This window comes from Carcharodon carcharias, chromosome 15, assembly GCF_017639515.1.
Source record: "Carcharodon carcharias isolate sCarCar2 chromosome 15, sCarCar2.pri, whole genome shotgun sequence".
NCBI classification, from domain to species: Eukaryota; Metazoa; Chordata; class Chondrichthyes; order Lamniformes; family Lamnidae; genus Carcharodon; species Carcharodon carcharias.
This window is the reverse complement of record NC_054481.1, coordinates 13,791,167-13,863,255: the sequence shown is the minus strand read 5'-3', so window position 1 is coordinate 13,863,255 and position 72,089 is coordinate 13,791,167.

Below are 72,089 nucleotides of genomic sequence, written 5' to 3'. Positions count from 1 at the left end.
GCCACATGTTTTGCATTCCAAAGGCAAACACCTATGCATCACTGTTAGTCAAAACAATTCCCTTGGGGTAAGCAACTTATTTTACTGCACAATCATCCTTGTTTATACATGTCGACATATATTTGAAATACAGTATGTATTGGGATCCTTATTTGGTATCTTTTTTGGCATGCTCTGATCTGCTTTAATCCATTTTTTATTATTTACATTCGATTTTATCCTTACGAGCTGTAATCTTGGATATATTCTTCCATATATGGACGTAATAGGTTTCGCTGTGCAATAGCTGTGTTCCCTTCACCCATGCTCTGGGGAAAATCTGGTTTTGAACAAATAATGTTTCCTTAGTAACCGAAATGTTGCAAAGAAATTGGAGACTTGGCCAATTAGCAAGTTGCAATTAAACCAATGATTTATTTCAAGCTTTGCGAGCATATCACATTTTCCTTGGTATTGTGATATCACAATGTGCTGCATTACCTTAATCTAATATCAAAAGCAAACCTTGCAAGATAAAGCATTGGGCACAATAATTTTGGCAGACACACCTAACAAAATTGGTATCTACAATTTCATTTTTTATTCGGTTAGAGCCATACATTGGCTAAATATTTTCAATAAATTTGTTTATCTCTTGTTAACATTCATGATATTCTACTTTTCAGTTTAAAATTTATTGTATTTCAAATTTAAGCTGCAGTGTGTTTAGCTTAAAATGCATTTGTTCGCATAGTTAAAATTAAGTGATTACTGAATAGGAAGGTGCTGATATAATGTCAGAATAAAATATGCCCTATTCCTGGAGAATGAACACAATTAATAAACAAATTAAGTTTTCCACTACCTTTATCTTTTAACCATGTAAGAGGCCCTATAAATGGGATCAGTTGACGAATAAAAGACTACCTTTGAGAACAATAGTTCAAATTCCAAACATTCCCCCTCCCCTTTCCACTCAATTTGATGCTAGTTTCTCATTTGAAAATTATTTTTCTTCAACCCTCTTCCATTTGGAAATGAGTGACCATTAAAGAAATGGCTATTGATTGTTGGATTTGCTAAACAGGTGCATATTGCACTGGGTGGGTGGACACTTGCATATGATGGTGTTCCCCTGGTATTCCCCTTACCTTCTAGGTGGCAGTGGCTGTGAGTTTAAAAAGTGCTACCGAAGGAGCCTTGGCGAGTTACTGCAGTGCATCTTGTACACACTACGCCACTGTGCGCCGGTGACGGCGGTAGTGGATGTTGTTGATGTATGGGTTGGTGATCAAGCAAAGTGCTTTTTCTTGGATGGTGCTGAGCTGCTTGATTATTGTTACAGCTGCACTCGGGCAAGTAGAAAGTATTCTATCACATGCCTGACCTGTGCCTTGTAGAGTTGGTGGACAAACTTTGGGATATCGGGGGGCGTGCTACTTGCCACAGAATTCCAGCCAGTGATCGGCACTTGTAGCCATGGTATTTATCTGGTTCATGGTGTTTATCTGGTTCAGTAGAAAGCCCCCCAGGATGTTAATATGGGATTCAGTGATGGTCATGTCACTGAATGTCGTCAAGGGAAGATGGTTAGGTACTCTTATAGGAGATAGTCAGTGCCTGGCACTTGTGTAGTATGAATATTACTTTGCATTTATCAGCCCAGACCTGAATTTTATCCAAGTTTTGCTGCATGTGGGCATGGACTGCTTCCATATCTGAGAAGTTGTGAATGTACTGAACACTGGGACATCAACAAGCGTCCCCATTTTTGACATTGTATTGGAGGGAAGATTGTTGAAGCAGCTGAAGATGGTTGGACGTAGAACATCATCCTGAGGAACTCCTGCAGGGAAGTCCTAGGACTGCAATGAATGGCCTCAAACAACAGCAACCTAGGCCTAGTGTCCTAGGCCCAACCATCTTCAGCTGCTTCATCAATTACCTTCCTTCCATCACCTGTAACGAGTGGAGTGCCACCAGGATCAGTGCTGGGGCCACAATTATTTACAATATATATTAATGACTTGGATGAACAAAGAAAAGTACAGCACAGGAACAGGCCCTTCAGCCCTCCAAGCCTGTGCCGATCATAAAACATTTTGCACTTCCGGGGTCCGTATCCCTCTATTCCCATCCTATTCATATATTTGTCAAGCTGCCGCTTAAACACCACTATCGTACCTGCTTCCACCACCTCCTCTGGCAGTGAATTCCAGACACTCACTACCCTCTGCGTTTAAAAAAAAAAACTTGCCCGGCACATCTCCTATAGTTTTCTCCTCTCACCTTAAATCTATATTCCCCTAGTAATTGACCCGTCCATCCTGGGAAAAAGCTTCTGACTACCTACTCTGTCCATGCCACTCATAATTTTGTAAACTTCTATCAAGTTGCCCCTCAATCTCCGTCGCTCCAGTGAGAACAATCCGAGTTTCTCCAACCTCTCCTCATAGCTAATAACCTCCAGACCAGGCAGCATCCTAGTAAACCTCCTCTGCACCCTCTCCAACGCCTCCATATCCTTCTGGTAACGTGATGACCAGAATTGCACACAATATTCCAAGTGTGGCCTAACCAAGGTTCTATACAACTGCAGCATGACTTCCCAGCTTTTATACTCAATACCCCTGCCAATGAAGGCAAGCATGCCATATGCCTTCCTGACCACCTTATCCACCTGCGTTGCCACTTTCAGTGACCTGTGGACCTGTACACCCAGATCCCTCTGCCCGTCAATGCACTAAGTGTTCTACCATTGACTATATAATTCCTGCCTGTATTAGACCTTCCAAAATGCATTACCTTGCATTTGTCCGGATTAAACTCCATCTGCCATTTCTCCGCCCAAGTCTCCAACCGATCTCTATCCCATTGTATCCTTTGACAATCCTCTTCACTATCTGCAACTTCTTCAACCTTAGTGTTGTCTGCAAACTTACTAGTTAGCCCAGTTACATTTTCCTCAATCATTTATGTATATTACAAACAGCAAAGGTCCCAGCACTGATCTCTGCAGAACTCCACTAGTCACAGCTCTCCATTCAGAAAAGCACCCTTCCACTGCTACCCTCTGTCTTCTATGACCAAGCCAATTGTGTATCCATCTTGCCAGCTCACCTCTGATCCCGCGCAACTTTACCTTCTGTACCAGTCTGCCATAAGGGACCTTGTCAAAGGCCTTACTGAAATCCATGTATATAACATCCACTGCCCTTCCATCATCGATCATCTTTGTCACTTCCTCGAAAAATTCGATCAAGTTAGTGAGACACGACCTCCCCTTCACAAAACCATGCTGCCTCTCACTAATGCTTCCAAATGGTAGTAAATCCTGTCACGAAGAATCTTCTCCAATAATTTCCCTACCACTGAGGTATGAAGAATGAATGTACAATTGTCAAGTTTGCAGATGACACATAGGTGGGAAGGCAAGCGGTGAAGATAAGAGTCTACAGGGGGATGTAGACAGGTTAAGTGAGTGGGCAAAAATATGGCAAATGGGGTAAAATGTGAGGTTATGCACTTTGGCAGGAAGAATAGAGGAGCTGAATATTATATAATGGAGAGACTGAAGCAAGCTGCAGCACAGAGGAATTTGGGGATCCATGTACATGAATCACAAAAGCTAGTTCTGGTAATAGGTAAGGCAAATGGAATGCTGGCCTTTATTTCAAAAGGATGGAGTATAAAAATAGTGAAGTCTTGCTTGTATAGAGGCACTAGTTAGAATACACATCTAGAATACTGAGAGCAGCTTTGGTCCCCTTATCAAAGGAAAGATATGCTGGCACTGGAGGCAGTCTAGAGAAGATTCATTCGATTGATCCTGGGGTATGGAAGGATTTTCTTATGAGGAGAGGTTGAGAAGGTTGGGCCTGTGCTCATTGGAGTTGAGAAGAATAATATTGAAACATAAGATTCTTAGGGGGCTTGACAGGGTAGATGCTGAGAGGTTGTTTCCCCTTTATGGGAGACTCCAGGACCAGAGGGCATAATCTTGTAAGGGGGCGCCCATTTAAAACTTGATGAGGAGGAATTTCTTCTGAGGGTAGTCAATCTGTGGAATTCTTTACCGCAGAGGGCTGTAGAAGTTGGGTCATTAAGTATATTCAAGGCTGAGATAGACTGATTTTTAATCAGTAAGGGAATCGAGGGTTATGGGGGAAAGGCAGAAAAGTGGAGTTGAGGATTATCAGATCAGCCATGATCTCATTGAATGGCAGAGCCGATTCTAGGGGCCAAATGGCCTACTTCTGCTCCTATGTCTTATGGTCTTAAGGACAGAAGTGGGGATGTTTGCTGATTGCACAAACGTTCTGCACCATTTGAGACTGCTCAGATACTGAAGCAGTCCATGTCCAAATGCAGCAAGACCTGGACAATATGCAGGCTTGGGGTGACAAGTGACATTCTTGCCATACAAGTGCCAGGCAATGACCATCCCCAACAAGAGAATTCAACCATTGCTCCTTGATGTTCAGTGGCATTACCATCATAGAACCCCCTGCTACCAACATCCTGAAGGTTACCATTGACCAGAACCTGCACTGAACTAGCCATATAAATACTGTGGCTACAAGAGCAGGACAGAGGCTAGGAATCCTGCAGCAAGTAACTCACCTGACTCCCCCAAAGCCTATCCACCATCTACAAGTCACAAGTGAGGGGTGTGATGGAATACTCCCCACTTGTCTAGATGAGTGCAGTCCCCACAACATTCTTTTAAGCTTAACACCATCCAGGGCAAAGCAGTCTGCTTGAATTGGTACCATATCCACAAACATTCACTGCTTCCACCACTGATGTATAGTGGCAGCAGTGTGTACCATCTACAAGATGCAATGCAGGAATTCACCAAGGCTCCTTAGACAGCACTTTCCAAACCTATGATCACAGCCATCTAGAAGGACAAGGGCAGCAGATAGATGGCAACACCACTACCTGGAAGTTCCCCTCCAAGGCAGTCACCATCCTGACTTGGAAATATATTGCCATTCTTTTCGTCACTGTGTCAGAATCCTGGAACTCCCTTCCTAACATGGACTGCAGTGGTTCAAGAAGGCAGCTCACCATCACTTGGGCAACTAGGGGTGGGCAATAAATGCTAGCCCAGCCAGTGAAGCCCCATCCCATGAAAATCTTCCTTTTGTGCTGGATATGACTCCAACCAGTGGAGAGTTTCCTCTAATTTCCATTGACTTCAATTTTGTTAGGGTTCCTTTATGACTGACTCAGTCACATGCTGCCTTGATGCTATTCTCGCTTCATCTCTGGAGTTCAACCCTTTCATCCATGTAATGAGATCTGAAATGAAGTTGCCCTGGTAGAACCTAAACTGCGTATCGTTGAGCAGATTGTTTGGAAGTGCTGCTTCACAGTCCTGTCAATGACACATTTCATCACTTTACTGCATCAGTCTAATCAATGATAAGCAATTGGCTGGATGAGATTGTTCTGCTTTTTATTGATGGGATATACCTTGGGCAGTTTTGAATATCGCTAGGTAAATGCCATGTTGTAGATGTATTGGAACAGATTGGCTAAGGGCACGTCTGGTTCTGGAGTACCAAGTTTTCAATCCTACAGCTGGAATGTTGTCAGGACTCGCAGCCTTTGCTGCATCCAGTCTTTCAGCTGTTTCTTAATCACTTCACTTCATTTCCGTTTTTTTTTTTGTGGGTCCTGTTGATACTACGGGATTGCAGCATTGGTGTTCTGGAAGACAAATCGGCAAGACCCATTTTCCTTGGAAATTAAGTTATGTTCCAGTAACTTTTTACACATTTCCACATGGGAAATGTGCACATTGATTAGATTTGCCTAGATATATGCAGGTGTATTCCATTGTGTAAATGATCAAGAAATATGCCATGTGATTTCAAGCTGTCATTAATCCAGTAGTATTACTGTGATGTTACCTTTTTAATAACCTTGTGCTGTGACTGAAGATTCAATTGTTATTGCCAGGTTTGAGGGTGTGGGATGTCCTCACTCATGTCTGCAGTTTATTCTAACTCTTGCCCTTTTTTTTGCTTTATCATTAACTGTGCCACCAGCCTTCTAGGTCTTGAATTCTGGAATTCCTTCCTTTAGATTTCCTTTTCCCTCCCTTCCTCGTGGTCCTAGAGGAATCTTCCAGATTGTTTTTCACTAATTGGTCTGGGTTTTTAATTGCCTCTTCCAGGTTGTTATATCACTCCAAGTAGGTAGGAAGTGTCTATTTTGATGTGCTAATACTAACCTATTCTTGGTTAGCCATGTCTTTGATTCCTGCAATATTATCATTACCCTTCCATTTCATTTTTGAACACTTTCTGCCATTCTTGTGTATATACTCCAGCCTCCATATTCATTTCTTCTCACTTCCAAATTTAATTTACTTCAGTTTTACACTGAATTGCAGGTGCTTGAGCAAAAGGAGCTTCCATATAAAGGTTCTTTTTGATTTACAATTCAAACCAGGTGAAAGCCAAATCTTGTTGCAATAGATGATTAACCAAAAATAATTAAACTCTATTTTGGTTTAATTGATAGCTGTTAGGAAATAAGAATAAGGCCTCAAGTATGCTATATAAACCTATTATAATTACTTAAAATACAGATTCAGGGAAGGGGACAATCGCATCCTGGATTTATATCATTGGGAAATGAGACTAGGGACTTCTCGCAAGATTCTCCAACCATGCCACCAAACACCCACTGAACGGGGGTGGAAATCCCAGCCTTAGTTTTCTGCATAATATGAAACAAGTGAAACTAAAATGTGGCTAGAATAATTCTAACTAAGGATAGACCTCTTTGTTTCAAATGTAAATTTATATGGCACATGTCCACAATATTGAAGTCACCAAGGCTTTTGCTCAACAAATCAAATCACCCATTTTAAAGATGTTATGAAGAGTGCCTTGCCTTATGTCAACGTAAAATGGTTCAGGCATTGAAAAGGACTCTGCCAACATTCCTGCCACTGTTGGGGAAAGATGGCCATTGAATACTGATGGATGGGTGAGCTCCTAGTTCCCTGCATTATGTTTCAGTTGACATTGAAAAGTCACCCTCGAGCAAACTGGTGAAGCCTTGGTGTCAGGGTTAAGAAAATGCCTGCGCCTGAGGTGAGAGTTCAGGATGCAGTCGAGTGGCCAAAAAGATTGTGCCTGGCTTGCCAAAGGGAGGAGCAGAACTCTGAAGACCAAGGGACGGCTTCCTCCACACCCAGAGGATGAACCCCACAGTTGTTGTATGTAGGTGGATGCTGGTCCCAGGGCCTATAGTCAGTGCACGTACTACCTGCAGATGAGTAAGAACCAGCGTTGCCTGTGCATGTCAAGGGAACTGGTGTCTCAAATGCCAGCTTCATAGGGACTCTTGAAGGCATTCAATGCTGTTGGCAGTTGCCATTGTGCTCAATTTCTACAGCAGTGGCTCCTTCCAGGGCTCTACTGGGGACCTTTTGCAGGATTTCAGAAGCCTCCACTTACAGGTGTATCCAGGAGGTCACGGGCTGCCTTTTCACCGAGGCACATTGCCTTTCAATTTCAACAGGGATCAGGCAAGCCAGGAAGCAATCCTGGGATTTGTTCAGATTTCTGGAAATCCATTGGTACAGAGTGCCATCAGGCTGCACCCACACGGCTCTTGAATTTTCCTGGCAAAAGCTCCCACTTAACATTAGCTGGTCCGTGACCATAACAACAGATCATGCACATTTGTGCAAGATACCAGAGAAGCGTCCACGACTTGTACATCCTTAGCAGATCTCTGATCCCTGACATCTTCCAGGGACCCACACAGGATGCTCTAGGGCTACCCACAAAGGATGTGGATAATGATGCCTCTGCAGCAGCCTCGAACTCCTGGTGAGAGAAGGTACGACAAGGCTCGTGCTACAACCCAAAACTTGGTTGAACACACTTTTTGGTATCCTGAAAATGAGGTTCCGGTGCCTCGACAGATCTGGTGGAGCCACTCCAATACATTCCCCAAAGGGTGTCACACAAACTGGTGACGTGATGTGAAGTGGTGAAGACCTGGATGATGAGATGCAAGAACTGCATGTCTCCTCTGAGAAGGAAGTCTGGGGATGAGGGTGGTGAAGTCCTGGAAGGCGAGGGTGCAGGCAAGAAGTAGAAATGTGATGGAGTTTATCTAGTTCCATCCCCCTCTTTTTTAAAACAGCATAGGTGGTCAGGGATAGGCAGGACTAAGAGTGACAAAGGGATCATGCACATGAGACAAAGGGAGTGTTAACAGTGGTAAAAACTAAAGGTGCTGATAACATATCCTGCTCTTACCTTTTTATGTTAATAGCAGTACAAGGGTCAGTGCTCTGAGAACACAGCATAGAAACTAGTGACAGATGGCCCTGTTTTTTTTGGGGGGGGGGTAATTTTTAAAAAGTGGACAAAAATAAGTAAATTAAACAAACCAATTAGCATAAAAGATGGAGAGAATTTATGGGCTGAAGTTGTTGACCTCCATGTAAGTCCAGAAGGTTGTAAAGTGCCTAATCAGAACATGACAAGCCGTTCCTCCAGTGAAGCACAACACAAACTGGAACACGGCAGCAGGACAAGGATGGACATGTGAACATGAGAGCAAGATGGTGTGTTGCAATGGAAAGCGACCAGAAGGTCTGGGTCATGCTTGAGTACTGATTGAAGGTATTCCACAGCCATCATGCAGTCAACATTTAGTCTCTCCCAATGCTTCACCTGGAAAGGAGTGTTTGGGGCATTGGACAGTGAGAGGAGGGAAGAGGTAAAGGGGCAGGTGTTGCACCTTCTGTGATTGCATGGGAAGCGCAGTGGAGAGGACATGAGTTACGGGCGATGGAGTGGACTAAAATGTCATGAAGGGAATGGTTCCTAAGGAATGCTGATGGGGAATGAGGGGAAGATACGCTTGGTGGCATCATGCTGGAGTTGGCAGAAATGGCAGAGGGTGATCCTTTTTGAATGCGGAGGCTGGTGGGGTGAAAAGTGAGGATGAGGGTGACCCTATCATGATCCTGGGAGGGAGGAGGAGGGGTGAGGGAAGACGTGGGAAATGGGTGAGGGTCCTTTCAACCACAGTGGGGTCAGAGCCCTTGGTAAAGGAAGACGTCAGAAGTGCAGTTTTGGAAGGTGGCATCATCTGAAAGATGCAACGGAGGTGGAGAAACAGAATGGGGTGGGGCCTTTACAGGAAGCAGGCTGTGACGAGCCGTAATAGAGGTAGCTGTGGGAGTCGGTGGGCTTGTAATGAATATTGGTGGACAGTCTATTCACCAGAAATAGAGGCCGGTCAAGGAAGGGAAGGAAAACGTCAGAGCTGGATTGTGAAACTGAGAGAGAGGTGGAAGTTGGAAGCAAAACTGATTTAGATTTTTCCAGGTGCAGATGAGAGCATGAAGCAGCATCAGTGTGATCACCGATGTACCAAAAAGTGAAGCCCAGAGTAGGAAAGGAACGAAATGTTCCACATGCCTCCAAAGGCATAACTGGGGCCCATGCAGGTACCCATAGCCACACCTTTTTTATTTGGAGGAACTGAGACAAGTAAAGGAGAAATTGTTCAGTGAGAACAAGTTCAGCCAGGCGGAACATCTTCGCTCAGTCCACAAGTATGACCCAGACCTTCCGATAGCTTGTCATTTCAGCTCACCATCTTGCTGTATACTCATGTCTGTCCTTGGCCTCCTGCAATGTTCCATAGAAGCCCGGACTTAACATTGAGTTCAACAACTTCAACTTCAGACTATGAACACTCTCTCCTCCATCTTTACCCCTTTCTTTTAATCCAATTGTTTTTTAAATCCTTTTTCCCCACACCCCCACCCCATATGTCACTGGTTTCTATGTAGTGCTTTCAGAATGCCGACCCTTGTTCTGCTATTAACACATTCTGTTCGTACCTTTTTTATGCCACTATCAGCACCTTCTTTAGCCTTTGCCACTCTGTTAACATTCCCTCTTTGTCTTGTGTCCATGACATCGTTGTCATTCTCTCACCTTCGCTTCCACCTATCCCTGACCATCTGTCTAGCTCCACCCCCTCAACAGTATAAAATCCATCGCATTTTTATTTTAGCTCTGAAGAGTCGTCATATGGCTCCCACTCTCATCCAAGATGCTGCCAAACCTGCAGAGATTTTCCAGCATTTTGTTTTTATTTGAGGTTTCACATATGATTGACGCAAATACTGCTCAACATAACAAGGAGCCATAAACAAGGGGACACTCCTGGGAGTGTATTTACAATGGTCAACATTTGAATATAAGTGATTAACACCCATGCCCACATTGTGCAACTAAGGTTTTTTTTTCTTGACCTTTCTATAACGCTACATCTTGGTGCTCCTCTGACATTCCCGGTGGAGGTGGCCTGCTGACTGCTATACCCTGTTGTCTGTGATGACCTTGACGGGGGCTCTCTGGAAGGCTGGGATCTGGAGGGTCCTGGCCTGCTTTTGGGTTCCTACTATGTGGTAGTGGCACCCTGCACAACCTGTGGAGCTGCTGGGGTCACAGGAAAGGAAGAGGGGATTTGGATGGGACAGACATTCCTGGAGTCACCTAGATCAAAGACCTGGGCTGTGCACCTGCTGATCCTCCTCCCTCTGGATGCCCAAAAGCCCCTGGCTAACTCCTTGAGAAGGGGGCAGCAGGAGTGAGCTCAATGCCCAGTGCCCCCTCTCTCTCTTTTCCCCGCCCCCCCCAAACCCCCACCTGCATTGACACTGGATGCCTGCAAGTGCCTCAGTGATGGCATGCAGCTCTTGCAGCAGTACAAGAACAATGACATGGACCACGTTCTCCATGGCAGCTGCCATCCTACCAGAGATGACATTGGTGCACTGGCATGCTGATGCTATCACCTCAGACTGAAGGGAGACAGACTCCTCCATCGTGCATTGCAATCTTGAGGAATGCAGCAGACATCCCTTCCTGATGTTCCCATGTTTTCCTTTCCAGGAACAACAACTAAAGTAGGACCAAGTCCAGAGGCTCTTTATCTGACTTGGACTCAGCAGATTTCTGGCAGATTGCTGAAACCTGGCAATCCCCTGCTTCTGCCTGTTGTAGATCGGACTGTGCGACATACTCACCAGATTGTGACCCTGAGGCTGCTGTAGGACTAGGTCCCACCAAGATGTCTCTCCGCACTAGAGAGTGCGGGCAAGCGCTGTGCCAAGTCTCCATTGTCAATGTCTGCAGATTCCTCTTCTGCGGTGTCATCAGGGCTGGCATCGAGGACCCCCTCGGCTGCTTCCCAGATGTGTCTGCGATAGCAAGGAGAGATGATTAGTGCATGGCAGGGGACTGCAAAACGGGAACTTGCAGCATAGTTGTCTGATGGATGTTGCACTGCTGGATTCTCACATGGTGTGCTGCTGACCTTGCTGTCAGCACAGGAACGTCCCTGATAGTCATTGGCCAGCTGGATGGCTCTATTCTCAAAGTCTGTGAGGACCTTGATGTTGGGCATTACTCCTCCAATCTGTGACCCCTCCCTATTGTGTGCCAGCTTGTCCTGAATGAATGCAGATGGAGAGTGTAAGCAGGACGCTTTCCAGGCCAGGCGAGAAGGATATCTGGCATGTGTGGGTGGAGAGTGGTGCCATGGACAGGATATAGTCACGATCCGCAGGGCAGATGAAGATGAGAGAGAAAGTGAAAGCTGATGTCTCTTGAACTGGCACTGAGTGAGATCCCTGTGGATGTGTGGTGGGTTTGAGAATGCGAGTTTTGAGTGACTTACCCTGGTGGAACGATGTGGGTGGCTGTGATATTTTGCAGGGCATTGGTGCTGACCATTGCTGTCACTGTTTCCTATGCTGGATTGGTAACCTTGTTTGCTGGTCTTCACCCAGAGTGGGGGTAAAAGACTTTGCAGCAGGTCTCCACTGCATCCAGTAGGTACCCGAGGGGAGGCATTGCTAAATTTGGGGGCATTATGTTTCCTCCCTTTTGGTAGCTATGACTTTCCAGCAGCTTCCAATGCCTTGAGAGCTTTCTCTGTGCAGGAGCACCCTTTTAAACATGGCACCCGGATTACTGAAGGCCTGAAGTGATGGTGGGCCTGGTGAATCGAGCCACCCAGCCGGTGATCTGACATGAAACACCTGCCTCTGTTTAAAAAATGCAAAGTGCCGCAAGATATGGCAGAAAAAGCCGCATTGCTATCAGCGGGTCAAATGTCACTTTCCCCATTTGACAGCTGACTTTGCTGTTTTTTTAGGACAATTCTGTCCTATGAATGGATTGGATGTAGACAATCGGTTTATTGAAAAAACATCATGGTGGCAGCTGCTGAATTGAGATGACATACAAGTAAATCATTCATAATCTTGTCTATAACCATCATTAGAATAAAAAAAGTATAAAATATTTGCTTGATTTTCAGTATACAGCTAATTACAATACAATGCAAATGCAGAAGAAAAATGAAAGATCTACTGCACTCTGCATTTTGTATTGAAATTCCTAGATCATAATGTTACATATGTACATTCAAAAATAGAAGTCGGCCACTCAGCCAACTGTTCTGCCATTCAATAAGAGCATGGCTGATCTGATTGTAACCTCAACCCCACATTCCAACGTACCCTCAATAACCTTTCAACCCCTTTGTTAGTTGAAAATCTATGTAGCTCGACCTTAAAAATATTCAAAGACTCTCTTCCTCCAAAAGTTACCTACCCTCAAAAATTTTCCTCCTCTCTGCCTTAAATGAGCGATCTTTTATTTTTAAACAGTGAACCAGAGTTCTACATTCTCCCTTTATTGATCACTTACATACTATTTGAGTTTTATAAAGTATGGACTGGGCTGTCTCATAGTCTATTCGTTCTATATCATTACGGATTGCTGTCTTTTCTCTTGGATTCCATCTCTCACACATTTTTTCGTGTGGAGTTGATAGAAATAACCTAAAATAAAAAATTTCTAAATAAATGTTTATTTAAAATAATCAATCTTCAACAATTGGATCTTCAGTTCAATGAAATAGGCCAGGGAAAGGCGAGGAAGCAGCAACAGCAGGCAGTGGACTATGGTAAATTGTAGCAAGGTACGTGCAAGATGAGTCAATTAAGTGATTCTGGTAACTGTGCTGTAAGCTTGCACAAATGCGTTAATACTTGCTGTTGAATCCTTCACCACACCCTAAATCATACATTAAAGAACAGTGATATGCTGCCTGGAAGATTTAATGATATACTGACAATGCAAATTTTGAAGCTGCTTTTAAAAGCACAAGAGTGTCAAATGTGATTAATCCCTATAATAATAATAATAATTAGATTCTACTCGTTTCTCACTCAATGCTAACTCTTGGATACCTCCTTATAAGAAGGCGCTTAACTGTACCACTCCTACAAGGATTCCCACCCCCCTCGCAGCCTCAGCAAAGTTAATAGAAGGCTGATGTTACTCGTGGTGATCCTTGAGAGGTTCACTGATAGCAGTTTCATGGGTTCTTGTGCCTGTGAGGGCCCAGTCATCGCTCATCCAACAGCGCAAAAGCAGTTTGTAAAGATAAATACAAAATACTGTGGATGCTGGAAATCTAGAACAAAAACAAAAATGCCTGGAAAAACTCAGCAGGTCTGACAGCATCTGCAGAGAGGAACACAATTAACGTTTCAAGTCTGAATGACTCTTCAGCTGAACTAAGGAAAAATAAAAAAGAGGTGAAATATAAGCTGGTTTAAGCATGGGGGGTGTTGGTGGTGAGGTGGGACAGGTAGAGCTGGATAGAGGGCCAGTGATAGGTGGAGATTGCCAAAAGATGTCATAGACAAAAGGACAGTGGTGATATTAGCTAAGAAATGTGCTAATGGGGACATTAAGGGTGGAAAGCAGGGTGAGCAAGGGACAGATAGCGCTAGTGGGGGTGGGGTGGGGTGGGGGGGGAATCGAAATAGGCTAAAAGGTAGAGATAAAACAATGTATGGAAATACATTTAAAAATAATGGAAATAGGTGGGAAAAGAAAAATATATAAAAATTATAGGAACAAGGGAGTGGGGAAGGAGGAGAATGTTCATGATCTAAAGTTGTTGAACTCAGTATTCAGTCCAGAAGGCTGCAAAGTACCTAGTCAGAAGATGAGGTACCTCCAGTTTGCGTTGAGCTTCACTGGAACTTTGCAGTAGGCCAACATGTGGGCATGAGAGCAGGGTAGTGTGTTGAAATGGCAAGCCTATTTTGATTCCCCCCGCCCCCAACCCATCCCACCCCCACTAGGGCTATCTGTCCCTTGCTCATCCTGCTTTCCACCCTTAATGTTACCATTAGCACATGTCTTAGCTAATATCACCACCATCAACACCTATTTGTCCTTCTGTCTATGACATCTTTTGGCAATCTCCACCTATCACTGGCCCTCTATCCAGCTCAACCTGTCCCACCCCACCCCTTAAACCAGCTTATATTTCACCTCTTCTATTTTCCTTAGTTCTGCTGAAGAGTCATTCGGACTCGAAACGTTAACTGTATTCCTCTTCGCAGATACTGTCAGACCTGCTGAGTTTTTCCAGGTATTTTTGTTTTTGTTGCAAAGATAAATGAGGGCGGTCTCCTGGTCAGAACCCAGATGTAAGACTGAGATGTGCTATAGGACCTTGTGGAAATCCTGGCCTTCATGAGAATTGCCCGGGAAGTTTCAGCTCTTGGATTGGCATTTCCGGGGGGCTCGCGAGTGTCTCCGATTTTGAATTGAGAGCTGCAGACTATGACAGTTCCGATATACTTAGCTGGATAGTTAATTACCCAGGAAACGTTCGACCGATTTTATTAAGATCAAATCTATCACCTCATCCACCCACTCGCATTCAAACTAGACCATTAAACTTGCCATACGACCGCCCATACCGTTTAAAAAAAAAAAGGGGAGGCATGTCCTGTTTTTTCCCGACTTCAGCAAGGATCACTGCGTTCTACGTTTCTCGGAAAGCCTGTCTCAGAAGAAAAACAGGCATTTCAGGGAATGTTCAAGCAGCGGAGCGATTCAACGATGATTGCCACTCTTCAGAAGTTCTGGGCTGATGGCTTAGAAGTACCTATCGCTCCACCAATCTCTCCAAGATTGACATCTCTGACATCTTAGGCAGCAATTGTAGCTAGCTAGTGTAACGTTTCCTGGGTAACTATCAAGCGAAGTTCGAATTGTCCTGAGACTTTTTCAGAGGGCCCCAGTGAACAGGGGAATTGCCTATCAGAAGTTCAAATTTCCTGGGCAATTCCCTCCGAGTCGTTGCATTGGGATTTCAAGGGGTCCTATACTGCATATTCTGGGATATGCCCTGTCTTTGACTATCCAGACACTGGATGATCTGGGATGTTGTATAACCTTCTGAAAATTGGTATAAATGCTTTTGTGGGGCAAACATTTTTCTTTACATGTCAATTGCTTGGGAGAAAATAAAATAGCATAAGTATTTCTGTGCAGCGTTATTCCCACGCACCTGATGAGATCCAAGGATCTGTGGACGTTGGACTTCTGACCTTACCATAATGAAGATGGTGCTGCAGGATGATATCACTCTAAGTACTTTCTGTTGAGTATTTGAGCTCTGGACTGGGGTTTTGAGTCGGAATTAGGGATCTGTGTCTTGAGCTTGAGAATGGGGGTGCAGGAGAAATCGGGGCTTTGGAGCGCTTGGAACTTTGGAGTTGTCGTGATCACAATGGCAATTTTGGCTAACATTTTTTTAAATTCAGTCACTTCTTAAGATTGCTAGCTGTCTTGGGGCAAAGCGGTGTTGTAAGAGGAAACTATAGCAGCATTAGACCCTTTGTTTATGCAAATAAGCTACATTCTCAACGCCTCTTGTTTATCCTTGCCCTGAATGGTGTATGGAATCGGGTGTACGTGCGCTACTTGCCTGCCATTTTAGGCCTTTGGAGAAGGCCATGTGGTGTCTGAGAAATAGTACTTGAGTAAATGATTAACTTTTCATAATTAGCTATATGATTGTAATTTTTATTATCTTCCCTTTTAAAATAAGTTACAAGGAACCAAATTGGAAGGATTTTGAACATTTTTGTTAATCAGTATATAAATGTTTTCAATCAAAGGTACAGTAGTGTTTTTCTTGTGATCCACAATAGAAGAACCTTTTGGTACATAACGAAAAAATATGAAAGTTCTTGAAAGTACACGAGAACAATATAACAAAACTTAAAATTAATTGTAGCATATTTCTGTAGCCCTTAAATAGTTCCTTTTACTTATAAAGCAATTCACTTGACTTGCTTTAATTATTTGCAGTATAATGTGCCTAAGTTCATATCCAAGAGGATTTTCCCACATAACTGTTCAGCTGTATTAGAAATGAGCCCTGATTCTGGGGGAATTTTCCTTGGTTTCACCCATTCAACTTTTTGAGCATAATGGCACAACAAGATCATTTCACAAGGATGGAGGGAGTTACGGCTCACTTTAAAGCTTGATTAGCTCTTTTTATATTTTTATATTTGAAGTTGGAAAAGTCAGGAGTGTTTTACACAGGCCTTAATGATTTTGAATAGATCCAAGTTTCGTTACTATTATAATTGATGCTCTTCTTGGAAAAAACGTTTGCAATTTTGGCCACATAGCTTTAAAAAAGGACATTTTGATGTCATGGATTAATTCAGAAGTTGAGCTTCTTGGCATTGGATCAGTTTTTTTAACTGGTCATTGTGTGGAAGATTGAGGAGGATGTGATTTTTTCAAGAGCTGAGAGGTGTAAAGATGTATAAGTGTTTAGCTTAGACTCTGAACATAGAATTGGAGAATGCAAATATGACAGAAATAAAGCACTTAATTATCATGTTAATTGATCTGTTATACTGCAGTGGGAGAGTCAAGACCAAATGTAGTCTTTAAGTAGAGCAAATATAATTCAATGCTTATTTTAAATTGGTTCTAAATTTCCTTCTATCTTTTTGATGATTTTGATTTTATATTTGCAATTAAATAGCAAGAATTAGAACACCATAGTATTCAGGGTTGAATTTTCAGCTCCCACCGAGAGCAGAACGGAAATGGATGGGGACAAAATGCCAGCGTGTCAGTTTCCTGGCATTGTGATCCTGCCAAATCCCCCATTTTGGCCAATAAGGTGCTCTGAGCTCATAAAAATCTTGTAACTGGGTGGGTGTTGAGAGCTTCTTGGGGGCTCACAGGCTACACATGCTACTTTGGGCAGACCAGGTGAAGGGAGGTGAGTACACAGTGGGGAGCCAGTCATGGCTGTCTCAAGTAATTACTCCAGATTTAAATGGTGCAAAGGGAGGCTGTGCCATTGACAAACAGGTGCCCTTGGCATTGTGCATGTACTGGGAAGAATGGACAGCAAGCACTCGGGCAGTGCAGGGTGTCGTTCCTTTCCAGGCCTCGTGGGGACAGAACAGCAGGGAGTGAGGCTGCCAAGCCAGCTGACTGCAAGGGAGGAAGCAGCTTTTTTTTAAATTCCTTTTATGGGATATGGATGTTACTAGCATTCATCTATCCCTAATTGCCCTTGAACCCAAGTGGGTTTTGTTTGCCCATTTCAGAGGGCAGTTAAGAGTTGACCACATTTGCTGTGGATCTGGAGTCACATTTAGGCCAGACTAGGTAAAAACAGGATTCCCTTCCCTAAAGGGCATTGGTGAATCAGATGGGTTTTTACAACAAAAGGTGATGGTTTCATGGTTACTGTTTCTGAGACTAGCTTTCAATTCCAAATTTTGTTGTTGAAGTTAAATTCCACCAACTGAACTGGGATTTGAACCCATGTCCCCAGAGCATTGGCCTGTGTCTCTGATTATTAGTCCAGTGGCATTACCACTGTCTCCCCTGCAGCTGGCAAAGGAGGCATGACTCTCTGATTTGGGGCCCAGTGGTGATGAAAAGCAAAGCCCTCTGCAGAATTGCAGAGTCCCAGGGATTGAGAGGGACCAGGGGCAGGAAGGACTTCAAAGGACCTATCCCCTGCATAAGAGCTGCCACTGAACGAAGAGCTACCTGGAGATAGATTAACAATCAGTGCAGAGGGAGACTGCGACTCTCTGGCAAATGGTTAAGAGATCTGTGCTCTTGCCATAGGAACAAAGAAATGAGATCAAGAGTAGGCCATTTGCCCGTCAAACCTGCCCTGCTGTTCAATAAGATCAATGCTGATCTGAATGTAGCCTTAGCTTCACTTTCCTTTCTGTCTCCATAACCCTTGACTTCCTTATCAATCAAAAATCTAACTTCGTCTTGAATATATCCAATGACCCAGCCTCTGCTGCTGCCAGAGTGCTGCAAACAATAATAACCCACAGAAGAAATTCCTTCTCATCTCAGAATTAAATCGGACATCTCTTATTTTTAAACTATGCCTCTAGTTCTAGATTTCCTCCACGAGAGCAAACACCCTCTCAACATTAACATCAGAATCTTATGTCTCAATAAGATCACCTCTTGTTCTTCTAAACTCCAATGAGTATAGGCCCAATCTGCTCAACCTTTTCTCAAAGACAACCCTTTCATCCTAGAAATGAACCTAGCGTACCTTCTGAAAAACTTCCAGCGCAATTATATCTTAAGGCCAATGCCCTGTACAGTTGTAGCAAGGCTCCTCTACTTTTATACTCCATTCCCACCCTACCCCCCACCTGCCACCCCAATTGCAATAAATGCCAGCATTCTGTTTGCCCTTCTAATTACTTGCTGTACCTGCATGCTAACTTTTTGTGATACTCCTTGTACCGCAGCATTCTGTAATCTCTCACCATTTAAATAATATTCTGATTATCTATTCTTCCTGCCAAAGTGAACAACCTCACATTTCACCATGTTGTATTCCATCTGTCAAATTTTTCCCCTTCTTAACCCATCTATCTACCTTTTGTAGACTCTTGTCCTCCTCATTACTTGGTTCCCTACCTATCTTTGCATCAATAAAGACTACAATACAGACCATCCCTTCATCCAAGTCATTAAGTTAGGTCATAAGCAGTTGAGGCCTCAGCACTAGTTGCCATGCCCTACCAGTAGCCGTCAAAGGCATTACGGCCTTGAGCTGCTTCAATTCTGGCTCCTTCCAAGCATCAGCTGTGACCCTTGGTTGCATTTCCCAAACTGCACAGCACTGCTTGCAGGTCACTGATGTTCTATATGTCAGAGCTGGACAATACATTCACTTTTTATTGAGAGATGAGATGCCACAGGTGTAGAGGGCATTGGGTTTCAACCTCCATTGCTGGATTCTCCCAGGTGCAAGGCATCATCAATTTGTACCCATGTAGCAATCAAGGTACCCAGTGACAGGCCAGTGAGATTCCATCCTTTCGACATTCAACTGGTCTGCGACCACATCAAGAACATGTGTGCATTTACTTTCTTGACAGCTCCTGAGTGAGGCTCCTTCATCCTCTTCCAGTTCAGGCTACCACAGATTTCCTTCCACCAACCTCCCTCCCCACTTCCTAAAGCCCAAGGCTAGATCTTAGGGAACGAGGGATATCCTTTGAAGAGATGGCCACTCGGCCCTTGGTGAGAGCTCAGACAGAGGGACAGATACAATATAGCCAATCCCAACTGCTCAGTATGACAACTATCTAACAGGCCATCAGACTTTCAGAATGGGATTCCAGTGCCTGGACTAGAGTACACCCCTGCAAGGGTGTCTGCCATTGTGACGGTCTGCTTCGCCCTCCACAACATGGCCCTCCTGGGAGGTGTGGACCTTGAGGATGATGAGGCCCTGAAACCAGATAGCTCACCAGAGAAAAAGGTGGAGGATTTGACACAGAACACATGCCCCCAACTGCACAAGGTGGTGGCCTGGCACAGTGCGAGACGCAAGGTTTCATCAGGATGCTTTGGATGTGTGGGATAATTTGATGCAGGAACATTTCAGCTGAACCTTTGACCCAGTGACCCAGGACGAAGGGCATGATCTGGAAATTGGTCGGAGCTACCTGCATTAATACGTACGTTGAAGACACAGCCTGAAAAATCTGAACTCTTAATACTGTTACGGACAGGAAGAAGTCAATTCAAACTGCACTGTTTTCCTCTTACTACCTCTCTGTAAACAGAAGGTGTTTTGAGTGGGTTTGCTTTTTTTTTTAAAGAATAAGCAGTGATGTATTTTCCCAGCACATGGGTGTGATCCAATTATACTAATAATCCCAGAGCAAACTTGAGTTTGGATTAACTCAGCAGGTTAATTTATTGCACACATTCAAAACCCGCGAAACGGAGTGTTTGCAACTTTCCAATCTGAAATTCACACAGTAAAGTGAAGGATAAGAGGTGAGGAGGTTTACGATGCAAGGACCACAGAAAAACTGAATATTGGCTCATGTGAGTTCCAGAGTCCAATGAGGAAGTCTTTCACGTAGGCCTTCGATGGTCGGAGATTGGTGTTGTAAGATTCATTTTTTCGGATGGCGCTGATGTCACAAGATGAAGTGGGCATGCAAAGATTGCATCAGTTCTGTAGGCAATGATATGAAATCTTCCAGTAGATGGGCCGGTGGTCCAACCTGGACAGAGCTTGCTTCTTTGTGGCCTGCCAGTTGGATGTTTAAACAGCAGACTGCCTGCACAGCTCAAAGGTAATAGTAACCTGCTCAAAAGGCCAGAATCTTGGGTCATGTGACCTCCCTTCTCCACAGTGACTTTAACGAGGAATGTTTTTCCATTGTCTGGAATTTGACTTTGTTCTCAGGACTGAATGTCTTGACCATTATGGATTGAAATGGGTGTCATTCATGTTAAGGGTCTGGTGTTTGGAACCCTTAAACAGACCCATGGACTCCGCTAGCAAGATTGGCTGATCAAATGCAAATGGCTTTCCTGTAGCTCCTTTTGAAATTGGTCTGTACAGTCCCAGGTGATCTGTTAGCAGCTCCTTGGGCATGGCAAAATGAGAGATTCCCAAAACTGAAGAGAATTCTCTTGTTCTGTAGACCACTGGAGCTAATTTCCAGACAGAGGGTCAACCATCTTAATTGTGTGTTGAGCAGAAAAGTCCAGTTTTAAAAATAAGCAATAGTAATAAGGATGAAGTTTTCATATGTATACAGGGTTGGGTTTTCTTTTTCATGTCAGAGGAACCCAGTGGTGCACCTCTATTCCAGAGGTTTGGCTCTTACAGTGAAGGAACCCTTGGTTTCCTTCACCATCTCATGCCACTTTTCATGTAGCAACAAACGAGTCTTAGATCCGTGAGTAATGTGTCATGATTTATACAACACTAGAAAAAGACAGATTGCAAGGAGACACCTCAGTGACCACACCTCTGCACTCAGCCCCTGTTGTGTGATGCTCTTTTTTGGGCTGGGCAGAGGTTGAGGCAGCTTGCTAAGTTGTCTGCTCTTGTGATTGTCCTTGTCTTGGAGGGACCCATAGGGGCACCTCGAGTCTACAGCATCTGCACTATTGCAGGGGCAGCCTCCATCACTTTTGTGACATTCTTAGTCCTTGAGAAGCACAACAAATGCTTGAAGGACACCAGCTGGGCTCAAGTGGCATCCACAGAGCAGTCCAAGCTACATCTGTGGATGTCGTACACTGAAGAGTCTCGGGGCGGAGTGTGTGTTCAGGGCACATGGTGACTCAATGACACACAGTCAAGGTGCTGCTAATCCAGCTAAGCAAGGCTATACTTGTCCGCTCTCTTCCAAGGGACATTGTCCACTGTGCCATGCTCCTCACTCAGTGACACATCCTGCAACACCTCGTGAAGATCCAAAACAAAAACAGAATTACCCGGAAAAACTCAGCAGGTCTGGCAGCATCGGCGGAGAAGAAAAGAGTTGACGTTTCGAGTCGTCATGACCCTTCGACAGAACTTGAGTTCCGAGTCCAAGAAAGAGTTGAAATATAAGCTGGTTTAAGGTGTGTGTGTGGGGGGCGGAGAGATAGAGAGACAGAGAGGTGGAGGGGGGGGGCTGCTGTGGTTGTAAGGACAAACAAGCAGTGATAGAAGCAGATCATCAAAAGATGTCAACGACAATAGTACAATAGAACACATAGGTGTTAGAGTTAAAGTTGGTGATATTATCTAAACGAATGTGCTAATTAAGAATGTAAGGTAGGGCACTCAAGGTATAGCTCTAGTGGGGTTTTTTTTATATATTATATAATGGAAATAGGTGGGAAAAGGAAAATCTTTATAATTTATTGGAAAAAAAGGGAAGGGGGAAACAGAAAGGGGGTGGGGATGGGGGAGGGAGCTCACGACCTAAAGTTGTTGAATTCAATATTCAGTCCGGAAGGCTGTAAAGTCCCTAGTCGGAAGATGAGGTGTTGTTCCTCCAGTTTGCGTTGGGCTTCACTGGAACAATGCAGCAAGCCAAGGACAGACATGTGGGCAAGAGAGCAGGGTGGAGTGTTAAAATGGTAAGCGACAGGGAGGTTTGGGTCATTCTTGCGGACAGACCGCAGGTGTTCTGCAAAGCGGTCGCCCAGTTTACGTTTGGTCTCTCCAATGTAGAGGAGACCACATTGGGAGCAACAAATGCAGCAGACTAAGTTGGGGGAGATGCAAGTGAAATGCTGCTTCACTTGAAAGGAGTGGTTGGGTCCTTGGACGGTGAGGAGAGAGGAAGTGAAGGGGCAGGTGTTGCATCTTTTGCGTGGGCATGGGGTGGTGCCATAGGAGGGGGTTGAGGAGTAGGGGGTGATGGAGGAATGGACCAGGGTGTCCCGGAGGGAGCGATCCCTACGGAATGCCGATAAAGGGGGTGAAGGGAAGATGTGTTTGGTGGTGGCATCATGCTGGAGTTGGAGGAAATGGCGGAGGTTGATCCTTTGAATGCAGAGGCTGGTGGGGTGATAAGTGAGGACAAGGGGGACCCTATCATGTTTCTGGGAGGGAGGAGAAGGCGTGAGGGCGGATGCGCGGGAGATGGGCCGGACATGGTTGAGGGCCCTGTCAACGACCGTGGGTGGAAAACCTCGGTTAACTATACCCCCTGACCTTCCCCTCTCCGATGCTGAACGTTCAGTGCTCAGCAAAGGACTTAGTTTCATACCCTTACGCCCTCACCTCAATGAATTTCGGGCTCGGCATGATACTGAACTCTTCTTCCGCCGTCTTCGTCTCCGGGCTCACTTCTTTGGGCAGGAGTCCTCTCCCAGTTCAACGGATCCTTTTACCCATCTCCAATATTCTCCCTCCACCTGGACCCCTCCCTCTGGATTCTTACCTTCTCTCGATCTTTTCATTGAGAACTGTCGGCGCGACATTAGTCGTCTCAATTTCTCTGCTCCTCTCACCCATTCTAACCTGTCTCTCTCTCAACTTACTGCACTCCATTCTCTCAGGTCCAACCCTGACATTGTCATCAAACCCGCTGACAAGGGTGGTGCTGTTGTTGTCTGGCGCACTGACCTCTACTTCGCGGAGGCTGAGCGTCAACTCGCAGACACTTCCTCCTACCTCTCCCTGGACCATGACCCCACCACTGAACATCAAGCCATTGTTTCCAGGACTGTCACTGACCTCATCTCCTCTGGGGATCTCCCTCCCACAGCTTCCAATCTGATAGTCGCCCAACCTCGGACGGCCCGCTTCTATCTCCTACCCAAAATCCACAAACAGAACTGCCCCGGTAGACCGATCGTCTCAGCTTGCTCCTGCCCCACAGAACTCATTTCTCATTATCTTGACTCCCTTCTCTCTCCCCTTGTCCAGTCCCTTCCCACCTACATCCGTGATTCCTCTGACACCTTACGTCACATCAACAATTTCCAGTTCCCTGGCCCCAACCGCTTCCTCTTCACCATGGACGTCCAATCCCTCTACACCTCCATCCCCCACCAGGATGGTCTGAGGGCCCTTAGCTTCTTCCTCGAACAGAGGCCCGAACAATCCCCATCCACCACTACTCTCCTCCGTCTGGCTGAACTTGTTCTCACGCTGAACAATTTCTCCTTCAACTCCTCTCACTTCCTCCAAATAAAAGGTGTGGCTATGGGTACCCGCATGGGCCCCAGCTATGCCTGTCTCTTTATGGGGTATGTGGAACATTCCTTGTTCCAGTCCTACTCCGGCCCCCTTCCACAACTCTTTCTCCAGTACATCGATGATTACTTCGGTGCCGCTTCATGCTCTCGTCGGGACTTGGGAAAAATTTATTAATTTTGCTTCCAATCTCCACCCCTCCATCATTTTCACGTGGTCCATCTCTGACACTTCCCTTCCCTTCCTTGACCTCTCTGTCTCAATCTCTGGTGATAGACTGTCCACCAATATCCATTACAAACCCACCGACTCCCACAGCTATCTCGACTACAGCTCCTCACACCCCGCTTCCTGTAAGGACTCCATCCCATTCTCTCAGTTCCTTCGCCTCCGTCGCATCTGTTCCGATGATGCTACCTTCAAAAACAGTTCCTCTGACATGTCCTCCTTCTTCCTTAATCGAGGTTTTCCACCCACGGTCGTTGACAGGGCCCTCAACCATGTCCGGCCCATCTCCCGCGCATCCGCCCTCACGCCTTCTCCTCCCTCCCAGAAACATGATAGGGTCCCCCTTGTCCTCACTTATCACCCCACCAGCCTCCGCATTCAAAGGATCATCCTCCGCCATTTCCTCCAACTCCAGCATGATGCCACCACCAAACACATCTTCCCTTCACCCCCTTTATCGGCATTCCGTAGGGATCGCTCCCTCCAGGACACCCTGGTCCACTCCTCCATCACCCCCTACTCCTCAACCCCCTCCTGTGGCACCACCCCATGCCCACGCAAAAGATGCAACACCTGCCCCTTCACTTCTTCTCTCCTCACCGTCCAAGGACCCAAACACTCCTTTCAAGTGAAGCAGCATTTCACTTGTATTTCCCCCAACTTAGTCTACTGCATTCGTTGCTCCCAATGTGGTCTCCTCTACATTGGAGAGACCAAACGTAAACTGGGCGACCGCTTTGCAGAACACCTGCGGTCTGTCCGCAAGAATGACCCAAACCTCCCTGTTGCTTGCCATTTTAACACTCCACCCTGCTCTCTTGCCCACATGTCTGTCCTTGGCTTGCTGCATTGTTCCAGTGAAGCCCAACGCAAACTGGAGGAACAACACTTCATCTTCCGACTAGGGACTTTACAGCCTTCCGGACTGAATATTGAATTCAACAACTTTAGGTCGTGAGCTCCCTCCCCCATCCCCACCCCCTTTCTGTTTCCCCCTTCCCTTTTTTTTTCCCAATAAATTATAAAGATTTTCCTTTTCCCACCTATTTCCATTATATAATATAAAAAAAACCCCACTAGAGCTATACCTTGAGTGCCCTACCATCCATTCTTAATTAGCACATTCGTTTAGATAATATCACCAACTTTAACTCTAACACCTATGTGTTCTATTGTACTATTGTCGTTGACATCTTTTGATGATCTGCTTCTATCACTGCTTGTTTGTCCTTACAACCACAGCCCCCCCACCACCTTCACCTCTCTGTCTCTCTATCTCTCCGCCCCCCACACACACACCTTAAACCAGCTTATATTTCAACTCTTTCTTGGACTCGAACTCAAGTTCTGTCGAAGGGTCATGAGGACTCGAAACGTCAACTCTTTTCTTCTCCGCCGATGCTGCCAGACCTGCTGAGTTTTTCCAGGTAATTCTGTTTTTGTTTTGGATTTCCAGCATCCGCAGTTTTTTTGTTTTTATCTTTGTGAAGATCCACCTAGGTGAGAGTATCTGTGCTGCTGGACAGTGCATTTGTAAGATGTGACAGCACTGCTCTTGGACCGCTGCTTGGGCAGGAGAAGTTCTTCATTAATAGCTGCCTTCACTGTGGGAGACACAAGAAGAGATCATGATAGCTAGCCATGAGAAGCAAAAGCCTCTGCAGTTCTGAGATTTTCCAAGGCAATTCTGTTCGTTATGCTGTCAGATGTGGTGTAGTAAATGCACCCTTTAATGGGTGCATCATCCTCTGTAATCACCATCTGCACCAAGTGCCCACTTCGCCATGGCAGACTTCCTCCTGGTCCATGATCCTGGCTATTTTTCCATCACTCAATGGAGGTTATCACCTTTTAACAGTAGGGGACACCATCTCCTGTTTAGACCTTAACATGGTCATTGTGTGCTTGTTTTGTCTGCAAAGCCAAAAAGAGAGCAGGGTAAGGCACTAGAGTCCTGTATGGCTAATGCCAGCCACTCCTCCTGTTCACTAGAAGCTGCATGTCTCCGTGGTGACAGGTCCTCAAACAGTACTTTGGCTGTATCCTATTCTGATGGGGCATTAAGTGCCTGAGCATACATTCTTCCCATGTTCAGGGGCATTATGCACCCTGGGACTCGTCTGTTGGAAAGTGAAGACCTAGGAACCTGCCCTGACCTTACCAGATTGTATAAGATCATTGAATTGCTTTCGGTACTGGATCCAGGATATGTGGGTGACACTTCAGTCACTCAGAATCACAGCCACATCCATCCAGGCCTATTTCCTCTGTGGGTGGCTGCCTCCTGCCAGCTTCTAGGAAGAGGACCTCCCTCCTCTTCCTCCATATCTTGTAAGGTGCCTTGGTCTATTTAAGTCAAAACTACACTTGAACATTCCCACCCCTTAAAGCCTCTAATTGGACTGCGAACCTGCCTCCACATTCAACCCTGTGAGTATCATGCATCGTTTCTATTCCCACCAGGGATGAGTTCATGACTTGGCTACCATTCTGATTTGTTTCTCTTCTCCAATGCAAAAATTCAACTCTGTTATTTTACATTAAATATTGGCTCCATCCTTCTCCTTTTGCCAGCCTGGTTATTCTGATTGGTTTGCTCAGGCAGTCAGCCAGTCTTGCAGTAGGATCTCTGAGGTTAGAACTGTTATTTACATGTTCAAAGGGTATAATGCCTGTTTTGGGCATCGAGTGCTGCACAGCAAAGTTTGCTGCTTTTTTTTTATTTGGCCTAACGAGTGGTGCAAGCTTGCATTGAGTGTGCCACTATGTCTGTGGCAAAGTATCCGAGTGAGGAACCAAGCTGCTCAAATACAAGCATCTTGAGGGTTTGAGTTTGAGATGCATATTTGGATTACTTCCCAACAACTGGCAGATCATTTCAAACCGCACATCCCTCCTGTTTGCAATAGGCAGTGTACTGACTGTACTCATCCAGCCCGAGTTTGCAAAACTCGGAACATTATGTTTAACACACTCCAACTGTAGAATCACATCTAACGTTAAGAATTACAGTAACAACCACTTTAAGGTCATCATTCAGGTTCACAATATGGGGGAACCTGTCTTTGTAGGCAGAAGAATATGTCCAGGCATTATGTCTTGTTGCAAAGCCATGGTTTTGTTGAAAACTTTAGGTATTTACTGGCTGAAAACCACTGAATGGAATGTTGACTTGGTCTTTTTAAAATTCAGTGACTTGAAATTACAGGTTCAAAGATGGCTGGATGTTAGCATCACTGTACATGACAAATTCCAAAGCCATTAAGTGGAGCTGACCTTTCTTCAGGAACCCATCAAAGATAATGTATAAGAAGAATATGAATTGAGCTACATCTCTAGAGCAGGGATCCAGACTCGACTGGGTAGGAAATCAAGGATTAGACGTAATCACTTCAGACAAGGGATTCTTGCTGAGAGTGGACTTCATCCAGCCATAACCAAATCAACCTGAAACCATGCATTTGAATCCATTTAGCCATCTTTATATTTGGTCAGTTAATGAGAGAGAATCATTGAACAAACCAGTTAACCACCTTTTGTGTTTTAGGGAACTCTTTTCTCCAATTCAGACAGAGGCGGAAAAGATGTTAATTGACAAGATCCCTGCAAGTCTTTCTCGCTCTCTACGGAAGAAAAGATCAGTCTTCTTATCAACATATTTAAATCACAATGCCAGATCCTGAGGGACCACCAAGTTCAGCCTGAAATCATGACCCATATACCTTTTAATTTCTATCAGACTCTTAAAAAGCCTGTTTATTCTAACCTCCCATACGTAACTTATTGATGCCTGTGTGTGAAGGTGGGAGCATTTTATTATTTTTATTTAGACTGGGGTAAGTTCAATGACTACTACTTTACCCTTTTTTAAAAAAAAAGCTCAAGGAAGCTTTCTTTATAATCACAGCACATAAATAGTTAAACACTCACTGAATTGGCAAGCATATCCCTTTTTAAAACAAAAACTTGTTGTGGTCAAATGAGTGGGAAAAGGGGGGAGCCATTCTACCCCTCACCTGATTGTATTTGTCTTTTTTGAATTGTGGGGGTGCGATAGATCCTTGATGCATTCTCCTCGGTAACGCCTTGACCAGAGTCCACTTGCCAACCAGTTGACCCCTTTTTCTCTTGCAGTATAAATTGTTGATCCCTTTGACATTTGGCATTTTTGCAACTGTCCTGATGAGTGCGACATAGTTTTTGACAGCATGCCCCTTTTCTTCAGTGACACTAGAGTTCTGTGCCACCAGGCAATTTTATTTAGGTTTCTTTTGTGTGGCACGTATTTTGGAAGTGTAATCTCAACTGTCTCACTCTAACTAAATAGGCCATCTGAACCTATTAGGAGCATTGCACTGGGGCCAGTTCACATTTAATTTAGTGTATCAAATGCATTAGGCCAGTGCACCACTAGGCAGTCATCCAGGATGGCAAAAACTGAACTGAAACTGCATTGAGCTTTAAAATGATATGAGGAACTTTCCACGAGTATTCCCAAAACACTTTAGAATTTTCTAAAGCAGTGCTTTCCTAGCCCCTCCCACCCCCACTGGTGCATACTCATAAAACCTCCAATGACAGCAACCCCACCATCTCCATGCTCGCTGATCTACTAACCAAAACCTCCTGTTTTCCTTTGTCCTCGCTGATCCTCCTGTTTCTCTCTGCATGCTCACTGACCGACCATCCGATCATAACTTTCTCTTTCCTTGCTCCCTCACGCATGTCCTCACTGGTTCTCCAGTCACGGTTTCTCCCCCCCACCCCATTCCTTTTTCCTCTCTGCCACCACTCGATTGTTAACTAAAAGTTCCGTGTTTTCGACCATATCAGAAATTTCCTGGGTGACCATATGGTGATGTGGGTGTTGCGGTCTCGAGAGGAGCAGGAGCGTGTGATTCTAGTAGCGGTGCCATGATAACGTGGTGCAGAGGAACAATGGGAGGCTGAGACCAGAGCGAGGATAACAAGTACCCATGAGTTTGACCTTAGTTAGCGGCTATGTGAAACTGGGACTGACGGGGAAACGAGTGTTCTTGCCATTTTACTGTATTCGTTTTCAAAAGTTAATTTTGGTGGTGGGGGTTGCAAGGCTAATAAGGTAAGGGTGCCTAATACTCTTGCACTAGCACTGCAAATACATTTTGTTTTTGACTTCTGAGGAGTTCTAGTTAACTGCTGCATATCTACATTAAGTCATTACTATGATTCATTACTACTGTTCCCTTGCCTATTTTCTGTCCATTGTCTTTTTGACAGTTTAGTGGAATTTTTATCCTGTTTTGTTTCAAAGTTGAGAAAGGGCACATGGACATAACATGTAAACTGAAATGCTGTGGCCTGAGGTTTTATGCTGAACCCACGGGTCTTTACCTGGATATTAAATCGGTAACAGCCCACTCTGGTTTGCAGAGAGTGATTGCATGAATTCTGAAATGATGAATATCTTGAATAAATTCAATGTAATTTACTGAATTTCAAATCTGGTCAGACATGTATTTTCTTCCCCATTGAAGAATAATACATATGTGGAAAAGACTCCCAAGAAAAACAACTAATAGTTTACTAACTGACTTTCAGGGGTAAAAAGTGTAAGTATCACATTAAGCTTGTATTTGTTGGCAAGACTTACAAATACACTTTTTGAACTGTTGGGAGCATCTTTCATCTGAAAGAGAACTATGAACTTGGATTCTCTACTGGCTGTTTGATCTCCCACTCTTCCTTCATATCGTTAAACTTCAGACTCTTATCTAACCCAGATCTGGCATCATCTAATCAATACATTTCTGATTTATTTCATTTGCTTCAACTCTTTCAATCATGGTGGATCCTTTCACTACAAATCTTGGTTCTTCATCTATACTTTTTGCAATTTGTTGAAAGAAAAATTCGCGAGCAGCTGACTAGATTTGAATAATGGCAATTTTTCTTAAATTATCTTCTGGCAGTTGGGCAGCGTGCCCTAGAATTTTTCCTCAGGTGACTCCGTAATTGCTATAAAGTGAGTGATGGGTCAGATTGTATTTTGTGTATGGAAGGAGTTGCAGCGCCAATTAAGTTACTGCACAGCAGTTACATGGGAGCACCACCACCTGCAGGTTCCACTCAAAGTCAGATGCCAGCACAATATTTTCAATTATATAGCCATTGTCTCATAAGACGGTGGTTTACCCCTTGGTGGTCAATTGTGTTGAGTATCGCCCAGTGTGGCTCAGGAGCCCCACTCTGGCAAGGCATTCTGTACTGCATTTGCTGTAGATAAAGACAGTGGGCTGAGAATGTGTACGATTCACTTGATAACAGTACATTGGGTATACCTACACCACATAGCCTTTTTTAATTCACCCATGGGATGTGGGCCATGCCAGTATTTATTGCCCTTGTTCAGAGGGCATTTAAGAGCCAACCAGACCAGGTAAGGACAGCAGATTTCCTTCCCTAAAGGACATTAGAGGTTTTTACAACAATCAGCAATGGTTTTGTGGTCATCATACTTTCAATTCCAGATATTTTTAAGATTTATTTATTTTTATTTGCCATCTGCCATGCATTACTCTGGGTCTCTGGAATAGCAGTCCAGCAACAGTACCACTGTGCCACCACCTCCCTAGCAATTCAAAAAGACAACTCACTACCGCCTTCACAAAGGCAGTTAAGGATGAGCAATAAATGCTGGCTTTGCCAGCTATTCCCAAATCCCATGAATGAATTTAAAAACAAATCTAAATTGCCTAACCAAAAATGCTTATGAATTATTTATAGGGTTATTTGAGATCTACTTGAATTTTAGTTGGATGCTGACTTGGTTTTCTCATCCAAAGATATGTTGGACACGTACCAATTGTGTAAATTTTCAGTATAATTCTACTCTTAGTATCTGCACTCATTCATGACACCATTATCCAACTTATTTTTAGATAATCAATATGGATGTTGCAAATATTGCCGCAAGGAAGATTTTCAGAGCAAAGAAAACACTTCGAGTAAGTGACCGCAAGCAGTGGGAAGCATTACCCAGATCTCTCAGTGGGAATGAACAACCCTTTAAAGAATGTGATCATCAGGAAAACCATTTGCAGGGCATGGATATAGAAGGTTTAGATGGTGGTAAACCTGATCAACATTTTATTTCAAAGCATGCAAAAAGCAATCTTCCACAATCTAAACTAAACCAGAGTTCAACCATTAATTGCAAAAATGAGGCCATTAAAGCCAAGTTGAAAACGTTAACTGGCATCCATGTAACAGAAAAACAGTTTAAGAATGGCAGTTTAAAAAATCAGGAAGGCATTCAATCCAGTGGTCACCATGAAACTAAAAGACAATGTCCTCAGCAAAGGAAACATCAGAGTATTGGTTTGCTCAGAAAGACTTTAAACTTGCCTGCAAAAGCTCCAGATCAAAACGTGACTGCTATAAATGGTAGTGCCATTCCTGTTTCCTCATGTGTATTGAAAGAAGACGTCAACAAAACTTGTAAAATCTATTCAACCAAGATTCCTGAGCTACTGGACCAGAAGAACTGTGTGAAGTCCATCAGTTTAGATAAGAAGTGGAATATTGACCCTGTCCTTCGCATTATTGATGTTGAAGACCTTAAGTTTGTTTCTTCAGGCCCTAATGATAAAACCAGAAAACTGCAGAAAATGAAGTATTCCATTGGTCCTATTTTAGGAAAGCTGTCCAGTGACACCCATGAGAACATGTGTAATGTGAATTTGTCAATACCACATGTTACTGTAAATGATAAGGTTGAAGAAACTGTACAAAATAAAAGTCAAAATTCCTCTGTTTCAAAATGCCTTATTGTAGAAGAGCAACCACAGATAGATGAATCCAGATTTCTGACTGATTATCAAGAGGGGATTGAATGCAGCCCAATTATACTAAAGGAGATGAAAAGCTCTGGTGAGTAAACTGGAATTTTGTAATTCTATAGCTGGTGATGTATAATTTCTTAACTGTGAGCATGATGGTTTGTTTCTGTTAGTTGATATCCTCATGTTAGTTGATGTCCTTGTGAGTGGAAGTAAAAACAAATTTGTCTCATTCCATCGTTTGCTCTTTTGCATTTTTCCTGCTGAAACTGCTCCCTTTGCACTTGTTTCTTTTTCGTGCTCTCTCATGCCGTCCCTGAATGCAGAGTTCACAACACTCCCCATGTTCAGAGAACATACAGTTCCAACAGTCCCAGGTGCTGATATTTAACATGGTAATGTGCAGCATTAACGGTAGAAGAGTTAACATTATTCGCAACACCACAGAAAGCACATATCTGACTGCAACAGGTCATGTGATTTTTATATTTTTTGAGGAGGGAACTGATTGACTTTATGATGAGGTACGTTCGGTTTAGCTAGCGATATTCCTAATGGTCACATTAGGCATTCTTCTGTATTGAGAGAATATCTAAGGATGTTCGCAAGGTGGACAGAATGTTGTTTTACTAATATTGTTGGGTCTAGGCACAATTATTTGGAGAGCCTTAACATGGCAAACTTGAGACCATGGGAAAGCAGCAATGCTACTGCACAGCTACAGACAATGCACAGTGTCTTTTTGCAACACAGGTAATGGCACTTAAGAGTCACGGGCAGCACACACTGCACAGTTGCATAACTTTGCTTCTAGAGCTGCTTAACCAGTTTTATTTGTATCTATGAATGGTACCTGTGCTTCCACTGCCCTTCCTCTTCCTCACTCAAACAAGGGGAAATTGCAAGATAAATATGAACGAGCAAGGCCATTTGGCTTGGATGAATCATGTGTTCATTCCTCATTGTGCAAGTAATTTTTTGATATCAACCCTAAATTTGAATCTGTCCTTTTTGTCCTACACTGTACTGACCCTTGCGTATTAGTATTTCCCTCCATGCCTTGTTGACTAGGATTGCACAGGCAGTCAAGGTGTCATCTAAGCAGTAGATTGTTCACGCTGATGTAAAGACTCACATGTATTTCTGAGTGATATAGAAGGTGTGGCAAGTGAAATAGAGCAGGTGCCTCCAGTTGAAACTCCACCTCAGAATTAGCCATCTTGATTTCTGCTATGATCGACCTTCTGTGACCCAATCATTGAGCCGGAACTTCCAAACTCCCCCGCGTTGGATTTGTGGGGGGTACCCCAAGGATGTGCTGGGGAATCCCTCTCGGAACTTCACAGTTAAGGGCTTGCATGGCAATTGTCCAGAATTGTAAACTTCCTGTGGGCAATTGCCTTGTGCTGCAACCATTGGAAAATACGATTTTAAATTGCAAACTTCAGATGGTTCTGGCTGTGTTAAACAAATAGTTGCCCAGAAAAAGTTAGAATTAAAACCTCTTCTAAATTCTGGGTAACAATTGTAAAGACAACTCCCACCACTGACCTCGCAGGGGACTTCCCCCGACCTCTTCTTTTTCTCCACTCCTCCACTGCCTCTCCCTCAAATTCTATCCCCTTACCTTCTCCCTGACCTGTCAATTTCAGTGGAATCTTTAGCCTACCTGATTTACGGCAGCTAGTGCCGTTTTAAATAAAAGGGGGCATGTCCTTCAGTCTGACTCTGCTGGACTATGACGCTGGACCTCGGACAGCTGTACTGCCTTGATCTCGCCCAGCCGGAGTCGGAAAGCTAGGCGAGACAGGTATGGAAGAAATTTTAGAGTAAGTGATTGGGCATGGAGTGGCAATCCGAAGTTGATTGCCTCTACGAGGAAGTTACAGCCCATTCAATTGGTGAAGGGAGGGCTAGGAAAGAATTTAATTGTAGCATAGCATGAGTTTCATTGAATTATTCAATACCGAATGGACAAAACTAACAACTTGTCATCCCATTAATTTCATAGCATTATCTTGCAACCAGATTCATCAAATAAACACAATAGATTTTTGACTTTGTTTAGGAACAGGAGTTTGTTCCATCATTCAGTGGGACTATGGCTGATTTGTATCTTAATTCTATCCACCTACCTTGACTCCATATCCTTTAATACTCCTGGCTATTAAAAATCAATTGATGGTGAATTTAAAATTATTAAATTGATCTAGCACCTGTTGCTTGTTGGAAAGGTTTCCACGTTTAGCACCTTTTGTGTGAATAAATGTGTGCTTAATTCTCCCCTGAATAGCCTATTCACCAGCAGAATCTTATAATCTCCTATCTACCTTTATCTATTACTTTCAAAATCCTAAATACCTCAACAAATCACCCTTAACCTTCTATATTCCAGGGAATACCAGTTTAGTTTATGTAATCACTCCTCGTAATCTAATCATCAAGTCCCTGGTTCTGGTGAATCTGCATTGTTTACTACAGGGCCATTATGTCCTTTCCAAGGTCTGGTAGTACCTTGAAGTGTACATAGTACTCCAGATGTAGTTTACCTAGGACTTTGTATAGCTGTAGCACTTCTCTCCTTTTAGATTCTAGCTGACATTCCATTAGATTTTATTTTTGTGCCCAATATTTCATTTTAATGAAGAAGGGTAATACAGACTTTAATTCTGTTCCACTCTCCACAGATGCTCTCAGGCCTGCTGAGTTTTTCCAGCGTTTTGTTTTTATTTCAGGTTTCCAGCATCCACAGTATTTTGCTTTTACATTTTAACAATCTGTGCATATGGACTTCTAAATGACTTTGGACCTCAGCTGTTCCCAATTTTTCAACATGTAAAAAAGAAATACTCTGAACTATTCTTTTTGGGCCTAAAATGGATGACTTCATCCTGCATTTAAATCCATCTGTCAGCATTGGATGCAGAATTCCATGTAATTGGGCACAGTGTGTACCATGCATTATTGCAATGCTGTAAATGTTCCCAACTGGACACTTCACACAAAGTTTAACAACGCAATTTTCAGAATTTCATCTAGCATGAACGGTGGCAAAAAATCCTGGACAGTTTGATTTCTGTAGGAAGAGCCATGAGAGATAGTGACTTCATCAGTGGGGCACTGGAGTGTTGTTTGGTAATTAGACACAAGCAATGTCTTCCGATGACCAAAAACTGGGAATGGTCAAATTTTCATGAATGACTCCATTAATTATTTGAAGTACAATGAAAGCATTTCAGTTTTTGCAATTCTCTACTGTAGACTTTTTCACCATATCTTTACAGCGCAGAAGGAGGCCATTTGGCCCATCCAGTCTGCACTGGCTCTCTGAAAGAGCATTCCACCTAGTCCCACTCCCCTGCCTTGTCCCTGTAACCTTGCACATTCTCTTTTTTCAGATGGCAATCCAATTCCCTTTTGAATACCTCGATTGGACCTGCCTCCACCACCCTTTCAGGAAGTTTGTTCCAGACTCCAACCACCTTCTGGGTGAAAATATTTTTCCTGGCATCACATTTATTCCTTTTTTCCAATTATTTTGAATCTGTGCCCACTAGCTCTTGATGTTCTCTTCTCAGTAGGGACAGTTTCTCACTATTTACCCTGTCCATACCCCTCAGGATCTTGAATACCTCTATCAAGTCTCCTCTCAGCCTTCTTCCTACTTTCTCCTTTGATCATTTTAACTTGCTATTTGTGCAGAGAAAGAAAACTTATTTCAAACATCTTTAAAGAGGCTTTCCACTATCTGCTTACTCAAATCAGGAAAGCAAATGAAAGGGGAACAGAACTTAATAAAATAAATTGAATTATTTTATTAAATTACTCACAATCTGGTTATGCTGCATATTTCATGAGATGTTTCCTCTTGTGACGAAAGCACATGTGGTCACTCAGTCATTTGGATTGCTATCCCTATTTGCTTTTCTTTTTCAGAATTTCAGATAAAGCATTGATTTTACTTTTGTTTCCCTCCCAGTACTCCCCATAATAACAATTGCATAACGGAATGTTTTGCACACAAACATGAATTTCTGAATTTCATTGTTTAAGATATAATAATTTGCCAATCTAGCTGCTTTAGATCAGTGATCACAATGTTCATATTGCGGGAATAAAAATGAGCTAAAAAGTATTGTCAGCAATCAAGAAAAATAACCAAATGAAAGGGATGATTAATTGATTAACATTGGTTCTCCTTTTTATGAGGAAAACATTATTCACTAAAGTTATGCCTTTTTATACTCAAGTTTTAAGAAAAAGGACCTATTCCAGAGATGAAGAAAGAAGTAACAACAAGCGAGTCAAGACTTTAGGTGACAAAATTGACCATCTTAATTTAAGTTCCCAAAGCCAAAGTGCTGATACCACCAAGAAGATATCTTTGGATGAGGTGATCTTTGTTTTCATTTGCTTTGGAATTGTAGATATGAGTTAGCTCAAGTTTCAAGGGAAATACTGGGGAATAAACTAAAATGGTTAGATGACCAATGTATTTTTCCAAAATATGTTTTAAGGAATCATTTTTGCCAATTGTTTAAGTGTATAGTGGTCTGTTGCATCTTAACAAAAAATATCTCCATTATCACCTCTTTAAAGACATAAAAAACTCATCATCCAATTTTTTAAAAAATTGGATTGCATTTTTTAAAAAGAAAAGGTGCATTTTGGTTGCTTCGGTGAACTGGGTTAATGTTAGTTCTAATTCATCTTTCCATGATGACCTTCCTTCTATCATTAAGGTCAGAAGTGAGGATGTTTGCATCATTCGCAACTCCTAAGATACTGAAGCAGTCCATATCAAATGCAGCAAGACCTGGACAATATCCAGGCTTGGACTGACAAGTGGTAAGTAACATTCACTACACACAAGTGCCAGCCAATGACCATCTCCAACAAGAGAGAAACAAAAACAGAATTACCTGGAAAAACTCAGCAGGTCTGGCAGCATCGGCGGAGAAGAAAAGAGTTGACGTTTCGAGTCCTCATGACCCTTCATGAGGACTCGAAACGTCAACTCTTTTCTTCTCCGCCGATGCTGCCAGACCTGCTGAGTTTTTCCAGGTAATTCTGTTTTTGTTTTGGATTTCCAGCATCCGCAGTTTTTTTGTTTTTACCAACAAGAGAGAATCTAACCATCGCCACTTGACATTCAATAGCATTACCATCACTGAATCGCCCACTGTCACATCCTGGGCATTTCCATTGACCAGAAATTGAACTGGACTAGTCATATAAATATTGGGGCTACAAAAGCAGGTCAGAGGCTAGGAATCTTGTAATTCTCCTCCTGACTCTATAGCTTGCCCTGCATCTACAAGGCACAAGTCAGGACTGTGATGGAATACTCTCCATTTGCCTCGATGAGTTCAGCACCAACAACACTTGAAGCTTGACACCATCCAGGGCAAAGTAGCCTGCTATTGCAGCCCATCCACAAACATTCACTCCCTCCACCATTGATGCACAATGGCAGCAGTGTGCACCATCTACAAGATGCAATGCAGGAACTCACCAACGCTCCTTAGACAGCACATTCCAAACCCACAACCTCTACCATCTAGAACAACGAGGGAGCAGATGCATGGGACACCACCAGGAACTTACCCTTCACAAACCATACTGGCTTTGAAATATATCACCATTCCTTCACTGTTGCTGGGTCAAAATCCTGGAATTCCCTCCCTAACGGCACTGTAGGTTACCTGCTCCATTTGGACTGCAGCAGTTCAAGAAGGTAATGGCATAGTGGTATTTTGGACTAGTAATGCAGAGACCCAGAATAATGCTCTGGGCACCTGGGTTCAAATCCTGCCATGGCAGATGGTGGAATTTGAATCCAATAAAAATCTGGAATTAAAAGTCTAATGATGACCATGATACCATTGTCAAGTGTTTAAAAAAAAAACATCTGGTTTACGAATGTCCTTTAGGGAAAGAAATCTGGCCTACATGTGACTCCAGACCCCACAGCAAACTGCTACAAAGCCTCAAAAAAGGAATGAAACCGGACAGACCACCTGGCATTGAACTAGACACTGGAAACGACAACTGCAAACGCAGCCCTGTCGACCCTGCAAAGTCCTCCTTACTAACATCTGGGGGCTAGTGCCAAAATTGGGAGAGTTAAGAGTTGTCTCACAGACTAGTCAAGCATCAGCCTGACATAGTCATCCACACAGAATCATATCTTACAGATAATGTCCCAGACAGCACCATCAGCATCCCTGGGTATGTCCTGTCCCACCAGCAGGACAGACCCAGCAGAGGTGGCGGCACTGTGATATACAGTAGAGGGGGAGTTGCCCTGGGAGTCCTCAACATCGACTCTGGACCCCATGAAGTCATGGTATGAGGTCAACCGTGGGCAATGAAACATCCTGCTGATTACCACATACTGCCACCCCCTCGGCTGATGAATTGGTGCTCCTCCATGTTGAACACCACTCGAAGGAAGCACCTGAGGGTGGCAAGGGTGCAGAATGTACTCTGGGTGGAGGACTTCAATATCCATCACCAAGAGTGGCTCAATAGCACCACTACTGACTGAGCTGGCTGAGTCCTAAAGGACATAGCTGCCAGTTTGGGTCTGCAACAGGTGGTGAGGAAACCAACAAGAGGGAAAAACATACTGACCTCCTACTCACCAAGCTTCCTGACACAGATACATCTGCCCAAGACAGTATCGGTAGGAGAGACCACCACATAATCATTGTGAAGCCGATGAGGATACCCTCCATCGTGTTGTGTGGCACTACCACCGTGCTAAATAGGATAGATTTTGAACAGATCTAGCAACTCAATACTGGGCATCCATGACGCTGTGGGCTATCAGCAGCAGCAGAATTGTACTCAAACGCAACCTGTAACCTCATGGCCTAGCATACCCCCCACCCTACCATTACCATCAAGCCAGGGGATCAATGGAGAGTGCAGGAGGGCATGCCAGGAGCAGCACCAGGCATACCTGAAAATGAGGTGTCAACCTGGTGAAGCTATAAACAAGACTACTTGCATGCCAAGCAGCATAAGCAACAAGTGACAGACAGAGCTAAGCGATCCCACAACCAACAGATCGGATCAAAGCTCTGCTGTCCTGTCACATCCAGTCGTGAATGGTGGTGGACAGTTAAACAAATCGCTGTAGGAGGAGGCTCCACAAATATCCCCATCCTCGGATTTAGAGCCCAGCACATCAGTGCAAAAGACGAAGCTGAAGCATTTGCAACAATCTTCAGCCAGAAGTGATGAGTGGATGATCCATCTCTGCCTCCTCTGGAGGTCCCCAGAATCACAGATGCCAGTCTTCAGCCAATGTGATTCACTCCACGTGATATCAAGAAATGGCTGAAGGCACTGGATACTGCAAAGGCTATGAGGCCCCGACAATATTCCGGCAATAGTACTGAAGACTTGTGATCCAGAATTTGCCGCAACCCTAGCCAAGCTGTTCAGTATAGCTACAAAATTGGCATCCAGCCGCAGTGTGGAATATTGCCCAGGTATGTTCTGTACACAAAAGCAAGACAATTCCAGCCAATTGCCACCCCATCAGTCTAGTTTCGATCATTGTAAAGCAGTGGAAGGGGTCATCAACAGTGCCATCAAGCAATAACTTGCACATTGATGCCCAGTTTGAGTTCTCCCAGGTTCATTGCTTTCTGACCTCATTACAGCCCTGGTTCAAACAAAGAGCTAAACTCATGAGGTGAGAATGACTGCCCTTGACATCAAGGCCGTATTTGACAGTGTGGCGTCAAGGAGCTCTAGCAAAACTGGAGTCGATGGGAATCAGAGAAAACTCTCTGCTGGTCGGAATCATACCTAGCACAAAGGAAGGTGGCTTTGGTTGTTGGATGTCAGTCATCTCAGCTCCAGGAGTTCCTCAGGGTAGTGTCCTTGGCCCAGCCGTCTTCAACTACTTCATCAGTGACCTTCCTTCCATCATAAGGTCAGAAGTGCGGATGTTCACTGATGATTGCACAATGTTCAGCACCATTCGTGACTTCTCAGATATTGAAGCAGTCCATGTCCAAATGCAGCAAAACCTAGACAATATCCATGTTTGGGCTGACAAGTGGCAAGTAACATTCGCACAAGTATCAGACAATAACCATCTCCAACAAGAGCGAATCTAACCTTCGCCTCTTGATGTTCAATAGCATTACCATCATGAATCCCTTACTATCAACATCCTGGGGGTTAGCATTGACCAGAAATTTAACTGGACTAGCCATATAAATACTGTGGCTACAAGAGCAGGTCAGAAGCTAGGAATCATGCGATGAGTAACTCACCACCTGACTCCCCAAAGCCTGTCCACCATCTACAAGGCACAAGTCAGGAGTGTGATGGAATACTCCCCACTTGCCTGGATCATAACACTTGAAGCTTGACACTGTCCAGGGCAATGCAGCCAGCTTGATTGGCACCACATCCACAAACAATCACTCCCTCCACCACCGATGCACAGTAGCAGCAGTGTGTACCATCTACAAGATGCACTGTAGGAGTTCACCAAGGCTCCTTAGAAAACACCTTCCAAACTCATGACAACTACCATCTAGAAGGACAAGGGCAGCAGATAGATGGGAACACCACCATCTGGAAGTTCCCCTCCATGTCATTCACCATCCTAACATTGAAATATATATTGCCATTCCTTCACTGTCGCTGGGTCAAAACCCTGGAACTCCCTTCCTAACAGCACTGCGGGTGTACCTACACTACATAGACTGCAGCAGTTCAAGAAGGCAGCTCACCATCACCTTCTCAAGGGCAACTAGGGATGGGCAAGAAATGCTGACACAGCAACAAAGCCTGCATCCCATTAATGAATTTAAAAATAATCCAACGTTAAAGAATTTTATGTGCATCTTGGGTCATAGATTCTTGTCAATGAGCGCAAGTTGTAACAATGTTATGACCAAGAAGGAGGGGTGAACTGGCACCCCTCTATTCAAACTCCTTGGTTGTCATGAGGATATGCCTTTTCCAAATCAGAATGCATTTAACTATTGAAGCAGTGAAAAAGAAGGAGCCAGTCAAACAAGGTTTTTTTGAGTCAAAGAAAAGGCAAACTTTTTAACCATTAAACCAGAGGGAAAATAATAAAAATGCAGCACCAAGTATTCGGCCTAAATACAGTCATTCGGGCCTACACACGCATGTGCACAGACGCACTATATATATTTATGTGTGGGCGTATATGTACTGGAAATGAGGGGCTTTAGAGTCCTTTTTTTTAAAGTAAAAGAATGTATTGTTAATTGTCCTTTGTCCTTGAGGTGTAGATTTTAAATGCTGCGGCTGATTTGGGTCAGCTGGTTTCTTGGATGTAGTCAGATGTACAAGATACGAGCGAATTTGTTTTAACTTTGTTTGTTTGACATCTCTCTCTGCCAAAAGAGATCACAATATCTTAATGTTTATTTGTGCAAGGTTATGAGTTGTCAAGTGCTTAAGGCATTTTAAATTGTTAATTTTTTATTCTAAGCAGTTTCACAGATGCTACTGTCACTATAGGATTCGTTAGTTCTGTATATATTGTATATTGCATGAATGGACAAGGAATGGTCATGAGTTGGCATGGAGAGTATGAAGCACCATTGGGGGCTGTATGGAGGCCTGAGTTAGGCTGGGATTGGGTGGGGTGTGAGGAATGAGGGCCAGAAGTCCTAAAATGTAATCCAACAACTAGGACAAAGTTCCAGAGAATCAAGGCAGCGTCAGCATCCTCGGCACTCAGCTGCCCCTGTGGACACCCCGATCTGCTTCAGGATTGACAGGCCTCACATCATCCCTCCCTCACCTCCCTGGGGCAAAAAATAGCACATAAAGGGGCACTTTATACTGAGGCGGGTCTGCTGAGTCAGGAAGTTTCCCATTTCAAATCATTTGCCTCGGTTGCAAAAATCCAGCTCACAATGTCTGAAACATTGACCAAATTAATCACCACCAAATTACATGCTTTTGTCCGAAATCGTTTCACCAAAAAAATAGCTTACCCACCATTATCACTTGGAGTACTTCCTCATTCTTTAAATACATTTAATCCTTCAAAAGACACACCTGGTGTCTATTGGTCTTTCTGACTGGTTTGATTGAATACTTTAATTCCTTTTATGAAATTTGGCCTCTATACTACCACCTTTTAAAAGATCTAATGTTACTTCAGAATCAGACCCTATAGACAATTTTGGAAGGACAGGAAAGAGAGAGAATAATTTCCTGTGTTATGCAGAAAGTTAGTGTCTTAAGAGGATATCCCTGATTTTGGATGATGACATTTCATATGTAAATAGGAGTAGAACTGTTAAAGTAATGAGAGATCATAACTACAGTAGATAATTAACATTGCTTAATGTAAATAAATGTATAAATTAAAATTTTAAGCTGTGCTTTGACTTCCTGTACTTGCAAATTACAAATTCATTCCCGTTTAACATTAGATCCAGAAAATGCTTCACCAAAAGATGATCACTGAACTTAGTAGTGATGGGTTGGTCAACAAACTTGAAGAGTTAACGAAAAGAATTGAAAATACTGACTGCGGACGAAAGCACGAAGAACTGGCTAAAAGTATTCAAGTAAGTTTTTAATAACAACAACTTGTATTTATTTAGCACATTTTATCATAGTAATATGAGGCAAGGCACTTCACAAGGGTGTTATCCAACAAAATTTGAGAACAAGCCACATGAGATGTTGGAGCAGATGACAAAAAGCTTAGACAAAAAGAGATTTTAAGGAATGTCTTAAAGGAGGAATAAGGGGAGAGGTGAAGAGGTTCATGTAGGGAATTCCAGAGCCTGGAGCCTCGACAGCTGAAGTTTCAGCCACCTGCTGTTGGAGCAATTAAAATTGGGGATGTGCAAGAGGTCAGAATTGGAGGAGTGCAACTTGAAGATTGTAAGACTGGAAGAAATTGAGAGGTAGGGAAGGGCAAAGCCATGGATGAATTTGAAAACCAGGATGAGAATTTTAAAACAAAAACAGAATTACCTGGAAAAATTCAGCAGGTCTGGCAGCATCAGCGGAGAAGAAAAGAGTTGACGTTTCGAGTCCTTATGACCCTTCACCAGAACTGGGTGAATCCAAGGAGAGGGGTGAAATATAAACTGGTTTAAGGTGGTGGGGGGGTGGGGTTGAGTCGGGGGAGAGAAGTGGAGGGGGGTGGTGTGGTTGTAGGGACAAGCAAGCAGTGATAGGAGCAGATAATCAAAAGATGTCACAGACAAAAGAACACAGAGGTGTTGAAGTTGGTGATATTATCTAAACGAATGTGCTAATTAAGAATGGATGGTAGGGCACTCAAGGTACAGCTCTAGTGGGGGTGGGGGGCATAAAAGATTTAAAAATAATGGAAATAGGTGGGAAAAGAAAAAAAAATCTATATAAATTATTGGAAAAAACAAAAGGAAGGGAGAAGAAACAGAAAGGGGGTGGGGATGGCGGAGGGAGTTCAAGATCTAAAGTTGTTGAATTCAATATTCAGTCCGATAGGCTGTAAAGTGCCTAGTCGGAAGATGAGGTGCTGTTCCTCCAGTTTGTGTTGAGCTTCACTGGAACAATGCAGCAAGCTAAGGACAGACGTGGGCAAGAGAGCAGGGTGAAGTGTTAAAATGGCAACCGACAGGGAGGTTTGGGTCATTCTTGCGGACAGACCGCAGGTGTTCTGCAAAGCGGTCGCCCAGTTTACGTTTGGTCTCTCCAATGTAGAGGAGACCGCATTGGGAGCAGCGAATGCAGTAGATTAAGTTGGGGGAAATGCAAGTGAAATGCTGCTTCACTTGAAAGGAGTGTTTGGGCCCTTGGATGGTGAGGAGAGAGGAAGTGAAGGGGCAGGTGTTGCATCTTTTGCGTGGGCATGGGGAGGTGCCATAGGTGGAGGTTGAGAGTAGGGGGTGATGGAGGAGTGGACCAGGGTGTCCCAGAGGGAATGATCCCTACGGAATGCCGCCAGGGGGGTGAAGGGAAGATGTGTTTGGTGGTGACATCATGCTGGAGTTGGCGGAAATGGCGGAGGATGATCCTTTGAATGCGGAGGCTGGTGGGGTGATAAGTGAGGACAAGGAGGACCCTATCATGTTTCTGGGAGGGAGGAGAAGGCGTGAGGGCGAATGCGCGGGAGATGGGCCGGACACAGTTGAGGGCCCTGTCAACGACCGTGGGTGGAAAACTCAGTTAAGGAAGAAGGATGACATGTCAGAGGAACTGTTTTTGAAGGTAGCATCATCAGAACAGATGCGACGGAGGCGAAGGAACTGAGAGAATGGGCTGGAGTCCTTACAGGAAGCGGGGTATTTTAAAATTGGGTTGTTGTTTAACTAAGAGACAGTATAGGTCAGTGAGCACAGGAGTGATGGATGAATGCGACTTGGTGCAAATTCGGATGAGGGGAGTTATGGATAACTTCAACATTACAAAGGGTTGAAGATGGGAGAACAGCCAGAAATGCATTGTAATGGTCAAATCTAGCGGTAACGAAGGTATGGATGAGGGTATGAGGAAAAGCTGACAGTGATACTATACTGGACTAGGAATATCGAAGCCCAGGCTAATGCTGTGGGGACATGGATTCAAATCCCACCCTGGCAGTAGGTGGAATTTAAATTCAATTAATAAATCTGGAATATAAAGCTAGAATCAGTAATGGTGACCATTACTATCATCGAATTGTCATAAAAACCCATCTGGTTCACTGATGTCCTTCTAGGGACGGAAACCTGCCGTCCTTACCTGGTCTGGCTTACATGTGACTCCAGACCCACAACAATGTAGTTGACTCTTAACTGCTCACTGAAATGGCCTTGCAAGCCACTCAATTAAAAGGAAACTCTGGATGGGCAACAAATAAATGCTGGTCTTGCCAGTGATGCCCATATCCCATGAAAGAATAGCAGCAGATGAACTGAGAGTTAGGTGCAGTCAGTTAGTGTCATGGATTGAGGTGGAAATAGGCAGTCTTAAGTCCAATATGGCATGAAGATTGCAAACAGTTGGCGCCAACCTCACATAATTTCCACGGAGAGGGATGGAGTTGTTTGCTAGGGAGTCTATTGTAAGGACCAAAATTGGTTCTTAATCTACTACGTGAAAATTTGGAATAAAATTATTCTTAATGCATTGTTTAAAAAAACATTGAGGACATACAATAAATTACATCAATGATCTTGACTGTTTTTTATCCATGTAAGTGTTCCAGTCCAACCCAGACAGAAGGGATAAATATCTCTTTTCTGAAATCAGTTGTGCAGTGGACAATTACTATCCAGTTGCAAGTGAGCTGAAAGGCAGAGTACTCCACTGTTTTTGAATGCAGTACCAATTCAATAGTGTGAGAGAAATGTAGCAAATCTAAAGTTAAATTATTGATAAAGGAGATCATTTTCCAAACCTGGAAATTCAAAGTACAAACTTCAGTTTTTGTTCTTGTTGTTGTTGGATATACACCTAATTACTTTTTACAAGAAATGTTTTTATCTTCTCTTCTGGGATTTTGGTTTCATGGCATTGTCACTGTTTGAAACAAGTGTTGAGAAATATTAATTGCCAAGATTAAAAACTAATTTATAATAATTTATTTTTGCACACAGACTAGAATAAAACGATTGGAAAGAAAAGTAAAAGCTGCTTTGCAGACTGTAAATGCAGTGTCACTCAGAAAGAAACCAGAAGAGGTATAAAATGATCTTCAGCCAGTAACAAATAGTTTTTACCACTATATAGCAATCTAATTTTAACTTAATTTTCACTCCATCTTTTTGCACCAAATTACTTGTATTGTTAGAAACCAAGTGTAATAATTTCTTTAGATAACAGTTATACGCATTCTCAACAGATTTTCTTTTGTTTTATTCTTCAATACTTACCCAGAGCACTTCTGCCTTATTTTCACAACAATCTGAAGTGCAACCTGTGCCACAACATGCTACCACTGCAGTAATTTCAACCAATGCATCGGAGCCTGGGTTGCTTGCAAAACGTATGGATTCATCTGCTGCACTTGCTGTTGTAACAGACCAATCCCCACAGCCATTGCCCTACAGGAAAACTCCAGATTCTTCTAATTATGAACTGAACTTGCAGTTACCTGAAAGGTATTGTTTAACTTAAGTGTGAAGATGAATTTATGATAGGATTGAAATGTTCTGTGTGTTTAGAATTTTGTCCTTTCACCTAAGGCACATGGTTTTTGAACAACAGAGCCATAGCAAGTAGGAAAATAATCATACTGCTATAATATCGTGTTCTGAAGTTCAAGTTTGGAATGTTTTGTATTGCATTGTTAAAATGACAAAATCCTTTACTCCATCTTCTGTTTTAGCAGTACACTGATGCTTTTGTTCTATAATTTCCTGAGTTTCTGGTGTTGATGCCAACCAGCAAGTTTACCATCTAGGAAAATTGTTCACTTTTTGGAGCGCTATATTCTTCATCCATTTGCCTTTATGAAAGGGAAACTTGCTCAGTTTCTGTTGGTAATGTGTTTTGCAGTACCACCATACTAATTGGCAACTGAGGTCCTAAAAGTGTTACTGAATACTTGTCAAGGTGAATGAAGGGCTACAAGTAAGCTGCACCATTTTTACCTTTCCAAGTGCCCATGGCTTTTCCTAAGACTCTAATCTCCAGTACTTTGCATTCCATTTGGGTGAAGTGCATGATCTCAGGTATTCCTTTCCCTGGCATCATATGCTGTTGTACCCTGCAGAAAGAAGGCAAGAGTAGTGAATGATGTTGAAATGGTAAGTGGAGATGAGTAGGGCTTGTGCATACAGTGCACCTGTTGAAAGTTGGAGAAGTGAAATGGGATAAGGCTGCGGAGCTGATTATTGGAAGGCCAGGCATGCGGAATGTGAAGTGTGAGTGGACGAATTGTGGGTTGTGCAGGTCCTAGGGCAAGGCTTCTCAACTGTGGGCTGCAACCACCAGTGGGGTTTGCAAGATAAAATTTTGGGATTGCAAACTCTGAGGTAGCAATGGTGCAATGGAGCTCAGACTGAATGCTTTCAGGTGCAAGGCGTCCTTTAAATCCTTGTGTTTTTTTGCTAATGGTAGGCCTGGCCTAAGGGACATATCTTTTGAGGCCTGATTGTTGCTATAAAAATAAGCCTCTGAAAAGGTGGGTTTTTTTTTTTCAACCCTACAATTTAAACTATTCCCACCACACTGAACTTCTCCCACGTCCTGGTACTGAGCAGTTGTCTCTGTCTGTGCCCATTGGATAGTCACCCCAGGCATGTACCTGTGGGTGATGTGCTGCCTTCCTTGCTGTAACCCCCACCAAAACCTTCAAGGAGATGTATGAAAACTTCAGGCATCTCTGTGACTGAACTGTATCCACGCCATTCCAGTGAAATCTCTCCAAAGGGATTGCAATCTTGCTTTAAGAGCCTGCTTTAGAATGGACGTTGGCGTCCTGTCGGAAGATTGCACAACAGAATTAGGTGGGCTGCCGATTTCCTAGCATGATTGGTTAGGCACCTTGATCAGCGTCAAAATGCTGTCCAGGACTGAAAATCGCACAGGCCTCAAACTGACAATGTCACAGGGGTTTGCCATTTTTTCAGCTTACCAAGGTGAAATTGGGGCTAATGTTTATGAATGAAGATTCACTGAAAATTTGTAAAAAGAGATTATGGTGCCCTCTTGTGGTGTTGATGCAAAATGCGGTCTCAAAAAAGGCACAAATTTCTTCTGTGATTCTATTCCACTATCGTAACCTTAGCATGAATAGGGCAATGTCACCAATATCCAGAGGACAGAAAATATTTGTTAAAAGCATTTTTCAATATGTTATGGGACCACATGGTTACTCAGTGGCCATTTAGTAAACTGATCCAATTACAAATTTTTTCAATTTTAATGTAATTTCCCCACCTCCCTTTTCCTCCTACCACTTACTTTGCCTAAACTGCTATTGTAGTGGTGTAGCCTTTATCACTAAATAATACATTGGTCTGTTTTCTCCCTATTCTTCTGGTAATTTCATCTTTTTCCACCCTCTCATCTCTTTTAAAATCCTTGTTCTCTACCACCCACACACCACAATAAGCTTTTGAGAAATGCACCTTCACTGCTTTCCTCCATATGTACTTTGATTTTTCATCCTCATTGGTTGCAATCTTCATCTCAACTCATCATGCTTTCCCTCCTCTGACTTCATTGCCCTCTTATGCCTTCCACCAACAAACTTTCCCTCTAAATAAATTTCCCTCTAAATAATTCCCCTATCACCACCTCACATGACCTCACTACTCTGTTTGCGTTCATCACTGCTAAGGTCATCTCTGATCATTTCCTTGTATCCATGTCCACCCCCCTCCACTTCCTTTTGCATCAGCCCTGGACTTTAAAATTCCCTTTAGCTCTCCATTCATCATGACATTTCTCCATTCTGCTCACCCTCTCTATTAATACCATTATACTCTCACTCTGGGTAGTTTCCCATGTTATGGCCATCATCTCTGCTCTTAAGTCCAAGGGACACTGTCTTGAACATCTATAGTGAACAACTGGTTTAACTATTCTTCGCCAAGTTTGGTTGGACCACATGAAGTACTCTTTTGTCCTGCTCTCCTTTGTCCAATAGTAAGTAGTTTTGACAGTCGTCCTAGAATGCAAAGCTAACCGCCAGCTTCTCTCCACTGCAAACCATCTTGTTAAAACCATCTTGTTAAACCCATCTCTCCCACTAACTTCACCTTCAAGTGTGAGGAGATTATGGGCTACTTGTCACCGAAGATAAGACCAGCCCTTCAGTTGCTTCCGCCACTTCCCCTAGCACAGTGGGCAAAGTTTACCTTAAGGCCCTCCCCGACACTTGTCCTGAACACTCCCCTTTCTCTAGTTTCTCACTTATCTACCCTCATGCCCTCATAGATAAGGTCAGCTTTAAGAGATCCACCACCTGCTCCCTAGACCCTATTCCCACCTTACTGCGGAGAGCCTAACTTCACCTTCTGGTCCCCATATTAGCTGAGTTAACAGTTCGCTGTCCTCAGCTATGTCCCCCTTCCCTTTTGAATGACAGCATCTTCACTCTTCAAAAGACCCACCTTTAACCCTTCTATATGCTACTGTTTTATATCCAACTTCTTTTTTCCCCATAAAGTCTATGAACATATTGTAGCTGCCCAAATCTCGGCCTATCTTTTCCACAGTTCCACGTTTGTATCCTTGCAGTTGGGTTTCCAGCTGCGTCACAGTACTGAAACAATCCCTATCAGTGTCTCAAATGACATTCTGTGTGACCTTGACCATGGCAAACTATCGTCCTCATCCTCTTCAATCTGCACTTTAGCATGGTTAGACACACCATTTGTTATGACGCAGCAGATGATGTGTGCCAGGCAGATCAAATCCATGAGGGAAACTTGATCTCGCTATCACAACGGGTTTGCAGTTTGTCTTTATTTGGAGATGCATGCCCTGATTTCAGAAGTAATAAGTCCACCAAGACTTCAGAGATTTTTTTAAAAAACTAAATTAAACATTTATTAACAAAAGAGAAGATTTCAAGTACATACATAGGTCCACAAATTACTACTATAATAACTCCTAAAACCTCTAATTAATCCGTCTTCCAGTTACACCCCGTTAAGGCAATGATTAAAAAAATAGATTTTAAACAGATCCTACAAATTAAAGACACTCCTACACCTTAATGATGACTTCAACCTTCAGTCTACTTGGCTACAAGACGTAATTAAATCTTTCACACAGACAACACAACGCCCCCCACTCCCAATAAACTTACTTTACACTACACTAACCTCAAAATATTATGAAAATTATTATACTTCATAACAATTCTCTGCCAATGCTTCTGTCCTGTCATCTAGCTGCGAGCAGCTGCCCTCGCCTGCTTCCATTCTTACCTATCCAGTTATAGTCCAGAGTCAATTTCTCTTTCCACACAGCTACCTCTGAAGTCCTCCAATGACCCATCTTTTGTCCCCTACTATTTCTCATCTGCATGTTGTTTCTCATCTGCATGCAGTCCCTCACCAATATCTTCCAAAAACGCACCAGGTTGCACATGTACAGTGACAGCACCCAACTCTCCTTCACACCCTCCCTTCTCAATCCCTCCATTGTCTGATTTTGTCAAACTTCTTGTCTGACATTCAGCATTGGATGAGCAGAAATTTCCTCTGCAACTAAATATTGGGAAAATTGAAACCTTTGCCTTCAGTCACCGCCACAAACTCCATTCCCTTGCAGCTGACTTTATCTTTCTCCCAGGCAGCTGTCTGAAGCTAAACCAGACATTGACAACTTTAGTGTCATCCCTGTCACAGGGAAATTAGCTTCTGACCAAATATCCATGCCATCTGTAAGACTGTCTACTTTCACTTCCATAACATCGCTCAACTCTGTTCCTCATTTCACCGGCTCCTGAAACACACCCATGTCTTTTCTTGCCTCTTTATTTACTATGCTAATGGTCTCTTGGCCAACCTCCCATCTTCCACCTTTATAAGCTGGAACTTGTCCAAGCCCTACTGCCTGAATCCTAACACTCCAAGTCTTTTTCATCCTTCTGACCTACATTGGCTTCTGTCCAGAAATGATTTTGTTTTAAAATTTTCATCCTTGTTTTCAGATCCCTGCATGGCCTTGCTTCTCCCTATCACTGTAACCTCTAACCCACAAGCCATCAAAATCTCTGCATTCATCCAATTCTGACTTCTTGGACATCCCCAATTTTAATCACTCCATTGTTGGCAGCTGTGATTAACTGCTTAGGCTCTAAGCTCTGGAATTCTCTCCCTAACCTTCTCTGCCTCTTTCCTCCTTTTTAAGAGTCTACTTAACCAAAAGCTTGGTCAAAGAAGTAGTTTTATCTCTCTAAATCTCTCTAGCTGTTTTGGCATCAAATTTTATTTGATAATGTTCTTGTGAAGTAGGTTGGAATGTTTAAAGGCACTATGTTGTTAAATGCAAGTTGTTTTTGGGTGCATGGGGTGTGTTAGATTTTGTTTTGGCTCCTTCCCTAAATGAAGCGGTAATAGATTCTGTATCAATGGAGGAAAAAAAAACTTTTTGGTTCAGAAGTTATGCAAAGGTTGAAAAAACTTGCATATTCAATTGTATAAAATTAAAGTGTAGCCAACCTAGCATTATTTTAGCATTAATTTCTCCAATGTAAAATTTCAATGTACATAAATTGTAATTATACCCATTGCTAATATCAATGACAGTAGAAAAATATTGCTGTTTATGGAATTTTGCTGGCAGAGAATGACTGCTGCAATTACTGACATAAATCACTGCTCTTCGGCAATTGAATCAGTATATTGTTTTTATGTATATATTTGCAATTCACAGAATGCATTTTTGCTGGAGTGACAGAGGGGTCTGCAATTGAAACCTGCAGAATAATTTTAGATGAAGTGGTACATCAACCACAGTTGATTTGAATCTTGCCTTGACAACTTTTATGTTCTTTTCAGAAGATTGGGTGAAAGCCTGAGCAGCACATTTTGGAATTGGGAAACGAATTGCTGACTTCTAACCTATGCCAGCTTAGCTAGAAAGCCAACTTGCACCCAACCAAATTGGATAATGAAATGCAATATTGCCATGTCTGTTTCTGTATGTGAGCAGAGTACCTAGCCCCCAAGGCTTTGAGTGCTTTAAAACATTGAAGCATTGCCTTATCCTATATGAGCTGGGATTGGAAATATTGAGTTAGTATCTGTCTACTGTGGCTGATGTGTCGCTATGCCTTTTTTAGATGATTCTACAACTTTTATACTGCTATTCAGGGTCCAGCATATGGTAGTTCCTTCGAAATGTATGATGGTCTACTCTGGTTCATGGTGTGCTGGTGGTTTCAGTTCATAACTTTTGGTGAAGTCTTCTTCACCAACTATATTATCATCGTCCTCTCTGTTGCTATTCCTTTCTTGGAAATTTATAGGATCCACTCCAGTAGACTGCAAGGTTATGCATGTAGAATAATCATCTGGGAGGTAAAAAGAAGAATTATATTCTGATGTTTTTAACTTTATACTGCAAATCCTCTATTTAAGGTATTGCAGAATGTTTTAAAAATAATCTACTGCAGTAATATGCAGCATCATAGTTTAATTTTAAAGACATTTTGCTAGATGTTTTGATTCTGTTTTTAAAACTTTTTGAAAATATATTCATAGTGTCCAGTGTGTTAATTACTAGCCACATGTAGCTAATGGGAATCCAGATGTGGATAATTGCATTTCTGATTAGTAAATGAGTAATAATTACCATTGTTAGGCATGTAATCCCAAGACTTCTTTTTGCACAGTGCGTGCATATGCACTTTAACCTGTTGGTACATTTGGTAAAATGGTGAGATGGAAAGTAGTGTGCAAGTGTTTTGGATTATTGGGTGCTTTGCTTCTCTTGTTACTGAATGGTGGTAGATGTTAAATAATACACTCGTGTGAAGTAGGTTTATTCAGATTGTGAGCGTACACCAGGCGTTTTCTACTAAAATTAGTGCTTGCAGCTAAAACAGTGGCCGGGATTTTCCAGACCCTTTGTGGGTGGGACAAAAAATTTGGCACCCCAGTAAAACGTCCATTGGTTTTTAGCGGGACTTTGGTGGGACCAGAAAATCCTGGCCAGTATCACTGTTGACACATCTGTGACTAGTCAACAGTTTTAACTGGATAACACTGCCTTTTCAGAATCAGGTGTCTCTAGAGGATTTGGCATCTGCACTGAGAAAGAGTCACTTCAACACCTTATGAAAGTTAATTATTTCTTTGGAAATGAAACAAACAAACCCTTAATAAATAAAACCCTAACTTGTAATATACATTTGCGGTTATTTGTGTTTCCTGCATTCCTGCAGTATGATTATTTCTGAAATGTTGTTTATATTGCCGTCTATAATGTCATAGGAGCAGGAGTAAATTTTTCAGCCCCTTGAGCCTCTTAAATCACCACTAATCAGTACCTCAAGCCTCTTTACATCCTTTTCTCCATAAAGAACTTCCATGTAGCATCTTTCACAATTGCTGGGCATCCCAAAGTGTTCTGCAGCCAATTAAGTATTTTTGAAGCCTAGCCTTGATTGTAGTGTAGGAAAATGTGGCAGCAATGTTCCACAAGCAACAAATATATATCCTTAAAAAAAACAGAATTACCTAGTCGGAAGATGAGGTGCTGTTCCTCCAGTTATAATATATATATATATATATATATATATATATATAAAACAAATGTTGATCTCAGTCTTGAACATCTCAATTGAGATGGCATCAATGGTCTTTTTGAGATTCCAGATTTGCACTATCTTCTGTTTTAAAAGCTGCTTCCTAATTTCTCTCCTTAATAGCTTAGTTCTAATTTTAAAGGTTATATTGTCTATGTTTGGATTTCCTCACCACCCAGAGGAAATGTTTTCTCTGTCTCTTCCCTATTTAATTTTTAAAATCTTTTTCAACTACCCAATTAGATCACTTCTCAACCTTTTAAACTCATGGGAATACAAACCAAGTTTATGCTACCTATGTTTATATTTAACCCCCTAAGCCTTCGTATCATTCTGTGAGTCTATGCTGTACCCCCTCCAAGGCCAACATATCTTTCCTAAGGCAAATTCCCAAAACTGACAGCAGTACTCCAGATAGTGATTTGATTAAGGCTATTTAATACTGAATCATCTCTTCCGCAATCTTGTTTCTAACCCCCACCACCCCTCTCCCCCCTTTAACTAAAGGCCATCTTTGTTTTCGATTGCTTTTTGTATCTGTGCATTGGCTTTAGTGATTAAGTAAATGGCCACCTGAAAATCTTTGCTCTTCCAAAGCTTCTGGGTCTCTTATCTTTTTATGCACTGCCATTTTTTCTTTCCAGAATAGATGGGGAGAAACTGTACCTGTTTGTAAAAGGGTTAACAAGAGGGCAGAGATTAAAAGTGATTTGCAAAAGAAGCAAATGCAATGTGAGAAAAAACTTTTTCACATAGTGATTGGTTTGGGTCTGGAATTCACTGCCTGAGTGTGATGGAGGCTGGTTCAATTGAGGCATTCAAGAGGGAATTAGATGATTATTTTTTAAATAATGTGCAGGATTACGGGGAAAAGGCAGGAGAATGGCACTGGGTCATAAAGCGCATTCGGAGAGCCAGTGTAGACATGATGGGCCAAATGGCCACCTTCTGCACCATAACAATTCTCTGAAGATCCAAAATCTTGTTGTCCTCCATAAATTTCATTTGTCATAGTTTTGCTCACTCACTCATTTTTATCAGTGTCCTTTTGTAACTTCCTGCTCCCATGTACCCATTCTACTCTGCTTTCTAACGTAGTGTCATCAACAATAAATGGATAGAGTTGAGTTTGAGACCCCAGTACAGATCCCTATGGAGCACCACTTGTTGCATCCTGCCAATTAGGGAACAGCCCCTTTAGCTGTACTCTGTTGCCTATCTCCCAATCAATAACAACCCTCATCTACCTCAATTCCATGTGCTTTCATTTTTGTTAATTTCTTTGGAACCCTGTCGAAGCAGGACAAATCCAACATGGCCACTTATTGCCCCGTCAGCCTACTCTCAATCATCAGTAAAGTGATAGAAGGTGTCAAGCACCACTTACTCAGCAATAACCTGCTCACTGGCGCTCAGTTTGGGCTCTGCTAGGGCCGCTTGACTCCTGACAGCCTGGGTCCAGATATGGACAAAAGAGCTGAATTGCAGAGGTGAGGTGAGAGTGATTGCCCTTGTCAAATGCTGCCTTGATGTCAGAGTGTGGCATCAAGGAGGCCTGGCAAAATTGGAGTCGATGGGAATTGGTTGAGTGGGGGTGGGGGGGGATGTCTGCACTGGTTGGAGTCATACCAAGCAGAAAGGAAGATGGCTGTGGTTGGAGATCAACCATCTCAAGCCCAGGACATCACTACAGGAATTCCTCAGGGGTAATGCCCTAGGCCCAACCATTTTAGCTGCTTCATCAATGACCTTCCCTCCATCATGACCTTTCCTCCATGAAGTCAGAATTGGCTATTTTGAATGTTCAGCACTGTTCACAACTCCTCGTGTACTGAGGCAGTCGTGTCCATAGCACTGTACAATATTAAAGCTTGAGAGCTGATAAGTGGCAAGAAAGATTCACATCACACAAGTGCCAGACAATGACCATCTCCAACAAGATAGAATCCAACCATCTCCCCTTGTCATTTAATGGCATTACCAACGCTGAATCCCCCCATTATCAACATTCTGGTTACCATTGGTCCAATTCAGTTTATGGTCAGCCACATAATACTGTGACTATACAAGAGCAAGTCAGAAGCTGGGAATTCTGCAGCTAGCAACTCACCATCTGACTTCCCCAAAGCTTGTCAACTGTCTGTAAGGCACAAGTCAGAAGTGTGATGTAATACTCTCCACTTGCCTGGATGAGTGTAGCTCTAATTTTACTCAAGAAGCTTGACACCATCCAGGACAAAGCAGCCTGCTTGATTGACACCACATCCACCTTAAATATTCACTCACTCCTCCAGCACCACTGCACAGTGGTAGCAAAGTATACCATCTACAAGATGCACTGCAGCAACAGCACCTTCCAAAGCTATTACCTCTACCACCTAGAAGGACAAGGGCAGCAGATTGATTGGAACACCACCACTTGCAAGTTCATCTCCAAGCCACACCATCCTGACTTGGAAATATATTGCTGCTCCTTCACTGGGTCAAAATCTTGGAATTGCCTTCCTAACAGCACTGTGTGTGCACCTACACCTTCTGGACTGCAGAAGTTCAAGAAGGCAGCTCACCACCACCTTGAGGGCATTTAGGGATGGGCAATAAATGCTGGCCTAGCTGGCAACGCCCACATCCCCATGAATGAATAAATGGGGGAAAAATGCTTTTGGAAATAGCATTTTAGTGGAGGACCTAGAAATTTAATGATGGCAGTGTTCAGGAAAACATGTGGTCTCACTATTCTACCCTCTAAGGGACTGCTGAAGACAGCCATAAGAAAGGTAAGTTATTAAAAAAAATATTTGCCTGAATGTGAAATTGGGAGGTACAGGAGTGCTTCATCTGGATCCACATTAAAACCACAGGTCACTGCTTGCCCCATTTTCTCCCAATCACCGCCTCCATGTCCCCCACAACTCCTTCCTGATCATCCTCTTTCTCTTTTAACTGTTTACCTAAGACCACTACCTTTTAATGCAGCTGGTCTCATGTAAATGTATTTTTTAAGCTTATATTGTTGCCAAATGAACATATAAGCAAGTGTTGTACATTAAGTAGAGACAATTAAGAATTGTGCTCATTGTTATGCAATGTGTGATATACAAAAAACTCTCCTCGGGTCAATCCTTTTGTAATGAAACAAATTAATATTGGGTTTTAAAATGGCCAGGCAATGGCTTTGCCAAACTTCTACCTAGATGGTGAAGACTGAAATCTAATATAACATTGAAAGTGGATTAATGTAGCATACAAGGCTATGGACCAAGTGCTAGAAAATGGGATTAGAATACGTAGGTGCCTAATAGCTGGCACAGGCACAATGGGCCAAAGGGCCTGTTTCTCTGCTGTATAACTCTATGACTCTAATGTTCCTTTTTTTTTTTCAACATTCTTTCCTCAGAATTTCCAATTCGGAGCCTGAAGATGCAAAGATTGAATGGAATATCCCATTACCAAAGAATTTGGATATTTTAACTCCAAGTACAAATTACTGTGGTAACTAACTTAATTAACAAGGAGATGGAATTTATTAGACTTGTCCGCTATTTCGGATATTGGACTGCAACATTCCATCACTTTAAATTGCTGATCCATGCTGCTGAGTTCCATTTCTTAGTCACATCAGTTGATAAAGTAATGAGTGGAGTTCAAATGCTTCCCCACAGGAAGAAAAGAGAATTATGGATGGCTGAGAGAACACCAAAACTGGAAAATAAAGGCTGGAGGGGTAGGGTAGGGGGAAAAAAACTTCCTCAAGAAGGGTAGATTTTCTGCAGGGTATCCCTGATCCAGGGCCATAACTTGGTAGATACCCTGTTTAAACAACGTAAATGGCCATCAAAGCTACAACAGGAGATTGAGAGAACCTCTGCGGAAATTATGGTTGGAAATGCTATCTCCCCCAAACATTGAATTGATTTAATGTCACACTTATGGTGAGATTCTACTCAGCAAGGGCACCTAAGGGGTTGCTGAACAAAAATAAATTGAAGTCAGAGTAAGTGAACCTGCAGTGTCCCTGTACACCTCCAAGCAAATAATTGAAAGCTGCAGTAATATGTGAATTGGTCACTTGTTTGCACTTTGCTAGGGAGCATGTATTGGAGGTGGGAACTTAAGTCAAGATAAAGCAATTTACAAAATTGAAGACCTTTGTAAAATATCATCTGCTCTTTCCTTAACAGAAAAAAAATTGCATCTAGTAGATGATGGAACAAGATTTCATTTAGCAAATTTAGTTAATTTAATGCATTGTAAGTAGTGGTGTCACACTTACTATACTGGAATAGAAAATGTCTATCATACTTTGGTCAAAATGACCAAATTTATTTTCAACAGAGAGCTTACTTCTTCTGACTTTTGAAACAATTCATTTCAATAAGATCCCCAACTCTCCATCAATAATGTGATGTGCAATCCAATATTTGTGATGAAAAATTCTTTAAGCCACCACCAGAGATTTTCTACTCCCGCAAACAATATACAGAGCATGCTGGTCTAGTCAATGAAGACAAGTTAATGGGGTTAAAGAAGTTTGTTCTCTAGCCTCAAAAAAAAAGTATTCTGAACCTCTTGTGGGAAGCACATTCTCAATTTGTTTTCCCCCACCCCTACCATCCCTCTCTCTGTTGTTGGATGCAGTGTCTGATAATCCTCACCAAGTAATTTTAAAGTTCTCCAATCTTTCCAGTTTGAAATTGGTTTTTCATTCAGTTACTAGCTAGTAGTAATGTTCTAGTTTGGTCCTTTGTGATTCATTTGAAATAGTTCATGATTGGTGGATTAAATCAGGAGTAATACTGATTCATAACTTGCTTTTCTGTCTTCACTGGGCTCTTAAGGGTTGAATTTCTGCATGGATTCTCCAAATTGTCCAATATAACTTGAGTGGAAAAACTGAATTCAAGAGAAATGACAACGTTCTTGCCATTTCTCTGCTTCCATTGATCTTCCACCAAAGTTACATCAGACAGTCAAGAGAACTCACGCTAGTGAGAGTAGAAATAAGAAGATAGGGAAGATGAATGTGTAGCTTGAAGCATAATGCAAGTGGAGGGCTTCAGGTTCTCGGAGCATTGGGACTAGTTTTGAGCATGAGGCAACTATTTAAAAAGGAATGGATTACACCCCAGCAGAACTGGGACCAGTGTGTTCATGGAAGTGTTCACATTAGTACAGCTGGGGATGGTTTAAACAAAATTGGCAGAAGTATAAAAGAGGAATAAGAATGCAGATTCTAGATATTACTGTAGAGTGAAGTAGTATCACATTAGATAGAAGCAGACTAAAGGACTTACAAGGAATAACAAAGACGGGTTTGCAACGCATGTATATAAACGCACAAAGTATGATAATACGGTTGGCGTTATAAGCACATATTGCTGTGTGAAAATATGATATACTAGCAATAATGGAAATGTGGTTTAAAATAGTGAGGATATTTAGAAAAGATGGGAAATGAAGAAAGGGAGGTGGGGAAGGTAAAAAGGGAGGTGGGGTAGCAGTACTGATTTGGGAAGATAATGTAGCTTTGGAAAGAGATGGTCCCAGAGGGGCCAAAGACGGATCCATTAGATTGGAGTTGAAGAACAAAGGGTATGATCACACTACTGAGGTTATTCTGTAGACCTCCAAATAATCGGGTGGATAGAGGAGCAAATTTGTAAGGAAGTCAGAGATGCGCAGGAAATATAGAGTGGTGATACTGGGATAACTTTAATTACCCAAATATCTATTGGGGTAATGTTGAATTAAAGGGTAAGGAAGCATAGGAATTTTTGAAATGTATTCAGGAGAACCTCTTTGATCAGTATGTTCTCAGTTCAACCAAGAAGGAGGCATTGCTGGATCTGATCCTGGGGAATGAGGTGAATGGTTGAAGTGTCTGTAGGGACACTTGGGCAAGAGTGATCATAATATCATAAGGTTTCAATTAACAATGGAGAATAGCAAGGAGCAGTCTGAAGTAGAACTTCTAAATTGGAAGAGAGCAAATTTCAATGGAATGAATGAGGGGATATAGCCAGGGTAGAATGGAACGAAAGGTTGATCAGGATAAACTGTGATGAAACACTGGATGGTCTTTAAGGAAGTGATGTTGCAATGTAGCTAGCCTGTACCTGAAACAAGGGCGGAAGGTAAGGGAACCGAAGCTGGATGATGAGGAGCAAAGAAAACATGAGAAAAAGAGGTTTGATGCATATTATTTGAATTCTTCATGCAAAACCAGACCGAATATATGTTCAGAAGAGAAGTGATGAGAAAAATACAACTGGCAAAGAGAAAGTATAAGAATAGAATGGCAGTCATCATGAAAGCGAACCCAAAAATCTTCTACCAACATGCAAATAGTAAGTGGGTAGTATGAAGTGAAGCAGGGCCTATTGAGGACAAAGAGGGTGATGTATGCTTAGAAGCATAGAGCAAGGTCAGCATTTATTAATAAGTACTATGTATCATTGTTCAACAAGGAAGAAGGTACTGACAAGATATCTGTAGAAGCAGAGATGGTAGAGGTAATGGATGGGATGAAATTTCAATTCCAGCCTTACTGGAAAGGCTGGCTTAGTTTAAAATGGGTAAGTCACCTGGTCTAGATGACTTGCATCCCAGGTTGCTGAAATAGGTGGGATTGGAGACAATGGAAGGGCATGCCATAATCTTCCAATCTTCTCTAGCTACCAGGGAGGTGCCAGTGGATTAGTGAGTACAAATGTGAGAGACGCTTTCTTGTATAAGGGTAAGGACATTCCTAGCATCTACACGCAGGTCAGTTTAACATCAGTGGTGCATAAGGTTTTAGAAACAATAATGAGGGATAAAAATCGACAGACACTTGGAGAGGTTTGAGCTCATTAAGGAGAGAGAGCCAGCATGGATTTGTAAATGGTAGATCGTAGTTGACTAATCTAATTGAGTTTTTTGATGAAGTAACAGACGTTAATGTTGTATATATGAATTTTAAGAAAGCCTTTGACAAAGTACCACATAAAAGGCTGGTTAGAAAAATTTAGGCTCTTAGAATAGGAAGGTCCATGTCAGCTTGGATAAAAAATTGGCTTAAGGACAGAAAACAGAAAGTCATGGTAAATGGTTGGTTGTTTTTTTTTCCAGACCAGAGAATGGTAGACAGTTCCCAAGGTTCAGTCCTAGGATTGATTTTTTTTTAAATTATAACAGAATAACTTAGATTTTGGAATAAAGAGCACTATTTAAAAAATTCTTGATGATTCCAAACTTGGAGGTATGGCTGACAGTGAGGATGATGCCGATCAACTGAAACAGGACATAGGCTAGCAGAATGGGCAGACATGGCAGATGAAATTTAATGCAAAGAAATGTGAGATGATGTGAAGGAATAGGGAGAGGCATTATAGACTAGATGGCAATGGCTCAGTCCTAAAGAGTGTACAGGGACAGAAGACCTGGGGGTTCATGTGCATAGACCTTTGAAGGTGGCAGGACATATTGAGGGAACAACTAGCATAGCATGTGGGATCTTGGGTATCATAAATTAGAGCCATTGAGTATAAAAGTAGGGAAGTCATGCCAAACCTGTATAAAGTCCTGGTTAGGCCACAATTAGAGAATTATGTTCTGCTCACCACACTTAAGAAAGATGAATGTTTTATTAGCTATTGATTTATTTTATTTTGTTACTAGACATTTCAAATACAGCACCAAGGAATGAGGTGTCTCCTGATTCTCAGACTTTACGACCTGATGCTGAAAGACAAATGGTAGATGTAAAACAGGTAAGCCAGGGATGTTTCTTTGCATTGAATGTTTTAGTTTAATTACATTATTTTCCCAAAGAGTTGCTAGTTGGTGCACATCTTACCACCACTTCTTGATGTCCGGTCTCATTAAAACCCCATTACTCTTTCTCATCCTGGCTGTCCCTCATCTCTGCTCCCTTAAGTCCAAGAGACAAAGACTTGAACAGAAACAGTGGACATCTGGTTTAGCAATTCTCCATGTGATCTAGGTTTTATCCTGCTTTTATCCACCAAAAACTGCTCGCTGAGTGTGAAAGATTACCATGCTGCCTTTTCTCTATTTCAAAGTCCCTTTTTAAATCTCTCCCCACTGTTCTTCTCACCCTCCTACCCCTTAGCCCAAAAAGTATGAGGAGCTTGTGGCCTTCTTTGAGTGGGATTTGATATTCATGACAGGGATCTTTCCCATCGGTTAGAGAACCGTTGTGAACCCTATGTCACTTCTGTGGGGGAGACCCGACCAAATTAAGCGCCTGCTATTTAAGGCAGAAAGAGGAAGAAGCAGGAGGATCGAAAGCAAGGCTTTTGGCAGTACCCCGCACCTCCCCCCTTGCCTCTCAGTCCCAGCTGCCTTCCCAATGTTGGGTTCTTTGATTGCCAGGCACTCAGTGCCCAGCTAGAGAGCCCAAGTAGGCTGCTTCAGGAGGCATGGGAAAGCCATGTAACTCCCATTTAATCCCTGAGCTGCCACTAATCCCAGTGAACTCAGGGTTTATTGGTGTCCCACCTCTGACTTAATCATGGGAGGTTTTCCCACCACCGGCCAGTTGATGCGCAGCCTCTCCCATGATTAAGTGGGCTGGTCCATCAGGTTTTCTGCTACTGGATTAAATTCTGCCCTTTGTTACTGAAATTGAAACAATTCAGCTGTCCTTGCCGCTTCCCTCCTTTTCGCTAGCTCGCTGGACCAAACTCCTAAGCTTCACCCCCTGCCCAAGCCCTGAATTCTCACCTTACTCCAGTTTATTTCCTATTTCCCCTCATGTCCTTTCCGAACTTACCTTTTCCATGAGACTCATTTCCTGCACCCTCGACCCCATGCTCACTGGACTGCTGACCACCGATCTTCCCTTCCTGGCTCCCACGTTAGGCAATACTTTTCTCTCTCCTTGACTTGAACGGGAGATCCCTTTTGTGCCCCCTAATTCTAGATTTCCCCCATGAGGGGAAATATCCTTTCAGCATCTGTTCTGTCAAGCCCCTTCAGAAACTTTTATTTTTCAGTCTGAGTACTACTCCTCATCCTTCTAAACTCCAATAAGTATTGGCACAACCTGCTCAACCATTCCTCATCCCATGAATCAGCCTAGTGAACATTCTCTGAACTGCCTTCAATGCAAAAACATCACTCCTTAAGTCTTGATAATATTAGAAAATAATTTGCTTATTGTTAAATCTGAGATGTCCACAAGTGGATTATTTTAATGCATTTGATTAGCATACAATACATAAATATTTTCTTTTTCAGGGGAGCAACCTGACAAGCAGGCAAATAGTAATTGACCTTACAGAAGATGATGAGCAGTATAATAACAATCAAAGCAGAAAAAAAGGTACTGCTGTCTTGTATTCTGATTCAAAGCAGTAAATGAAAATAACATTGTTTTGGGCATCTTCCCCGTTAAATTATTGGATTTTTTTAGTATGTAATGTGTGTAATTAATAAATTAAAATTGTGAATATTTAAGTTATTTTGTTGTGTACAAGCAATATAAAATATTAATTACTGTCCTGTGGCATTTGCTCACAAGGAATCAAGCAAGTGTGGCCTTCAGCTGATGCTAGGTTGGATGTAGGAGTGCAGACAAACTCTATTGCCCAATTTAAAGTCATACCTTCTGCCTAATTTGCACCAGGCCGTGTTCACCAATCACGTCCATGCTCGCTATCCTATATTGGCTCCTGATCTGATAACATCTCCTCAGTGTTTGAACCAAGGCTGTAATGAGTCTGGAGCCAAGTGGCTGTAACAGAACCCAAACTGAGCACCAGTGAATAAGTTATTGGCTATTAAGTGCTGCTTGAGAGCAATGTTGATGACACCTCCCATCACTTTGATGATAATGGAGTAGACTGATGGAATGATAATTGACCAAATTGGATTTGTCCTTTTTATGAACCCTGGGAAGTTCTCCATATTATCGGGTAGATGCTGGTGTTGGTACAGCTTGGCTAGGGGCACAGTTTGTTCTGGTGCACAATTCTTCAGTACTGCAGCCAGATGTTGTCAGAGCCCAAATAGCATTTGTATCCAGTGTACTCAACCATTTCTTCACAAAATCTTTACGGTGTAGGAGGAGGCCATTTGGCCCATCGAGTCTGCACTAGCTCTGAGAGCATTCTACCTAGTCCCACCACCGTGCCCTCCCCTCTTTATCCCTGTAACCTTGCACATTCTTTTTAGATAGCAATTCAATTCCCTTTTTGAATACCCCAATTGAACCTGCCCCCACCACCCTCTCGGGAAGTTTGTTCCAGACTCCAACCACCCTCTGGGTGAAAACGTTTTTCATCATCACTTTTACTCCTTTTGCCAATTACTTTGAATCTGTGCCCTCTAGTTCTTCATGCTCTCGTCAGTGGGAACAGTTTCTTACTATTTACCCTGCCCATACACTGCAGGATCTTGAATACCTCTATCAAGTCTCCTCTCAGCCTTTATTTTTCTACAAGGAAAACAGTCCCAAGCCCTCCGATCTATCATCATAGCTACAGTTCTTTAACCCTGGAATCGTTCTTGTGAATCTCCTCTCTACTGCCTCCAATGCCTTTACATCCTTTTAGTATGGTGCCTAGAACCGGACGCAGTATTCTAGATGAGGCCTAACTAGTGACTTGTACAAGTTCAATATGACCTCTTCACTCGTATACTCAATGCTCCTATTAAAAAACAAGAATTCATTTGAGTTAAGATTCAGGTGTGATGTGTTTGAAGATGGCTAATCAGTCCAATTAAGCTCTAAGAAATCTGTTGCACATTGGACATGTGCACATTGGTGCAGAAGAGGTGCTTGTAGCTCTGGACTTGAAGTTCATGTTTCCTGTGGCTCAGTGTGACAGTTTTTTGTTCATAAGTGGTGGTGCCTGCTGTGCTTATGGGATCCCTGGCTTTATTAATATAGCATTGAATACAAAAGCAAGGAAGTTGCACTAAATCTTTATTATAAACACTAGTTAGTCTTAGCTGGGGAATTGTGTTCAATTCTGGGCACCACACTTTAGAAAGAACTTCAAGGCCTTAAAGAGGGTTCATAAGATGTTAATTTATATATCATTTGGAGGTTAATTGTATTCAGGTGGTGGACATAATTGGGGGCTCACCTATGTTCATGGTTATAAGAGCAGACTGAAAGTGCAACTGTTCATTGGAGGTGCACAATATGCAATGTGTCTCTTTAAATAAAAACTTATAAATGTATTACGACTAGGCTACAGTATCCTACTCTTTACCACCTTGCTACTTGAGTAATAAAGGATAGTGGCCTGAAGCTTGGAAATTGTTATGTTTCTTAGGACGTAAAACTCAAATCCGAGTGGCCATTATGGAAAATAACAGAAAGCATGTTTAAATTGTCATCACGATTATCCTCTGATGTTCCTGAAGTCTGAACCATGTGTTCAGTGGAAGAATGAGGTTGCTATGTGGACAGAAGTTTTTACTGTATCAAAGAGAAAACAAGCTGTGGTCTTGGTGGAAGTCGGTGGACTGTAGAATTCAGTCACTTTGCAGTGGCATCAGTTTTCCTTTTATTATGGAGCAGATCTTTTTGGAAACTGGAGATGAAATGAAAGAACAGGCTTTTGTTTGTCTTTTCGGACACATTACCACCGACTGTCCACTCTTGCAGCTGCACTTTCTCCAGAGGCATTGTCACTTCCTGCACAAAGTAAAGAAGTGTGGTATTAATAGATTCCATAATAAGTAAAAAAATGCCTGTGAGGACTCATCAGAGTTTGATAGATCTTTGGAAAATGAACAGTCATTCCTTGAAAGTTTTCATGGTGGACTTTACTGTCAATCCTTTGTAGAAGTTGTTAATTTGGGGATCCCTGGTTCAGTTCTGACATTTAAATGACTAGATTGTGCTAAGGTATCTTGTGGACAGGCAACTGGTTCTAACACTCATTCACAGAATTATTACGGCACTTAAGGTGACCATTTGGCCCATTGTATTTTCGCCAGCTCTCCATATGAGCAGTTCACCTAGTGTTAGTCCCCTGCCTTCTCCCCATAACTCTGCACATTCTTCCTTTTCAGATAATAATCCAGTTCCCCCTTGAATGCCTCAGTTGAACCTAACTCCACCACACCCGCTGGTATTTGGTTCTTGGAGAAGGAGAGTCTGTTGGGGAAGGACTAATTCCTGTTCGACCACCTTGAAGCAAATAATGCATTACGCTGCGACATGTGGAATAGAAGACTGGACAGTTACCAGGTTTCGAAATTCCAGATACCAAACACAGACATCAATGCAATGGAAGGATTAATGACAGAATGGCGATGAAAGCACGTATAGCAAATTTGGTTATATCAGCACAAGATGAAATTGAAGCTAGTAATGAACAAATGAATCTCAGGGAAAAGTTAACAGATGCTCTAGGTGCAGCTCTTGAGTATCGTTATGCAGTGAATTGCTCAGAGTGAAGAGGCAAGATCTTTGAAATGACACATGTAGAAGAAAATTCTGATGAAGAGCTTGAAGATGATGAATCTGAACAGATTATACTGGTCACAAGGAATTTTAATCTTGTGATGAACGTATTAGTTGTAGGTTCTTTTAATTGTGCGGCATTGGGTAGTGCATGTTATTTCAACGGTATATGGGTAGGTTCACTAAAATGTTGATTCACCAAGTGATGATCAACGTAAGGTTAAGGAATATAAAAGTACTTGCTTTACATCTGGTGATGGCTACACCCTTGAGGTCACTCTAGAGCTGAAGTAAACCATTTTATTTTTTATTCATTTGTGGGATGTAGGCATTGCTGGCTAGGTTAGCATTTATTGCCCATCTCTAATTGTCCTTGAAGGTGGTGGTGAGCTGCCTTCTTGAACCGTTGCAGTCCCTGTGTACACTCTCAGTGCTGTTAGGGAGGGAGTTCCAGGATCTTAGGAACGGTGATACATTTCAAAGTGAGGATGATGTGTGGCTTGGAGGGGAACTTCCAGGTGGTGGTGTTCCCATGCATCTGCTGCCCCCGTCCTTCTAGATGATTGTGGTCGAGAGTTTAGAAGGCGCTGTCTAAGGAGGCTTGGGAGTTCAATATGTGCTGATGTTTCTAGTGAAATACCTATACTGTTGAGCAAACCTTCCACGAAAAAGCCACAAATGAAACTACATGTGAAATTGATAAGGCAGTTATTTTGGGAAAATTTAGTTGATCAACAGTTTACCTGGTCAGGACATGAATATCATCTTAACAAAACCTGATATTTCTTTTCAAAGTGGTAGGAAACTATTAATGGTGCTAGATGATGTGGATAAGGGAAGAAAGCAAATTGTTTTAAGGTTACCTTAATATTTGCTCACCCTCTTTATCAACAATTAAAAATCCTGCTAAAAGCTGCAGATGTAGCTGATGAGCCTACAAGGCTAATAGAAGAGATTAGTGAGAATTGTGAAACCTGCATTAAAAAATGTCCTCTCATCCCATTGTCAACCTTCCATTGGCATGTGACTTTATCAAGGTAATTAAAGGCATGGGGAAAAGAAAAGTGTCTTCATCTTGCATTTTATTGACCTGGCTGAGATTTAGTATTTCTATACTAATATCTACTAAGGAAAAGAAAGTTATTATAGATAAAATTATGGAATCACTGATAGGGATTGGAATTGGGACACCAGCTAAGTTTTATTACTGACTCTGGGGTTTAATTTACAATAAGGAATTCAGACATGTTAGAATATGAATATTATTGTCATGAATACAGCAGCTGAGTGCCCTTTTAGCCTTTGGGAAAGGAAACATGCTGTGATTAATGAAATGATGAGCATGATTTTGGCTGATTGACTAGAATGTAAATTATCAACTCTCCCTAGCATGGGCAGTTCATACAAACAATTCTATTTAAGTTGGCTGAAAAATATAGTTCTTACCAACTAGTCCATGAGCGCAATCCCAAATTACCTTCTATTCTTTGTAGTGCCTTTCCAAGCAGGAGGATAATCACAATTGGTGCCTTTTGAGCATTTTAAATGCCTTGTATGCAAGGTGACGGGCTTTTATCAAGACAGATGTCATTGTATTGGACTATCTGAGACAGAGCTCCATTCAGGAGATTTGGTATACCATAAGGGAGAATGACAAGATGACGGTAAGATAGTACTTGTCAAAATGGCAATCAAATTGTTACGGTTCATTCTTCACAATTAATTGAAATTAATTACAAAATCTTGACACTGAGCTGTTGATAGAAGTAAAAGGAGGGCACCTAGTACCTCAAATGCTTTTGTTTTTTTGTGACGGTCTTAAGAAACAGAATGCAGTTGATCAAAGGGCTGGATAGTAGTAAGGTTAGTGATCATGATGTACATGATAGCTATCACATCCGCAGGATAGTTACCCACAATGGGTACCCGGATGATATATGTTACTGGATGGAGTGATGCAACGATGGGAGACATGCTGGAAAAACTACTAGTAAGTTTAAATTTTGGTTAAATATTCAGGATGATGGCTAAGAAGTGAGGCCCAGATAGCAGAATGAGGTAAAAGAGTGAAAAGCAAGAAAATGCAGTATGAGCAGGGGTAGTAAACCTGGAAGTAACTGAAAATGAGAACAAACAACAAGAGGAGCCTCCAATAGCTCAAGTGGGAGATCTGTGACTTGAATTGATCAGATAATGAAATAAAGATCACAGAACTGTTGTGTAACAGAACAATCGCAATGTTTTGTTGGCTGTCAATTTTGAGGATAAACTATTACGAGAAGCAAAACAAGAGGAGTTAGTTGGAGAAAATTTGGAGTTTATTCTGAGATGAGAGCCTTGTCATGTTAATGAATCTGTACTGAAAAAGTCCTTGCATTTGGGATTTATAAGATTAAAGGAAAATTAGTAACTAGGGGTTTTGAACAAAAACTGGGTGATGCAGATAATTAGAGTGGACTCTTCCACTGCTGGAAAAGATCACTAATCTTTAGAATCTTATTGGCTCTTTTGGCCACATATGCATGGGAGTTTAGGTCAATTGACATAAAAGCCACATCTCTGTGGGCAATACTTTTCAGAGAGAAGCATTTCTGAAAATGCCCAAAGAGGCAGCAGATGCAGAAGGAAACTATATGGAAACAAAACATCTATGACCTGAATGATGCTTGTAGGATCATTCCGAGGATATGGTATTTCTAGGATATAGTATTTTTCAGTGAGATCTGTTTCGCTGCAAATTGGTTGTGTTCGACTACGAAAGTAAATTCTGTATATGTTTCATTGTTACCTTAAAAGAAACTTTTTAAGGCATCTTCATGATGCATGTTGATGACACTGCCAAATTTGAGAAATATGTCATCACTGAAATTAGAGTAGAATGTAAAATTGGGATTCGGGCTTGTGGGGTTTTTAATTGTTTAAATATTAAACTAAGTGGGTCTGTAACTTTAAATCAACAATCCGATTTAGCGAGTGTTGCTCCCATCCCAGGTTTTTTATCTAAAGAAGAGACAGAGCAATTGAAAAGCTTAATTGGCCATTTGAGCTGGTTATGCACTCAGACTAGGCCAGATGCTAGCTTCAGTGTAAAAAGAGAAAATACTGGAAATGCTCAACAGGTCTGACCTCATCTATATAGAGTTAACGTTTTTTGTGACCATGTATCAGAATGGCTTTTGATGAGTTGTGGTTAAGCACTTCAATGAAACACCCCAAAATAGAGGATGTTTTAAATGCAAATAAAACATTACGAGAATTAAGTCTGGAAAAATGCCTACTTAAGTTCCATCCTAGGTGATTAAAGAACGTTAAGCTAGTTAACTTCATATACTAATCTTCCTGGTGGATATTTTGGTGCAGCTGGTTTCATAGTACTTCTTATGAGTGAAAATGGGAAATGTTGTCCTTTGTCTTAGGAAGGCAAGAAAATAAAAAGGGTTGTTAAAAGTTATGAGTAATTATGGCACAGAGAGGCTATTTGGCCCATCAGATCATGCCAGAAAATAGTCTAGCTGCTGAAGCACTGGTTCTTGTAGATATTGTGGAAGTAAGATTCTATTTGGCAAATATCTTGAGGGATATTATGTACTATGGGGGTACCAAAGACTAATCATTCATTGTGGAATAATGCACACTGTACAGAATATGTGAGTAAAAAAAGATTATGAATTGATCATGCAGACTTCAAACAAATGCTGGAGAGAAAGGAAATCTCTAAAATTAAATGGGTAAATTCAAACCATCAGTGGTTAGATTATTTGACTATAAGAGGTGGGGGTAAATGAGGAGATGATGGCATAGTGTTATTGTCACTGGACTAGTAATCCAGAGACCCAGGATAATGCTCTGGGGACACAGGTTCAAATCCCACCACGGCAGATGGTGGAATTTGAATTCAATAAAAATATGGAATTTAAAAAGTCTAATGATGACCATGAAACCATTGTCGATTGTGGTAAAAACACATTCTGGTTCACTGAACCCCTTTAGGGAAGGAAATTTGTCATCGTTACTTGGTTTGGTCTGGCCTACATGTGACTCCAGACCCACAGCAATGTCTAACAAGCCACTCAGTTGTATCAAACCACACAAAATACTCCTTGCTAAAATCTGTCTCACAGACTAGTCAAGCAACAGCCTGACATAGACATCCTCACAGAATCATATCTTACAGATAATTTCATCACTAACCCTGGCTATGTCCTGTCCCACAAGTAGAACAAACCCAGCAGAGGTGATGGCACAACAGTATACAGTCAGGAGGGAGTTGCCCTGGGAGTGCTCAACATCGATTCCGGACCCAATGAAGTCTCATGGCATCAGGTCAAACATGGGCAAGGAAATTTCCTGCTAATTATCACGTACTGCCCTCTCTCAGCTGATGAATCATTGCTCCTCCATGTTGAACACCACTTGGAGGAAGCATGGTGGGTGCCAAGGGCACAGAATGTACTCTGGGTAAGGGACTTCAATGTCCATCACCAAGAGTGGCTCGGTAGCACCACTACAGACAGAGCTGGCCGAGTGCTAGACTGGGTCAGTGGCAGGTGGTGAGGGGACCAACAAGAGGGAGAAACATACCTGAACTCATCTCATCAACCTGGCTGCCACAGATGCATCTGTCCGTGACAGTATCGGTAGGAGAGACCACTGCACAGTTATTGTGGAGACAAAGTCCCGTCTTCACGTTGAGGGTACCCTGCATTGTGTTGTGTGGCACTACCACTGTGCTAAATAGGATAGATTTCAGACAGATCTAGCAACGGAGAGTGGGCATCCGTGAGGCACTGTGGGCCATCAGCAGCAGCAGAATTGTACTATTGTAGTTTTTACCACAATCGACAATGGTTTCATGGTCATCGTTAGACTTTTTAAATTCCATATTTTTATTGAATTCAAATTCCACAATCTGTAACCTCATGGCCCAACATATCCTCCACTCTACCATTGCCATCAAGCCAGGGGATCAACCCTGGTTCAATGAAGAGTGCAGGAGAGCATGCCAGGAGCAGCACCAGATATACCTAAAAATGAGGTGTCAACCTGGTGAAGCTATAACACAGGACTACTAGCATGCCAAACAACATAAACAGCAAGTGATAGAGCTAAGTGTTCCCACAATCAATGGATCAGATCTAAGATCTGCAGTTCTGCCACATCCAGTCGTGAATGGTGGTAGGTAATTAAACAACTCACAAATATCCCCATCCTCAATGATGGGAGAGCCCAGCATATCAGTGCAAAAGATAAGGCTGAAGCATTTACTAGAATCTTCAGCCAGAAGTGACGAGTGCATGATCCATCTCGGTCTCCTCTAGAGGATCCCAGCATCACAGATGCCGGTCTTCAGCCAATTTGATTCACTCCATGTCATATCAAGAAATGGCTGAAGGCACTGGATAGTGCTAAGGCAATGGGCCCTGACAATATTCCAGCAATAGTGCTGAAGACTTGTGCTCCAGAACTTGCCGCGCCCCTAGCCAAGCTGTTCCATACAGCTACAACACTGGCATCTACCCGGCTATGTGGAAAATTGCCCAGGTATATCCTGTACATAAAAAGCAGGACAAATCCAATCCGGCCAATTACCGCCCCATCAGTCTATACTCAATCGTCAATAAAGTAATGGAAGGGATCATCAAACAGTGCAATCAAGGAGCATTTGCTCAGCAATAACCTGCTCACTATTGCCCAGTTTGGGTTCCGGCAGGGCCACTCGGCTCCTGACCTCATTAAACTCTTGGTTCATACAGTGACAAAAGAGCTGAACTCCCGAGGTGATGTGAGGGTGACTGCCCTTGACATCAAGGCAGCATTTGACCGGGTGTGGCATCCAGGAGCCCTGGCAAAACTGGAGTCAATGGGAATCGGGGAAAACTCTCCACTACCTGGAGTGATACATAGCACAAGGAAAGATGGTTGTGGTTGTTGGAGGTCAGTCATCTCAGCTCACGGCATCACTACAGGAGCCCTTCAGGGTAATGTTCCTGGCCCAACCGTCTTCAGCTGCTTCATCAATGACCTTCAGTCATAAGGTCAGAAGTGGGGATGTTCAGTGCTGATTGCACAATGTTCAGAACCATTCACAACCCCTCAGACACTGAAGCAGTCCATGTCCAAATGCAGCAAGACCTGGACAATATATAGGCTTGGGCTGACAAGTGGCAAGTAACATTCGTGCCACACAAGTATCAGGCATTGACCATCTCCAATAAGAGAGAATCCAACCATCACCCCATGAAGTTCAATGGCATTACCGTCACTGAATCCTCCACAATCATCAACCTGGGGGTTACCATTTGACCAGAAACTGAACTAGCCATATAAAAATGTGGCTACAAGAGTAGGTCAGAGGCTACGAATCATGTGACAAGTCACTCACCTCCTGACTCCCCAAAACCTGTCCACCATCTACAAGGCACAAGTCAGGAGCGTGATGGAATACTCCCCACTTGCCTGGATGGGTGCAGCTTCCACAACACTCAAGAAGCTTGATACTGTC